Raw genomic sequence first — 50,576 nt, 5'->3', positions numbered from 1 at the left:
AGAGGTATGGTTTATACTAATCCCCTTGGCCTTGGCTCCCTGATCTAGCTGTGCCCCAGCCCACAACAAAAGCCCTTGGGCATCCTGCAGGTTGACCTATATCTCTCCAAGGGTGAGACTTATAAACTACCATTAGAAATTCTTAAAATAAGGAAGGAGCCAGGCACAGGTGGAGGTAGGGAGTGGCTATGTTAAGGTTCAGCCTTGGCTCCAGGCTGACGCTGAATTTCTGTGCCAAGTAAACTTTAGGAAGGTTTATAAAACAAAATCTGAATATTCTGAAATGAGGAGGAAATACCCAGATGATTTCATTAGTGGGACATCAGGATTAGCTTATTCCTTGAGCAAAAGGCTTTTTGATAGTGACACCGCAAGCCACAGAAGTAGCAACTGGAGCTTCATTTCCGCTCTGTTGTAACAGATCTAAGTCCAAGTTTGGGAAGGTAGTAGAAGCAGGAGGAACAGGAGTTCAAGACCAGCTTCAGTTTCACAGAAAGTTCAGGGTTACATGAAACTGCCTTTTAAGAAACCCAAACTGACAGGGCTACTTCACAAGGTCACTCAAGAGCCCAGCATCCTTCAGTTTTCTTTCTCTGCATTTCTTACAGTGTTCCACTTATGTGCATGGAACCCAAGATCTCAGCTGTGGGAAGAGGTGAGGACCGTAAGCCCTGGAAAAGCAATTTTTTTTTTTGTATGCAAGAGAGATGAAACTATCTTACCCTTTTTACTTACACACAAGAGGCATTATTTGGGAAATGGGGCCTCTAGCTGAGTAGCCATGTGCAGGAAAAGGGGGAAGACTGGTGTGAGAGGTACTACCAGCAGTCAGGATTGTCCAGAAAGAGGCAACTGTCCTGAGCTCTGCATGGAGAATGAGAACTGGGACATAGGCTTTAGCCACTGCCACCAAGATGCATGCCCCTTGGCTGCCCTTTCTGGCTGACACTGAATCAACAGCCTGTCCTCCAGGTCTCTCAGTCTGCTCAGTTTGGGCACGTCTAGTGCAGGCTCTGAGTGGTAGCTGATCATGACCTCCAGCCCTGATAGGACTCAGATAGCTCTGTGACTCACCATACGAGGTGGCCCAAACACAGGGACACAAAGCCTGACTTGGCGGGGCCCAGACAAGCCCCGGGGAGCTCCAACTACAGAGAAATGTGGGTTTCTAGAATGATGGCTCTTTTCCCAAATTTGTATCACTTAGGATTTGGCAGAGCCTCTCAGACAACTTGGGTGCTGGGTGAAAGGAATCCCTTTGGTCTCTTGGATCATGAGTCAGAGATAGGGCAAAAGATCCTACCAGAAACTAGGGAAGGAAGGAATAAATGGGGTGGGTGTGCCCTGGAGCCAGCTGGCTCCACATACTGCAGCCCCTGCCTGCAGCACTGGGGAGCACTGTATCTGTGAAGTGCTGTTGGGGCATGTGGCTGTGGCTTGGGGGGGACCACCTGTGTGTGGGTGTGTTCATTCTGGGGAGCTTGTCAGGAAAATGTCTGTTCCCTGGGAGTGAGCCATGGTGCTCAGCTCCATGGGCCAATCCATGGGAGTCTATACAGCTTATGCACCGGTTCCAGCCTCAGGAGCATTGGTTAACATGTGACCTCTCGCACCCAGCCCAGGATCACTGGAGGGCTCCGGTCATCAATGGACAGGTGACAGGGTGGCAGGAATGGGAACAAGTGACTTCTCACTGTGCTGTGCAAAAGGGAAGTTTAGGGGACGTTTCCACAGCACCAGGTCATGCTGGAGCTCAGTGGCTCAGTATTTATAGTCTCGGAGGTGAGCGTTGGGGCTCCAGCGACCTTTGGTGAAAAGCTCTGAAGGATAGTAGCTACAGGAACGAATCCATTTGGAGACTGGAGATCACCTCAGCTTTTAAGAAGCCCATTAGCTCCCCCAGCAACTTAGAGACCTTTGTTGTAATCAATTCTCAGAACAAGCTAGTTGGCTGGATACATCAAAGAGCAGAGGGAAATAAGAGGAGGGCAAAGGTGGTAACGCACAGAAGGCAAAGTCAAGCTTAGAATCTCTGACAAGGCTGGGCTGCAGAGCCCTCATCTGACCTCTCTGATCCATTGCTCTTCCAAGCCGGGGGCTGGGAGAGATGGCGTGCGTACTTCTAGCTTAATAGTTTTCCTTTCATCTATCCCGGTCACACAAATAATTATACAAATAACTATGTAATTAACTAGATCATTGTGATAAGCACTGTGGGAAAAGGGCTATACAAGGGAAATATACCTTAGCCCTGCAGAGACAGGCCACCCTGTCTTTAAATCCCAGACCTCAGGGGTGAGCATGAGGTTGTCCAAATGAGGAGAGGAAGAAGAACATTCTAGTCCAGAAACATAGAACTTCAGCTAGCTGGGCAGTGCTTTGGACAACCTGCAACAGGGCAATAAATTGCATCACAGGAGCAAGGATGGGGTGGTGGTGATGGGAACTTGTCAAAAGTCAAGTAGAGCCTGCCGAGGCTAGGGGTGGGGGGTTGCTTGCTCCAAAGTGCAGCAGGAAGCCACTACAGTCTTGAAGGTTGACAAACTCTGGTTTGTATTTTTAAAATATCTCCCAGTTGTGTGCTGAGGTGTAACCACTGTGGCTCAGAGTGAATTTGATGTGCCAATAGCAGATCTTGACCTCATGTGGGAGGAGTCATGGTCCCTGAACTGGCACAATAGCAGTGACCAGGATGAAGAGTGTCACAAAGCCCTTCTGACAGGCTGAGGGCACAGCTTAGTTGGTAGAGTGTATACATGAAGCCCTGGGTTCAGTCCTCAGGGTTGCGTAAACCGGACATATGCACATCTGTCTGCAATCCCAGCACTCAGGAGGTGGAAGCAGGAGATCACAAATTTAAGGATCTTGTTGCTTATATGAGTTTAAGACCAGCTCCAATCATGTCTCAAAATACCAAAACAAAACAAAAGGACATCTCAATTTGCTTTTAATCAAAATGATAAATCTTTTAGCTGTTATAAATAAAAAGACTCTAAACAGCCCTGTCTCCTCCGTCTTTAATTCTTACCCCACTAAGGTCTCCAGTTTTGACAGTCTGACCAGAGACTTCCTGCAATCTCTCAGGTTTTCTCAATGGGACAATACTACCTATGAATTAGCAAGCAACTACGCATTGCGACACATCACAGATGTGCTCTGTCATTTGGTAGCTGAGTCAAACCCATCACGGTTCAGTGGTATGAGACACTCTACAGCAGAGCCGAAGGATAATGTTTTCAGGTTTTTGTTTGTTTGTGTTTTGAGTCCTGGTCTCACTTTGTAGCCTGGCTACCCTGGAGCTCCCTTTGTAGCCAAGGATGACCTTGAATTCCTGATCAATCCCCCACCCCTTCACCTCCCAAGTGTGGGATTGCGGGAAGATTACAGCACACCCAGACACATTTGCCCCAGACTGTAAGAACTCACGCCAGATGCTTTGTTCAGTAGCAAAGTTTTAGTACACATGAACATCTTACTCTTTTACATTTTCTCCCCAAAATTGATTAATTTGAATAACGAAAACTTATTTTGTTTTAACTTGCATTTTCCCAGTGAATAATGAGGATAAGCATTTGCTGGGCCTTTGAAACCTCCTGCTGTGAGAGACTCCTTTGTACCCTGTTCAACTTTCTTTAGGGCTTTCCTTCATTGCAAATTGCAGAGTCTTTGTGCGGATGGCAATGTTTTTCTTTTATTCCCACAAGTTTAGCAAGTATTTTCTCAGAAAACTACTTGTATTTTTCCTGTGTTTATGTTTTCGTTTGCCATCTGAGTCTTAAAATATCAGGTGCCTATTGTGGCAGTACACGCCGGTAATTCAAGAAATCTGGAGGCTGAGGCACAAGGATTGAGGGTTCAAGGCCAGCCTGAGTTTCATAGCAAAACTGTTCCCAAATTAAGTAACAGTCAAAAGTATGTGTAATATTCTCTTTCCCTCCTTTGTGAGTCTCAACAAATTATTTGTGCTTTTACTTTTCAAACTCAGGTTTTTTTTTTCCTCTTAATGTTTCTTTCTAACTTTTTTGTGTTTTATTCTTAAAGTATCTATAGACTTGAAACATAAGATTTTTCTATTTCAGGGAGCAGGGGTTCCATATTTCTAAAGATGGATGGAGCTAGGCACAACAGTGCACACTTAGGAGGCAGAGGTAGGAGAATCAGGAGTTTGAGATTATTCTTGGCTACAGTAGTGAGTTCCAGGCTGGCCTGGGCTGCATGAGGCCCTGTTTCAAAAAAAAAAAAAAAAAAAAAAAAAAAGAGCAAAGCTATATAGTCATTTATTAGCATCATTTTTGACACTAATTGAGACGTAATTAACATTTCTCATCATACCTATGTCTTTTTAAAGTACACACTTCACTGATAGATGATCATCAGAGTCCGTTTTCAGACACGTCTATGACCTCAAAAAAGATCTCTACATCCGTAGCTATCACCCAGTCCCTACTGTCAGTCCCTGGCAACCACTAACCTGACCTCTTTCTCTACAAGTTGAGAAACCCTGGGCGTCCCACAGAAATGGAATCACTCTTGTGGTCTGTGTAACTACCTTTCTTCACATCGTGGTTTTAGCATCTGCTCATCTTATGCTATACATTTTTATGGCCAAACGACATTCATTTTTAGTTGATAGATATTTGATTTCCCTCTGTCTTCTGGCTTTTGTGAGTAACGCTGCCATAAACATTAATGAGCAAATTTTTACTCAGACACACATTGTCAATTCCAGGTATATGTGGTGGAATGAAATTGCTGGTCTGACAGTGACTCTGACTTTAACTTTTTGAGGCACCATCAGGCTGTTCTCCAGAGTGGCTGGGTGTAGCATGTTATATTCCCACTAGCAGTCTGGGAAGGTTCTGCTATCTCTCCAAGTCCTTGCCAACATTTGTTACTGCGGGGTATTTTTAATGTTCATTTTTATTTTTTTCTGTGTATGAGTATTTGGCCTTCGTGTACGTAAGTACATGCAGAGCAGAAAGAAGCTGTGAGAGGCATCAGACTCCCTGGAACTGCAGTCATAGATGGTTGTGAGACCCTCCCTATGTGGATGATGGAACACATCCAAGTGTTCTGCCTGAGCTCCAACTCTTGACTGTTGAGCAATCTCTCCAGGTCCTATCTGACTGTGAATCAAGTCTGAGATAGAAGGTCATTGGCTTTTGAGAGCATTTCTTAATGACCATTGAGGCCGAGAGTCTTTTCAGGTATTTGTTAGTTTTATTATGTATTTCTTCCTTGGAGACATCTTTACAAATGACAATGCTGTTGTTTTTCTTTTTCTTCTTCTTCTTCTTCTTCTTCTTCTTCTTCTTCTTCTTCTTCTTCTTCTTCTTCTTCTTCTTCTTCTTCTTCTTCTTCTTCTTCCTCCTCCTCCTCCTCCTCCTCCTCCTCCTCCTCCTCATCCTCCTCCACCTCCTCCTCCTCCTCCTCCACCTCTTTCTTCTTCATTGAAATGAATGCTTGGTTTAAATGTCTTTCTATAATTGGATTCATGAATCAGCTCTCAGTTCTCTAAGTCCACTCTCTGGCTTATGCCATTAGATTATGGGTGGCTTTATACAAGTTCATTACCTGATAACACAGGTTCCTTACACAGGCCTTCCTCGGATATGTTTTCATAACTAACCGCAGATCTGTATTGTTTCCAAATGCACTGCGGATCAGGCCTAGTGTGACGGAAGGCTCAGTAGAGAAAGTGCCTGCTGCACAGGTATGAGGATGTGAGTTTGGATCCCCAGAATCCACATAAGAAATCAAGTGCACTGCGCATGTCTGTGACCCCAGCACTGGGGAGGCAAAGACTGGTGGGTCTTTGGAGCTTGCCGACCTGTCGGCCTGCTGTGTGGGTGAGTTCCAGGTTCAGTGAGAGGCTCTGTGTCTCAAAAAATAGTGTGGAGAGCGATTGAGGAAGACACAAAATGTCAATGTTTGGCCTGTGCATACACATGCAGACCCACATTCACACATACATAGGAGCATATACACGCCCCCCCCCCCAAACATGAAGGTTTCAGTTCTATAAGTTTTTAATCTGGAATTCTAAAGAAAAAAGTGGGTCAAATCTACATAGTAATTTAAGGAAGATTGTTTTTTCATACTCTTCTTTCCTCCTTACTTTAAAAAAAAAGATTTATTATTTATTTATTTATTTATGATGAGTGATCTGTGTGCATTTACACCTAAATGCCAGGAGGTTGCATCAGATCCCATTACAGATGGTTGTGAGCCATCATGTGGTTACTGGGAATCGAACTCAGGACCTCTGGAAGAACAGCCAGTGAGCCATCCTGCCCACCCCACCCCCCTTTTTCTTCCTTATGTGTGGCTGGGCTTTTATATGTTTAGACCTTGTCATATGCCGCCAATATTATCCTGTCACTTTCTCCAAAGAAGACCTTCACGTTTGTCATGGTGGGTCTTGTTTTTAAACCATCCCTAGATATTTGATTGCTTTGTCACGAATAATTTCTTTATTTCTTTTTATATTTTACATTCATATTTGGAAAAGCCTACTGATTTCTGCTTACTTATGTGTTAAGTACCTTCTCAATTAGTGAATTAATTATAGTAAGCTTTTAAGCTACATTTTATTGGGTTTCCTTGGTCTTCAATGACATAACTTGTAAATAAACATATTTTGTTTGTTTTAAAAAACCTACCATTTATTCTTATTAGTTCATTTTCAGTGGTAGAACAGGTACCCAGCACATGTGGGTCCATAGGTTTGAACCCTGGCATTGCATAATGAAGTGGTTTTCTTCTATTTTAGTATCTCTGACTGTTTGTTAGCAACACATGCTGAATATAGTAATTCTTGACTTTTTACTGACTATTTTGAGACAAACTCTAAGGTAGCCCAGGCTAGCCCTACAGTGTTTATGTAGCCAAGGTTGGCCTTGAACTTCTGATGCTCCCACCTCCATCTCTGCAGTGCTGGGATGCGAGGCATGTGGCAGAACTCTGGGCTTGATTTTTTGACATCTGTTACTACTACAGTGTGTTCCTTTAGTTGCTGATGTGGGTATTCATGTAGGTAGATTTTCTGATGCTGACTCAGGCCTGTAGTGTTACAATAAACCTGCCTTTTATAGTATGCTATTATGTTGGTATTTTTCCCATCTCCAGTTGGTTAATATCTTATTTCAGACTTTATACTCCTATCAAGCTGTTCTGTGATTTTTTTCCCTTTCTTTTAAAAATCAATCTTTATAAGGTTAGGGAATTAAGAAATTGCTAGCTCATAAAAGAAACCAGGAAGCTCTCCAACTTTTTATATTGCCTGGGATGGTTTAAATAGCATTAAATCGGGCTTTAAAATGTGTAAAACTTGCTGGAATATAGTCTTTTCTTTGAGCTTTAAAATGTTTTAATTGTGAATATATATATTCACTGTCCTTATACCCACTAGGTATACAGGTTGGTTGTTCATATTTATATTGTTGTGCAACCAATTTTTTTGTCTTGAAAGTCAGAAATGATGTGCCTATTAAAAAACAGCTCTACACTGTTCCCTCCTCCCAGTCCCTTACAGCAATTATTCTGCTTTCTATAAATCTGAGTACACCTGCCACCCCATGCTCTACAAATTGTAAAGTCAATCCGTATTCACCTTTTTGTAACTGGCTTATTTCACTAACCATCACATTCTCAAGGTCATCCATGTTGTAGTGCATTCCTTCTTCTTAAGGTTGACTAACACACCACTGTGTGGACATATCACACTTGGTTCACCCATGTGACTGTTGATAGACTCTGAGATCGCTTCTACCTTTTGTAAACAACGCTGCAGAGGAAAGTTGCTTTCAGTTTTCTGGGGGGTTGTGGGGTTTTGATTATGCTTGGCCCATGGGAAGTGGCACTGTTAGGAGGTGTGGGCTTGTCAGAGGAAGTGGGTCGCTGTGTAGGTGAGCTTTGAGGCCTCCTACACTCAGGCTCAGCCTAGGGCAGAAGACAGTCCCCTCCCAACTGGCTTGGATCAAGATGCAGAACTCTTTGCTCCTCCAGCACCATGTCTGCCTGGACGCTGCCATGTTTCCCACCATGATGATGATAATGGATTGAACCTCTGTAAGCCAGCCCAAACTAAATGTTTTCCTTATAAGAGCTGCTTTGTTCATGGGGTCTCTTCACAGCAATAAAACCCAAACTAAGACAGCAAAAGTGGAATAGCTGGCATGTATGGAATTTCGCTGTTTTAATGACACAATGTTGATTTCTTTTTAAGTCTCTCTCATCTATTGATTGAATGTGGATTTTGATTTCTATGCTTGGCTTTTATAATTTTCTATGTTGCCTGACATGGCTTGTTTTCTCTGGGTTTCACTTTGACTTTCACAGGTCTATACAGACAGCTATGAGAACCCTTTAGCCTGTTGTGTACTAGTGTTGTATACTCTCCTCAGCCCCCTCTTCCTCTCTCGCACTCTCGCTCTCTCACTCTTCTGTTTGTACCTAACATTGTACATTTTTCCTTTCTTCGTGTCTTAGTCAAGTTTGCCTAATTTTTTCTACTAGTTGTACTTTAATATTTCTTCTTAACTATTATTTTAATTGTTAAAAATCACTTTCTAACTTTAACTTGGCTCCATTACTTCCAGTTTTTATGGACTTACTCTCTTGTACTTTTTCTTTCATAATATTTAAGTATAAATATTTAATTGCATTTGTTATTGGAGGTGGAGGGGAGTGCATACCTCGGTGCTTGTGTGGAGGTCAGAGAACACGAGTGGGAGTCAGTTCAGTTCTCCATCTTCTCTGAACCAGGAAACGGACTCAGGCCCTTGGGCTTGGAAGCTAACACCGTGGCTACTGACCTACATAGAAAGCCTTTTTCTAATTTCTTATATTATGTATATAGGCTTTCATTTTAAGTCTTCCTCCATTTCCTATTTTCTTTTTGATATTAAACGCACTTAAGGGTGTAGATTTCCCCTCTGACTACAGCTGTGTCTCACAGGTCCTGCATGGTGTGCTGTTGTCATTTACATTATTATATGATTTCTATTTTGGGTTTGATCTTATTTTTGATTCAGAAGTAACTCCAGAGTGTATGCCTTCATTTTTGAGCCGTTTATGCTCTTAGCCTTGGAGCTTGCTTTGTTTGACATTAATATTGCTGTTTCTACTCCCTCTCTGCTTTCACTTGCTTGCAGAGTTTTCGCCCCTTGCTTTATTTTCGGTCTTTTTTGTCACCTTGTTTTGGGAGAATTTCTTGTAAACAGCATTTGGTTGTATTTTATTTTTTAACTTACTCAGACAATCTGTTTTGCAGTAGGGAAATTCACTCTCCTCACTCTCTTCTCTGTAACATACAGATACAGGCAGCTCTGTTGGCACCAGGAGCAGCGGGCAGTGGGCCTGCTCTCCTTCTGTTCTGGGCCATCCTCACAGACAACGCCTCTCCCATCATGCCTGTTGTATACGCAAAGCAGATTAGAACATAAAGACGATATAAATGCCAAGTACTGGTCTTACAGTTGCAATAATTTACCCCAAATTCTATTGTTCCAGTTCTCTTTACAGGACAATCTTCTCCACAATGTACAAGACATTTAAAAAATGCTTATGTGCACAGCTCAAGTCCCCTCTGGACACCACTAGATTTCAAGTTCCAGAGAGTAATTTCCTGACAATCCAAAGGCTGAGAGGTGGGGTTGATGGGCTAGGAGGATCGATGCCTCCTTACAGTTAGAGCAGCCAGTGCCACCATCTTGCTGACTCCTTCCTCCTCGTTTCCATCTTAGCCCAGCAAGGTGACACCTTAGCTTTTAAGGACAGCTGTATTACTAGGGGCTCACAAAGCAACACGAGAGTCCCTAGTGACCCAGTTTCTTATTGTCACCACTGTCGCCTTCTCAGCCTAGCAGCACCTCTGAAGCCATTGTATTGACCAAGCGAGGCCCTTGCAGCCTGGTCTACTACACTGCCTCTCCCCTTTTCTCCCCCTCTATGCTCTGGGGACCTCAGCAGTTATGACAGGTCTGCTAACATCCCAGTCCCAGCTATGAACTAAGTTCAGTATCTTTCATCAGATTTTGGGCCCCATGCAAATGCAAGATGGGGCTGGCTATTTGTACATCAGCATGCAGCATTAGTTTGTCTTCTATAGTAGTTAGGTCTATCTCTGTGTCTCTCATGTCTCCCATCTCTGTCTCTGTCTCTGTCTGTGTGTGTGTGTGTGTGTGTGTGTGTGTGTGCGCGCGCGCCTTTCTCTGTCTCTCTGTCTCTCTCTTCCCTCTTGGATGTTCCCTTAAAGTTCATACAGGCTCTTTCCAAAGTCAGGATGGATGGCTGTAAAGTGACTGGGGCCTCATGTGGAATCCTCCATGCTAGCCCAGAAGTATAAATTATCAAAAGATATGTTTTCTTCTTGGAGTAGGTGCAGCCTATGGCATACACATGGCTTAGGGAGTGAAAGGCAGAGTTTGAGGTCCTAATTGCTCCCATTCACCAGATGTCCAAGTATAAAGAGCAACTAGTGTCAGTTTTAGGCAGTGACCCTGACTGGTCACAGAGAGAACTAAACATAGTCTTACATATTGGGCCTGTAAAAGAAATAAACTTTTGGGCTCTGGTCCCAGTCTATCCCCTTGACATCCTGGGAAAACTTGGTGTTCTGCCTCTGAGACTCCATTTTGAAATATGCAACTCCAAAAACCAGAGCTGAGAGCTGATCTCTGACCTCAGAGCTGACCTCATCCCCCATGTCTCCAGACCCAGACACAAATCATTCAACAACCTCAGCCTTCACGTACACAGCCACTTGTGGGAATGTAGAGAACGGTGCCTTTGCAGGACCGTGAGCAGCAGGGGGGAGCCTCTGTGGAGAGGGATCTGTATGAAGAGTCACCAAGGCAGGAGCACAAGCAGATGGCACTGAGTAGTTATCATCTAAACTGAAGCAAGGGGCATGGTAATGGCCGGGTGTCCCCAGCCTAAACATAAGCTAAGCATATCCAAGTATAAACATTGATAAACATGGGGAACCTGAGCAGGGCCTGGTGACATAGCTCAGTTGGTAAGCCCTTGCCTCGCAAGCCTGAGGGCCTGAGTTCTAAGAGCCCAGGAATCAGAGACAGAAGAGTCCCTGGGGCTCAGTGGTCAGCCAGTCTAGTCTAATTGTTAAGACCTTGTGTCAACGGAGATAGACAGGACAGTGTTCTTGGGGGAATGACATCTGTCTCCCTTAGGGTTTTATTTCTGTGAAGAGACACCATGATCACAATAACTCTTATAAAGGCAAACATTTCATTGGGGCTGGCTTACAGTTTCAGAGGTTCAGTCTCTTATAGTCATGCAGCATGCAAGCAGGCATAGTGCTAGAGAAGGAGCTGAGGGCTCTACATCTTCATCCTCGGGTAGTAGAAATGACTGAGAGCACCACTGAACGTAGCTTGAGAATATGAGACCTCAAAGTCCACCCCCATAGTGACATATTTCCTCCAATAAGGCCACACCTACTTGCACATAGCCACACCTCCTAATAGCACCACTCCCTATGGGGCAAGCATTCAAACACATGAGTCCTCCTACTCAAACCACCACAAGATTTGAGGTTGTCCTTTGGTCTCTAGATGTGTGAGCCCACTGACATACACACTGCACCTAAGTGTGCACGAGCACACACATGCATGTACGCCCACACCCACACACACCTGCAGGTGCACACACAAACATACAGGAACACATACACACATGCATGAGAAGATTGTTTAAATTTTAAAATCACATTTACTTATTTAGTTGTTAGGGCAGAGAACACATGCCATGGAGGTCAAAGGACCACCAGCAAGAGTTGATTTTCTTCTTCAGCCATCTGGATCCCCAGGATCCAACCCCAGTTGCCAGACTTGGCTGCAACTGCCTTTTGCTTGCTGAGCCAACTCTCTGTGAACTCCCCCCCGCCCAACCCGGCATTCCCCCCAAAGATTGTCAGAGCAGGAAAGGCACAAGGTAACAAACATTTGGCATCAGGAAGATGATAATCTGGAACTGCTTAGGATGGAGAGAAAAGGGAATTGGCAAACCAGCCACGGCATGGGTACACCCAGGGCCTCAGCACTGCTGGGTATCTAAGCAGCCAATTTGGAGGCACCCTCTGAACAGCCTTCTTTTCATCACTAAATTGAACATAATTTGTGCAATAATTTCAGAAACTTTCCCAGATACTTTGAGACCATGTATAAAGATGGAGGGGGGGCAGGGGGATCGGTGTGACTCTCCCTATTCTCCCCACCCCTCCATCAGAATGTGTTTTGATAAGTGGGGGCTTGAGTACAGCATAAGGACTACTAAGCCCCCCCCACTCACCAATTAAAATTTTTAAGCCTCCATGGAAGGAGTGAATATTAGTTTCCTGATTTATAAAAGCCAAATGGATTAAGCTCATTCATTGCCCGAGGAAACAAAAAGGAAATCTTCAATACCTCTGTGCACATTGAGAACTCGAACAATACCAGTCTTTGGAAAGCAGAAACCTAATTTGGGGGAATCAATTACCCTCTGTGTCCCTGCCTCTGTGGGCTCTCTCCCTGGCTCCCTCAATAGAGATTTCCTGGGAGGTAAAATGTAGAGTTGGTCCACTATAAGCACACCCTCTCTCCAGCTTTGAGACTGGAGGCGAACTAGGATGGGGTGGGTAGAGCTGCCCCCGTGTCAAGCCTGTGTGAGAGTGGGGGCTTTTATGGTACATTGAAGCGTGAGGGTAGCATTGAATGGGAAGAGGCAGTGAGGGGGAAAGGAGTAAGGGGCGAGGTGGGGTGGGAACTTGAGGGTGCATGTGGCAAAGTCCAGTCAGAGCAGGAGCAGGTGACTGGGGAGGGGGTAGATATTGTGGAGTAGGCTGGCTCCAGCTTCACCCACACCATCCTCACTGCCCTCTTTACCCCCTACTCTGCTCCTGCCTGGCTTCTCTTTTGTAGTCTGTGCTTTCCAGGGTTGTAGCTGCAATTGCTGGGCTATAATGAAAAAGGAGGGGGTAGTGTGGCAGGGAGTCACATTCTCAAAGTCATACTCTGAGAAGTACTCTGCATTCCTGCGCTGGGTCTCTAACCTTAGTCCGCAGTCCCAGACCACACCCAGCTCAACTCATACACGGAGTTGGAGTCCCACACTTACACCAGAACGTTCTTCCGTTGAATTTGCACACTCCCACACGCGATGGCACAAATGCCACCCTCCCCACTGGTCATAAGCTGTCTCAGCGGCCCACCACCCCACACATCCCTCACTCAGGCATGCGGTCACACAGGCACACACACATGCACAGACTCCCTCACATGCACACACTCAGGCTGTGCTTTTGTGTTTTGTCAGAATTAATGAGAAAAGTTCCCGTGCCCTGCGGGTAATTAGTGTCCTTGGAGTTAAATAAGCTAATGGCGGGCACCTCTGGCCCAAGCAATTATGTTTGTGTATTGAATAATTGATTCAAAGGGGGGGAAGGGCCGCTAATCAGATCTGAGCATAATGAATTGATTTAATTAACAGGGGAGTCTGAGGGGCCCTGGGAAATGCAAGCTGCACTCTGGTGAGAGCGAGCGCAGCAGACTGCAAGCGGGAACCCAAGCGCGCGGCTGCGGCGGCTGCTCCGGCCCGGGCTCCGGCCCTAGCTCGGGTTCAGGCTCCCGCTTGGCTCGGGCCGGGTCCCAGTTGCTCAGCCCACGCGGCCGCGGCCCCGCCCGGCGCCCGCCCCTGAGCGCGCCGCGCCCTCGCTCGCTTGCTCCTTCCGAGCGCCCTGCCCGCCCGCGGCGCTGCGCTCCGGGCGCCGCTCCGTCCGCCCTCCTCGGCGGCCACGGGGCGCGGGGCCCACGCGCGACCGCGGGAAGCAGCGCAGTCGCCCCGTAGGTGACAGTCCGAGCCGCGAGTCCCTTTGCATCCTCCGCCCGCACCCGGCTGGAGCCGCCTGGGGACTATGGTTTTGGACCAAGAGGACGGTAGGTGCTCAGGGACACTTGGGAACAGCGGGGGCTCTGCCGAGGCTACCTCCATCCCGGTGACAGAGGCCCAGGCACCGGTCTCGACCGCTGCTTGGAGCCTGTTGGCGGCTTCCCGGAAGCTCGGAAGCTGGACGTGTGCCCTGTGTGTGTGAGTGTATGTTGAAGGTGCCAGGAGGCTCTGCGCCGCCCCGTGTTCCTCGCCGGGATGAGGAAGTCTCCCCCCCGCCCCGCGCGCATCCTGGAGCCTGTTAGCTGGGCACACTGCAGCCGGGAACTTTCTCTCTCGCTCTTGCCCCATTGCAGGCATCCGGAGCATACAGAGAACCCGTGGGGTGCGGGCTTCCCGGTTGTGGTTGTACCCACCGCCAGCCACTCTCTGGGCCTCCTTGAGTATTTTCATGTTTTTCCATACCGCAGTGTGAAAGGGAGCCCGAGAGGGGTGCTCAGAGAACTTGGCGGATGAAGGTGTATTCTAAATAGTTTGGTCCTTGGGTCCGCCCAGCCTTGCACCTGGGGACTGAGACTTCAGGGCCTACTTGGTGGGTGGTGTTATCTTGGCCCTCTGCAGGGCTAGGAGGTTGCATGCCATCAGTTCACCCAGACTACATTAGTGAGTATCCTGCTGGTTAGGATAGATGGGTGGACTAGACAAGAAGTTTGGGGCCTTTAGGGTCTCCTACTGTTACCAGATCTACCAGACTACCAGGTCCGTTTGTATTAAGAATCTCATTTTCTCTCATTTTTGGCCAGGTGGGTTGGGGTTGGGGGAACCCAGGATAGTTAAGTGTCTTGCTCTGCAGCCCAGGCTGGGATCATATTGCTTTTCTTAAGGAGCCCCGACCCCTAAGACTGCTGTAAACTTTGGGTCTCACAAAATCTAAGTCTACCCTTGGGTCTGACTATTCCCTCCCCCGCCCTCCCCCTCCCCCCAACTGCACTGTAGTTGTCTGGAGAAGTCATCTCTGTACCATCCTCTGGGCTGAGGACATTCATGCCTAGAGTATGACATAGTAGGACAAGGAGACTCCGAAATTTAGAGTTGGGAGCTGCTAATCACTAGGAAGAGGGTCTGTCTGTCTGGTCTCTTCTTTGGTCCCAATAATTACTTGTCTTGTCCTACCATCTTCCCCTATAGTGATCAATTGTCCTGGCTTGTTCAGGACAGTCTGTTTTAGCATAGAAAGTCTGGTAGCAGAGGAAATCCCCGAGTCTTAGGGCAGACCTGTGTCCTTCTAAACCCCTAGCTGTTTAGGGGCTCGTATACAGGGGTGGGGTGGCTCTCATGGAGGGGCAGGGTAGATTTGTGCAGATTTGGCTTAGGCCTTTCTAAGGCCTAACAGTTTATGACTGCAGTTTCTGAGAAGGCCTCTCTAGACTCCCAAAGAGGGAGTTTGCCGACGGTGCACTTCTCCACTGTAAGCTGGCTGCAAATTCCTGTGCATTGGCTGCTTTTGTGCGTGTAGTGGAAAGGCAGAGCATCAGAACCTGGCCAGCAGGCATTCTGATGGCACGGCAAATGATGCTTTACTCTGTCCTGTGGCTGCCACGTGCACAGGGAAAGGACCCTTGTCACCCCTGAATACCTCTCTAGTAACCACTTGGTCAGTGTGTAACCCCATCTTGGAGATAACGTCACTGTGCTTCAAGAAAGGCCCTCGGGGCTCCGGCATGTTGGCCAGCCTCTGAAGATCTCTGGATTAATCTAGCCTGCCTGGGCCCTTAGGCATCCAGTGAAACTGTCCCCCACCCCCAATGCAGGAACCCTTTTCTTTGGATGTTTCTGCCAGGTACAAGGATGAGCTGCTGGGACCTGTTCAGAAATGTGTAAGGCAGCCACCCCCATTCTCTTCCTAGAAACTTTGGGGACTGATCAACTGGTGTCCCCTGGATGTCCCCAGAGGCATTTGGAGGGCATTTTGGAGCACTTTTGGTGTGTTGAAGTGAGATGGCTCGTTCACCACCTGTGGAATGTGTGGAGTGAAAACTGTCTCTTCCAGCCCCAGGGCATCTTAGGATTCCACCCAGGACCTGGGCAAGCCTGAGAGGAGGAAGACAGGAGGGTGCAGCCCACCTATAAGTTTAAGAGAGACCACCCTACATGTGAAGCTCACATTTGGCCCCTTCCTAAGCACCCGGAGACTTGCTGGGCAGCACTGCCACTTAGTTCTGGGGTTCTCCCTTCAGAACAAGTTAGGGGGCCATGCTCATAGCTAGGGTGTAGAGGAAGCCACCTGTGGGGACAAGCAGCCTTCACAGACAGCATCGCTTCCCTGCCCATATGCCCTGCCTGCTTCTGCAGCTCACTGCCTTGTGCCTCAGGCTTGGGAAGCAGGAATCCTGGCTCCTCAAAGGGATGCTGGCCAAGTGGCTGCCTGTTGGGTATCTTGGATGCTGGCATGAGTGGAGGTTCAGACGCAAGAGTGGGAATGTGATCCAAGCTGACTGAGTCGTCGTGGGTCAGGGTCAGGACCCCAAAGCAGGATGTAGGCCCCTGGGGATCAGGAGCAAGACTACAGACCATATGTCTCCAGATAACCCAGAGATAATTCTTCAATGCACTGCCCTTGCCAGGCCCTGTACTTGCTACATTGATTGGCCCCCTCACCTAGCGGGTGGGGGAGGGGGTGGGGGGGAGGCTGCACCAGTTGGGCTGAGGGGGTCAGCAACACTGAAGCTTCCCCTCACACCTTGAGGGCACAGCTCTGGCTGCAGTGGTAGGGGATCAAGCTTGCAGTCCTGAGGGACAGTGAGTCTGAGCAAAATGATATATTTAACATCAAATATACTCAAGGACTATTAGGATTAAGTATTCAAGATGAAGGGGAAAGCGAAACCCTCTGAGCTGCGAATGAGGCATCTCATTAGAAACAGCTGCTCTTCAGTCTCCTCAAAGCCTGACTTCCCTGCCTAGGAGTGAGAAAGGGCTACACTCCCCACCTCATCCTCCTTTAAAGTATGGGGGATGGGGTGCCGCTCCTAGGATCTAAAGGGCAATGCTTGCCTTTTGGTCTCCTGTGTATGAGATAGTGCCCCACCCCACATTGTCTCTGGAGCACCACAGTTACCTTTCACATGCTTTTCTGTGGCACCCTTAGAGCCAGAACAGATGTGACTAGTTCATAAATAGGGAAACTGAACTAGTAACACACCTTTAATCCCAGCACTTGGGAAGCAGACTCAGGCAGATCTTTGTGAGTTCAAGGCCAGCCTGATCTATGGAGTGAGTTCTAGGACAGCCAGGGCTGCACAGAGAAACCTTGTTTAAAAAAAACAAAAAACAAAAAAACAAAATGGGGAAACTGAGGCAAAAAAGGAAGTGATTTTTCAGAGCTGCTATCTATTTTTTTTTAAAGACAGGGTTTCTCTGTGTAGCCCTGGCTATCTTAGAACTCACTCTATAGACCAGGCTGGCCTTGAACTCAGAAGTCTGCCTGCCTCTGCCTCCCAAGTGCTGGGATTAAAGACGTGGGCCACCACTGCCTGGCTTTTGTTAATTGGCAACAAATGGATAGACTCCCAGCTGATAGCTCAGCAAGAGACCCAGCTTCCTACACCTGGCCAATACCAAGTCCTAAGCAACTGCCAGGACCAAGCTCCTAACATCTCTATCTTGAGCCTTCTTGAGCTGAAAGTCATCATTTCCACTCCCATTTTGGAGCTCTAGAATATCTGGGATGGGGGCAGGGCACCCTTGGGGGTTTTAAAGTAGGTGGCCTTCCTGGAGTAGGCAGCCTGGACAGGGTTTTTCAGGGAAGCAGAGTCTAGGAGGAGAGGCACTGGACCTGTTTTCCTTCCTGCTGTGTGAGCAAGAATTGTCAGCTCCACAACAGAATTTTTTCTGCTATATCCAGTGTCTTAGAATAGTGTGTGGTACATAGTAAATGCTCAATAAATATTTGCAGACGAAAAAACACTTTCAAACAGCTATGCTTGCTCAGAGAGAAGCTGAAACAGGATTCTCCCTCTGCACACAGAATCAGGATGTTGATGGATGGTGGGAATGGGGGCAGCATGACACCGCTGTGATCAGGGACAGTCACTGTAGGACTCACAGGAGTTTTGTACCCTGCAAAGGAATTCACTTTACCAGACAACTATAGAATCGACTAGTAACCCTAGGCAGAGCTGGTAAAGAGAAGACATGATTAGAGAAATAGCTTTCCTATGAGGAAACAGAAACCAAGGTTGAAGGGTGTGGGGCAGGCAGCGTCCACCAGAGTGACATGGGAGACCAGGAAGAAACCTTGGTACCCATCGGAGTCATTCGCCGAACTGGAGCGGAGAGGCCTCCAGGTGGCGCTGCAGAGCCGGGCAACCGCGCGTCTCCACTCCCCATTAACCCGGCAGGGAGGGGGGCCTCGGGAAATGTGTGCATTTATTCAGTAGCAGGAGTGCAAACCTCATACATTGAGGGAGAAAGGCAGCGGGAGACGGCCGCCGAGATTCCCCCATCTCTTTGAATATAATTTCAGATTGAGATTCAGATTAAATCCGAGGGGAAAACACTTTATGAGGCTGAAAGCTGTGTCGTTGCCAGAGCCAGGGTTATGAGCTATCAAATGCAATTACATTAAGACAGATTATACTGGGCAAATTGAGCCATTTAGAAGGTGAGAATCAAAGAAACGGCTCTGATCCTCTCTTCCCCCTTCTCTCTCCCTCTCCCTCTCTCTCTTTCTCTCTAAATTGCAGTTCGTAGTTCCTTGCAATTCTGAGGCACAAAAGTAGGTGAGACTGCTTTTGTATCTGCGAAGTGCTTCACTCCTGAATGTAATTCTAGCTGAGTGCAATCTAGGTTAAGAGCCGGACAAGCGGGTAATTAGAGCCCGCTTGCTGCCGGAGGACCGGCTGCCCAGCCGAAGCGCGCCCGGAGTCGGCGCCCTTTTCCCGGCCGAGCCGAGCAGCGGCTGGACACGGAGCGCCCGAGATGATGGTGCTGGACAAGGAGGACGGTAGGTGGCAGGCAGGGGTCCCGACGCCCCCAACGCCTTCACCGCGGCGCGCGGGATGCCACGCACCGGGACCCAGGGACACAGACGCGGGGCCACGCCAGGTTGTGGAGCCAGCCGGCGGCCCGGGGAGGGAGGATGAACCCGAGTGGGGTGGGCGAGCTCCTGGCCTCGCGCTCCCTTGGTCTCTCGGTCTCCGGACAGTCGGGCGGGGCGAGGAGATTCGCCGCGGGGCGGCGTGGAGGTTCAGTGTGCCCTCTGGTCTCCGCGCCCTGGCGCTTGGCGCTGAGCTTTTGGTCTCTGCGGCTGCTCCTTGCTCACCGCAGCCATCACCCCCGCGCCCGCCGCGTAACCCGAGAGGCACTGAGTGCCCAGCAAATCAGCAGCTTCAGGGAGAAAGGAACTGGATAGAGAGCTTGGGGGCGAGCGAGAGCGCGGGAGGACCGCGCAAAAGCCGGGATGCAAGCCCAAAAGGAGAAGGCCAACTGGGTCCTCCAGGGAAAAGCTGCCCACCAGCATGACTTGGTGAGAGGGACGTCTCCTGTGATGGCCTCTATCTCATGTCTCCTTGAATGTGAAGGCGGGAGTTTGAGCCAAGGCAATTGTCCCACCATGGGCCAGTAGCACTTCAGAGAGAGTGGTTTGAGGGTGACCTGGAAGTATGGTCAAGAGCCTGGGTGCATTCAAGACGGCTTCGGAGCTGAGAGGTCACATGGCTGTAGACCACTAGCAGTTGGTTTCATAGATCTACTCTGAAGTCATTTTTACTGGGAGTGCCTTGCACTAAGTAGCCTAAAAGGTAGGGGGGATCCCAACTGTCTTGAAGGTAAAATACAGCCTGTGTCCTGTGACCTAAGACAGGCAGCAGGTCCAGGGAGTGGCTGCCCCAGAATGCCTCGGGTCCTCTGTGTGTTCTGTAGGTGCTGTAGGGAAAGGTGGGCAAGACTGTTGGCAAGCCCCCTGTTAATGCCATTTGGGTGGGGACTGGAAAGGCTAGGAGTAATGAATGGGGCATCCCCAGGAATCCTCCTTTGGGTTTGTGCCTTCTGTCCCCTGAGGTGTGGTTGCCGTGACGACCGCTGGAAACTTAAGTGACTTGTTCAAGGTCACACCAGTGTTCAGTTGGTTGCTGTCTCATGCAACTGTCCCGGACTAACTATATCTTCTGAGGTATCAGAAGGAAAAGGCTTTTAAAAGGTTCAACCTGGGTGGATGTATGCAGGGAAGGCATAGGGCCGAATAGTCCCCAAAGATAGGCTCTTGGCGTGAGTGAAGGAAGAGATAAAAGGGGATCTAGATGATTCTGGGCTGGCTGAAGGATAACAGCATCTTCAGCACATTCTCCTCTATTCACAGACCCTGGAGTTCCAGGAGGCCATCAGAGTACTGGGCTGGTCCTGTTTTATGTAGAAGATGAGGTCTGGGGTCAAGCCAGACAGGGAGAGAAGAGCCATTGATTTGGCTGTTTTCATCAGTAATTCCTTATCCTGTGTTACTTCAGATCACTCTCGCCCAGCTCCAGAGCTCTCTCTTGGTTATCTACAGGGACTGTCACTACGAGAAGCATGTGGAAAACAGGGTGCATCTTTAACCAAAGTTATCCCACATGCCCAGCTCCCCAGGTCTAAGCCAAGAACCCAGAAGACCTGAGTTTTGTATGAGGGAGCCATCAGTCTAGGAAGATTAACTATTTGTTGGCAAGATGGCATTTCCACCTCTTCCCAGGGTCTGCCCTAGAATGGTATGGGCTCTGGGGACATGCTAAAGGGACTGCATGTCTGGAGGCCTTTATACTTGCCGGGTAACTGGAGATCTTGGGCATATGATTCCCAATGGTCTTCACCAGAACTACAGAGGGGAGCTCAAGACATCACTTCATCTCTTACCTGTACAGCAAAATAATATGGCGCCTTTCACCAATGAATGGTACTACTGGTCTCTGGGGTCCATGACAATGTAAGGAAAGCAGGTGGCTGGGTTCCTGAAGGTGGCATCTGCATTGGGGAATGAAGAAAAGCTGTGTTTACACTCACCTGCCTTTCCACACCTACTGCCTAACTTCATACACACTTCTGCCCTACCAGAATGCAGCCTTCTGAACTGCATGGCAGATGTGGTGCCCTAGGCCCTAGGGTGTGTTCCTCTGCTGCACAGAGCACCCATTGTCTGGCAGCAGCAGGACCTCAGGCCTCCCATTAGTCTCCCCCAACACCTTTTTTGTACCCAACAGCATCTTGTTGAGAGAGGCTGGGTTCTTCTGGTTGAAGTCGGCTCTGCCAGCTGCAGAGGACCAAAGCCCTCGCTCTGCTGGGCTGTGGGGCTTTCATGTTGCACTTCTGAAAGATAATAAAATATCAATCGTTTTGCCCTAGCAACGGGTTTAAGAGACTTTCTGAAGTATTGAATCGTCAGAAAAAAAAAATCTTTTTTTTTTTTTTTTTTGCTTTTAAGCACAGTGCATTATTAATAAAGTGATCCATTAGGTCGAGCAGTGAAGGGTCACCACAGAGACAGAAAGATCTGTTTTGCAAATGGTTAAACTTTGGGTTTTAAGATTAATTGCTTTCATTTGGACGCTTGCTCTTGGCCTAGCTATCTCCACTTTACTGGAACTCAGGGTTCAGGCTTTCTAAATGCTGTGGGTCTCCCTGTCAGCAAAAGGGGTGGTGAGCTCCTCCAACTCCCCTGGAAAGAGAGCCCATCCCCTGGCACCTGCAGCTTGGGCTGGCACCAGACTATGGACTTGAAGTGTGGGCAGAGGAGACTGAAGTCCCAGGGGAGCAAAGAAACTCCTACCCTGAACCCTGCAAATCAAATTTGACCTTTACTGATGGAGAAGTGATGCCCACCCCACTCCACCCCCTCAGTGGGGACCAGGCTGAAGAGTAAGACCTTGAGCTGTGAAGGCTTAGGCAAGAGAGGATGCTGTGGGCACCCAGCTGGGAATGCCAGCATGTTCCCAAATGCATGCTGGAGCAGGGCTGGTCTGGGTCTAAAGGCCTCTGTAAAAGCCCAGCAGGATGGCTTGGGTGACCACAGGAAGCAGCAGGCACATTGTGGAACTAAACAGCAGACATGATTCCCAGAACATTTTTTAATAAGTAAAAAATGCTTAAGGAGAAGGGAAGCTGGGTTGGGGAGGACCAGACAGTGGAGTCTTCAATTGTTAATGACTGCTAGGAACACAGCCTCACAGCTGACTCAGTTTGTCTGTGCGGTTGCTGCCAGCAGGGCCTCCTGGTCTGTCCCATCATGCCTTAGACTACAGAGAGTAGTGTGGCCTGTGGAGATGGAGACTGGGAGCAGGCCACAGTATTGTTCCATGGCTGAGACCCTAGCCCAGTGGGTACTTCAGCCAGCTAAGGGCTAGTAAAGGCCTGGCATGGATGGCAGAGTGGGGATTCTACCTGGCACTCACCTAGTGCCTGGCAGGAGGGTTTGTCTTCATCCACACCTGCTGTAACCAGCTTCAGCAGCAGCCACTCTGTGCTGGGAGGGAGGCGTCACACATCCTGAGCAGCAGGACAGTTACTGCCCCTTCCTGCACAAACTCAGCCAGCCCTGGAGTCTGTAAAGATGAGGCTCCCCCACCCCTCCTGGAACGAAGAGCAGAGAGGCAGGTGTTCTGCTCAGCTCCCCTGCTCTTCCATTCATTCGCCCACACAGAGGACTAAGGGGGATGGGGGACAGGGAAACAACATAAATTGGTCTGTCGTCCAGAATCCATGTCTCACTAATGTACCCAGATTAACTCAACTGTAAATTGTCTCCTTGGATGGCGGTGTCTTGCTAAAAGTTTCCCATATGATTCATGATTTGGATTGCTTTTAACGGCTATTGGCTAAGCAAGCCGGTGACTGTACAAGGTGATGCAATTGGCATTAGCGAGGGGAGGCACGGGAGCGTGTAATGCAGTCAATACTGCATTAACTACTGATGCCCAATTACAGGGAGCCTTTCAGGAGCATTAAGACCAAGGGACGCTGAGATCACTAGCCGCTGCTCGCCTAAAAGCTTCACCCTTTGCGTGCCGGGGCTCGGCACTGGCACGGCCACCGGCTTGGCCTCTGTGGCTACGGGAGCTGCCCATCTCCCTGGCTCTCTTGCTCAAACCCTGCCCCGCAAAGATACTTTTAGCACATGGAAATATGCTGGGGTCTGCCTCTCACCTCTTCTGAGAATTCATTTCCTCCCTTACACCCTCTCCCAAAGGAATCAGACCCAGTGGCAGGCCAGTGCCACCTTCTTTAATTTAAAGGGCCTCTCAGCAGTTATGAACAGGACTTGGACGTGGTTTCCTTTGGTCTCTCAGAAGGATGATTGCTGATGAACATTGGCTGCAGACCCTCTGTGGTCCCAGGAGAAAGGCTTCTGAGATTCAGCCTTGTCTGGGCTGCCAGCTGGAGGCAGGGTGGGAAATGGCTGTGGCTGCATGGGCTAGGCCATCTTGCAGTAGAAGACAGAGCTGTGGTGGTAGAAATGGGGAGAGTGGTGCCCATGAATGACCTGGGTCATGCAGAGTTCTGAGCAAATGCAAGTTCAAAGATTTGGTGTTCCCCGTACCTGAACGGTGCCTCACACGTGGCAAACCTATCTCTCTTTCTGTGTAACAAAGAGGTCAAACTTTTTGCTTGGATCAATACTCCAGGATCACAGGGCCTCCCAGCACATTCTGATCAAGGCATTAGACAGACCGAGGGATGCTTAGGACAGATGGTAGAGAAGGGGGCATTACTACAACCGCTACCATTCTGTTGAGCTCTGCCAGTGCAATGTCTGCTCTGTCCCATGTTGAGGCTGCTTTGCCTCCATACCCTCTCAGCTCTGCAATGAGAACAATTCCATCTGCCTACGTTGTCACCAGAATTAAATGAGGTGCTGTCTGTGCACACACTGGCCCAACAGGAAACTCCCATCATGATGGGAGGCATCTCTGTTCCATGCTCAGTTTCAGTGTAGTCTGAAACAAGACCGGGGCCCAGTCCAGTGGCACGTTCACTAACGAGAACTGGGCCATGCTCACTGTCCCTCCTGGCTCTTGGTCATCCCTGGGGGACAAACTGCCTTTACTTTTTACTGGTGTCTGGCTCCTCAAGGCAAGTGTCCCATGGGAAAAGCCTTCAAGAATACTCTTCCAAGTCCTTCCATTTATGTGGGGGCGGGGCCTAGATTAAGGGTCAGAGAAAGCAAGAGAGTTGTCCAGGATTATGTGGAGAGATGGCACCCAGAGCTTCAGCATCTTTCTGGTTTCCATGTCCAGCTGATGTCCCTACTGTTCTGGTCCCAGGTCATGATGAATTTGGGGGCAGACCATCACATGTACTGGAACAACATGCCTGCCTGGGTATCCCAGTCATGGTCCTAGGCAAATTACTCACCTCCCAGTTCTCAGATGTAAGACCTCCTAGAAGGTGACAATGGACACACATCTGTCCTGGGCCTTTTGAGCTGAGAAGTCCCACACACATGGATGACATAGCCTATCCTGCCTATCTGAGTTGCATGGAGATCAGATACACTGAGGCACGCAGGAATCATCCTAGTACCAGGCTTACTAGCACTTTCTAGCCTCCTGGCAGGTCCCTACTCAAGATACAACCATACCGTGAAGGCACCTTGGAGCGGTTGCTGAAGCTGATTTTGTGCATTGCTCCCCAACTCTGAATCAGTAACATGACATCAACAGCTTGGGATCGGCCACAGGGCAAATAGTTGTACCAGGAAACAGGTCCTTTTCCTGGAGTGCCAACAGCTGAGCTCCTCAGCACATGTCTAGGTTGTGTTTCAGTGGGATTTTGGACCTACCCCTCTCTTCTGCTGCTACCATCTTCTATCCCATCTACCGTCTGTCTCCTGGTGCTTATTACAGCTAGAGAGAGCTGACCTCTGCCACCCTGGCATTCATTCTGCCTAAGGCTGGCTGCCACCCTAACCATCACACCAAAAATGTAGCTATAAAGTGTCCACACTGGCTTGTGTTCCGAGTAACCCCAGTGTTTGCCTCCATTGCTTTGCTCCTGTTGCTCTCCTTGCTCCACACGCGATTCCCTCTTATTTGGCCATGCTCAGAGATAGCATCCACCTAGCAACAAGCTTGTCTCTCATTGGTTGGCTTGTGTTTATGTTCTAAGGGAGGAGCCCACGGGGACTGATACAGCCAGAGACAAATTAAAGCAGGTGGTGAGCAGGCTGAGCCAGGTTTCAGGGACAGATACCTAGTGTGAAGGCCTACTGGGCTGTATCACCAGCTCCGTCTTCCCACCCCTTCTTCTAGGCATTGTCTGGCTTTTCCTGAGGGACCTGATGATTTCAGGACAGTCTAGCGTGAATCAGAAGACCTGAGCTGTGGTCCTTCCTAGTTGAGAGCTGTGTGACTTCAGACGACTTACTGGGTATCAGTTTTCTTCTCTCTACAACATGAACTGTACCCAGTATCTACTGTCTACAGATGCAATACACCAGGAAGCCTCATGCCCGTGGGAACATTTCCTCTCTGCAATGTGATTTTCTTGGTCCTTAGGTATCATAAACATACAGCAGCTTTTGTCTTACTAAACCCTAAACACTAGTCATTGCCCAATGCATATGTATCAGTGATTTCTACATCACCAACCAAAATTCAGCGGCTTGAAACAATAAGCATTTATTTAGCCTACAGATCGTTGGGTTGGAGATTTAGGCTGGGCTAGGCTGGGAAGTTTTTTTCTGATCTCAGCTGGGCTTACTCAAACCTGGAGGTTGGAGGATGGCTGCTCAGTTAGATGCTGGGGTAACAAGACTCAAGGCCCTTGTCATCTAGCCATGTCACCTGGCTAGTTATCATGACAGAGATGGATCTAGAGAGACTGGATACATACCAGGCTTCTCGGGGCCACTGTTTGGTATGGGGATATTGTCACTTATGACACATTCCACTGGCAAAAATAAATCACAGTCATCCCAGGTTCAAGAGGTTGGGAAACAGGTTCTACTCTTGAAGATAGGAGGTGGCAGCTTATATCATGAAGGACATGGCTACAAAGAGGTATGGAGATCAGACAGTTTTGGATCCAACCTTCCATTCTTCCCCAGCATCCTCCCTGTCTGATCTCATCCAGTGCCCATCACGACCTTAGGAAGAAGCCACTCTTCTTATCCTCGTTCCACAGATGAGAAGTCATGATACAAGAGCCTGGTGGATTGGTCCCAGACCCCACAGCTTCCTAGTATCAGAGCTGGGCTGTGAGACCAGGATGTCTGATGGTGGAGCCCTGAGCTCATTCTCTGGCTTCATTTCCCATCTGCCATCCTTGGGGCTGAGGAGAACTCCTGGGGGAGCCTGTTTGAGGAAGACCTGGGGTGGGAAGGAGCTCTCTAGGTGTGTGTGTGTGTGTGTGTGTGTGTGTGTACCTGTGTGTGTTTGTGTGTATGTGTGTGGCTGTGTGTGTTTGTGTGTATGTGTGCCTGTGTGTGTATCTGTGTATTTGTGTGTGTGCCTATGTGTGTGTGTGTATGTATGTGTGTGTATGTGTATGTATGTGTGCATGTATGTGTGTATGTGCATGTGTGCACACTTTGGAGCCCTGGGCCCGTTCCTCCAAAGACAAGATTTGGGGTAGAAGCATTATGAGTCCATCTCCACTGCTTCTCCTCACCTTCCTCTGTCCTGCGAAGTCACAGGACAGCCTGGAAGGGGGTGAGACTCCATGGCTGGCCTTAACTGGCACACATATGCAGATGCAGGACACATCAAAGTCATCGGTTGGCCCCTGGCCTCACAATAGGGCAGTAAGTGGGCTGGTGAGAGGCCTGTGTACATTCATAAACCAGCTGATTGAAAAGCAATATTTCAGATAAATACAAGCCAGCGATCTATCAGTGGTTGTAATAAAACCCAGGCTTCAGGCTGTGATTTTATTTTGAAATAATAAGAATTGCTTGATTCTTTTTACTTGAGTTACCATGGTAATTCCGGCGTGGAGCGGTGTTATATTGATTTAGAAAGTGGACAGTAATATTTCTTTTGTGTTATTCTGTTTCTAGGCCTTGATTTCTAATTTCTGCTTGGAGATTACTTTTATAAATTTCTTAAGTCCTTCCACTTTCTCTCCCCCCCCACCCCCAGTATAATTTTCCTCTCATGCACCACGATGTTCTGAGCTTATTGGTTTGCTCTTATTTTAAATTAAACTTGCTGGTTTCAAATATTGAAATGACATCTTTGTCTGTGTCTGTACTTTGGTTTAGCAAAATATTACAGTCTGACGCTCTCTGCTTAATAATTTAAGGGAGGCTTTCTGTCGGCCCTCACTGGGTGCTGATAACTTATGACTCAACCAACGCAGGCCTTAAACTCGTGACATTTTAATATTGTGTGGCGGGAGCAGTCGCCCCTCTGCTCTCAGTCTCCGTGGAGAAAAATCCACATGGCACTCCAGAAGGAGTTTTAATAATTCAACCTTGCTGGTTGGCTTTCTGTGACTCCATTGAAATATGTGTGTATGTGTGTGTGTGTGTGTATGTGTGTGTGTGTGTGTGTTGGTGGGGAAACCTATGCTTTCCAGAGAATTCAGGACAGTGCTAGCCCGGACTCCCAGGATCCATAGCTAGCACCCTGATCCAACCCGAAATCCATCTTTTCTTGTATATATACGTGAACGGCCATCCTTAGTGTCAGATGAGAAGGATTGCCTGCGAATGCCAGAGAATGCTTGAACTCTTTGATCCACTGTTTTATCTTGAAAAAACAAGTGGATCTCACACAGGTTTTGAGTCAGATTAGGTTCAAGTCCGACCTCTCCACACTTGCTTCCCAGGCCTATCCTCCTGAAGAAAGCTTGTAGCTGTCAGCCTGCGGGGTAGGATATGTCTGCAGACTGCCTCAGTGACCTGAATGGTGGTAGATGAGTTACCACTGTGTAGCAGCTAGCTTGGAACTTAGCACCTTGACACAGAATACAGCTGCCATCTCAGTTCTGTGGAACAGGGGGCTGGGGCAGTTTGACTGGATCCTTAGAGCCTCTCAGAGATGGTAATGATGGCATCTGCCAGCCAGAGGTGCAGACTCTTCTCAGATCCACCTGGGGAAATGATCCCCTTTCTGCTCTCTGATTTGCCTATAAAGATTCAGTTCATGGGTGGTTTGGGCTAGGGGCCTCTCTGGCTGCCTACTACAGGTGACTGACTACAGGTGCACTTCTGTGGGCCTCAGCACCGCACAGCAGCCTCTGCACTGTGAGCTTGCTTTCTTCATGAAGGCCACCAGTGAAGACTAAGGAGAAAGCCACAGTCAGCTTCTGCCACTGTGCCTTAGGGCTCAGGTGTCCAATGGCTACCTGCACTTTCCCCAATCGTAGGAAGTTCACCTTCTATCTGGAAGTCACAATGTCTAAAAACCAACCAACCAACCAAAGCCAGGGGCTCATATAGCCCAGGCTAGCCTTGAATTCCTGATCATCCTCCTTCCACTGCTCCATTTTGCTCCCAGAGTAGGAAATGCATATCACAGGAAGTGGGTAAATCACAGGGCTGGAATGAGGCCCCTGCCTGTCAGGAGCATGAGGAAAATGACTGGCTCTAGTGTTATGAACTGAACACACACACACACACACACACACACACACACACACACCTACCACATACATAGACATTATTTCTGGAAATGGAGGTTTCCAGACTTCAGGTTTTTTTTTTCTTTTTTAATTTTGTTTTTTATTAAGTGGTAAATATGCTATGATCAGTTAGGGGCCTACAGAGCAGCTATCTGGTGGGACTTAGTTGTTCAGAGCCTGCCCTCTCTCAGCACCTTGGAAGAGGTAAGGGTGGTCCCTTCTGAGCCAGCCTACCTGTAGCTGTTAGCTGAGAACTCCTATCTCTAATGGCTTTGCTAGGTGAGAGGAAGACAGACCTGTAAGGCAGCCTAGGCAGAGATGGCTTTACAGTTCCCTGTGAGGGAACAGGACTCCTGTAGACTGGAGCACTCCCACAGGTGCCTAAGGAACACGGAGCTGAGAGCCAGAACTCCAGCATCCCCATCCTGGCTCATTGCCTTGTAGAATGTTTTTGGGCAGGTCCTATCCCCATTTACATTGGCAGGGTAACTGGACAGTTGGGCTGTTTGCTTTTTGATGGGAGGCTGCCTCTTTGAGGCAGCTGCACACCCACCTCCCCTACCCAGAAGCCATTTCCCATCTGTGAGGCCTCTTCTTGGCAGGGGCCAGGACCCTGGGGAGTATTGGGCAGGGGGCAGGGCTCCCTGGGGCACCTGGTTGCAACCTGGCATTGACTCAAGTATAGAGTGTGGTATTTTCACCTGCCTGTTTGCCCTAAGGATGCCTTCATCCTGCTCTTTGATCTCAGGCGGGGTTTATCAAATTCATGGCAAGTCTGTCTTACCCACAAGAATAATATCTCATTAGTATTATTGAAAATGCAAAGTTAAAAAAAAGAATCCAGGAAAAAAATTAAAATCGGTTGAAATAATTAACACAGAGTTAAGCTGGCAGCAGTCAGGCCTGCACCTGGTAAAATATGTTATTGACTAAAAATTGACAGAAGAATCAAATCTTCCTGACAAAATTTAGATCTGCAGAAGTTGGCTCCGGAGATATTTTCTGGGAGAAATAATTGTCACAAAAGAAGTCTCAGCAGTGACAAACACTCTAATTTATAAAATTTGATATGAGCTTTAAAAAAAAAATCATGGACCAAGCAGTCACTATAAAAAATTAAAATAATTGATCTTGGTAAAAAAATATACAAATAAATTGGGGGTGTGGCTGGCTTCATAGTGTTGAACAGAAAAATTGATCAAGAAATCCAATTGGCCCAATGAAGCTTATTAAGAATTACTTTCTTAATTAAACCCACTACCACTGGCATAGTTATTATGAAAATGCAGGGGTCAAGAGCAAGATCCCAATAGAAGGTTAGTCCATTTGGTCAACTGAACCAACAGGTGAAGGGGGTCCAGAGTGGAAGGTCAATGCAAATCATAGATTCATTTGTCCCAGGATGAGGTGGTGGCTAAAGAGGTGGCTCAGAACTAAAGCTCAGAGCATCGTGGGTATGACCACAGCGTTAATCATTGACGGAAACACACTATTGTGAGCTATGGCTATGCCTTGGTAAGGGTTGAAGATTCGTGTGGAGGTCAGTGGGAGAACGTGGAGGGCTGTGGGCAGAGTCAGGATGCTTTATCCGATCACTTGGGCTACTCTGTGAGAACGGACTGAAGGAAGGAGGCTAGAAGCAGACCGTGGAGCTTGCAGTGGGAGGAAGGGACCCTCTTCCGGCTCTGCGACGATCACGCTCCACTCCTCTGCCCACGTGTCCTTTGTTCCTTCCTTTGGCTTCCTTCCTAGCTTGCACCCTGGGCCTATGGAGGAGGCAGTGGAAAGGGGCCTGGTTTGATTATGAAGGAGGTGTGCTAATGTCTAGCCTCAAGGAGAGAGAACCTTTAAGGTCATGGGTCCAGACACTGCAGATTCTTTAAAAGAAATAACAGTTCCATGCAGGTCCGACGAGTTGCTGCGGAGGTGGTTTGCTGGCTTAGGAGGTGGCAAGCACAACCTTTGTCCCATGCCTGCTCTGCCAGCCTCTGTCTGTGAGATCTCAGGGAATTGTTCTTTTGCCCACTGCATGGTGACCCTGGGCATTCCACTTAACCTCTCTGATCCTTGGCTTCCTTAAAAATAAATTAGGGCCTAGAGCATGCTTGGTGTTCCCTACACAAATTTCAAGACTGAGGAACTGTTGGTGGTTTTGGAAACCCAGGAGTACCTATCATAACTCCGGCCACCTTTCCTCTGACATCTCGGTCCTCAGCTCCTCAGGACCTAAGAAGAATTCTCGAGAGTTATAGGGTAGTTTTCCTAAGGTACAGTTTTCTGAGATAGCTTCTCCCCATGAGACCCTAGGAGACAGGCTTATACATAGAAAATGGACACTTTTTCATCAACATTCTGTTGATATGAAGGCCCAGACATCCCTCTCATAAACCAAAGCTGTAATGTCCCCTTCGTGAGGCCATTTCCACAGATGAGAGACGTGGAAGCTAGCCTGCCTTTGTGGAGATAGCCCTTAGCCAAGACTCAGGGGGCCTTTTCCTGCCACAGTGTATGCTTGGTACCCCCTGCTAGCCAGATGCTTTGTCATTTTGACCCTTTCAGACTAGCCCCTTCGAGGGCATCCGTGCCTCCTTCCCTCTTGCCCATGTGCCTGGGATTTGAACTTTCACCCAAACTTGAACCTGGCCCAAAGTGAGGCCCCAGGAAAGGGCACAATCTCTCCCCAACCTCCACTGTGATTAGATCATTGTGCACGCCATTATATAGTTCTGATGACCCATAGGGCACAGGCCACACTTCATGTGCCACTGTGCATAGTCACACTGCTCTATATAGAACAGGTTCAAGGTTCTGAAAACCAGACCCTTCCCCACAGGCATGCCCTCTTTGCAGATAGGGCCTAGTCCTTGAAGGGCATGGATGCTTCAACAGAGAGCCCATCCCTGCTTCCAGAAGTGAGGTTACCTGCCGTCTGGTCCTTGCTGGGTTCTGGGATTCACCTGTGCTTATAACAGGATGTGTACATACTATGGCATATGTGTGGAGGTCAGAGGACTACCTGAGGTATTGGTCTTTGCCTTTTATCTTATTTGAGACAGGGTCTCTTGTGTGCACACCAGGCTGGATGGGCTGCACACCTCTGGAGATTCTCCTGTCTCTGCCTCTTGTGTTCTTGTAGTAGGACAGGGATTATAGACTCATGCAACACAGTTTCCAACTCTTATGAGGGTTCTGGTGATAAGTATTTTAACCACTAATCCATCTCCTTAGCCTAAGACATTTGTTGTTAAATGAACAGGGCTCAGGGCTGTTTATGGGAAAAATTCCCTAGTCGTCCAAGCTTCTGGGAGAGGTTACCCACTGTCTGGTCCTTGCTGGGTTCTGGGATTCACTGTAACCTGGCTAGCCTCAGTTTTCTGGTCTGTGACATAGGGCTGGCACTCTTTCAGCTCACCTCAAGGGCTTTGACAAGTAATTACCACTTGTGGAGCATGCGAAGAATTATGGGTGTTATTGCTTTAATTGTTTGCATTCTTTCTACACTGTAAGTTGGGTATGGCTGCTACGGTTTTGCTTAGGCAAAAGTTGAAGTTCTTGGAGAGACTAAAGAACAAGTCTACCTTGTTAGCCAGTGGTAGAGCCTCAACTTGAACCCAGGCATGTCAGAATCCTTAAATTCTCACTGATCCCCTCTGCTGCATTCCCCCACCCCGGAAACTGAAGTGCCCGTAGCAGGTCATCCCCCTAAGAGGGGCACACAGGAAGGGCCTTTAGGTAAAATTCTCTGGGCAAGTGGTTAAAGTAGGTAGAGGACAGCTGGGACCATCATGGAGACATGACTGTCTTCTAGACTGCTCAGATCAAGCCTGGAGGAAGAGACTCTACTCAGCTGACTGCGAAGGTGAGCAGAAGGTTGGAGGCACCTGGGAGTTTCTAGTATTTGCCAGTCCAGAGCTGCAGAAACCCGGAGGGGTTTACAGGAGCCCGTGGAGATCTCACCCAGGAGGAAAGATGTGAGCAGGCCCCTCTGGTGCCCTTGATCCTCACCCCCACTCCTGCCTACTGATGCCTTGGGGGGGGGGGCGGGAGGGGGTGAACCTTGCCTGACTGCCTCAGTTAGCCTGAGCTGTAATAAAACACTTTAAATTTATTGTGACATTTGGATTTAATTAAAAAGTACATACTTAGAGAAGTAGAACATAATGGGTAGAGAGGCAGGGCGGCTTTTCCCCTCCTTTCTTCCCCAAACTAATTAGCGTTGTATTTTAAATTGTTTATGTGCCGCTAATCATTGTAATAAATCATTTATACTGAAAAAGACACACTCGACTGTGCCCGCCGCGCGGGTTCCGCTCGCCGGGCTCTATCGCGTACAAATTGATCTAGAAGTGAATTTATTAACCACTGGGGAAGAAATCATTAGTGCTTTCTCTAAACAAACATTCCCCAGGTACGCTTTATCGCCACAGTTTATGCTGTAACTAAAAGGAGCATTACCCAGGCTTTCGCTGCAATTTCCTTGAAAAGCCAGCAACCCACTCCCAAGCTAGGGGGTCCTTGCCTCCTTGCCCCTAAGTGGTCTGGGAACCCCAGCTGCTGTTCAGTGTTCCTTTTAAAAAATAAGGAGCTCCCCATGAAGTGGATCCAAGACGCTGATGCTCCTGTGGCTGTTTGTCCCCTGCTGAATGCTTCATGGTTATTGAGGTTTATATCTTAGGACCACTATGGCATAGAGAGGGCCTGAGGTTTAGGAGAAGTGGGGGAGGCTGGGCTCGCAGAAACACTGGGATCAGAAGCGTTAGAGGGTTGCTTCCCTACACAATCTGAGAAGACATCAGCCGTGGGTTGACTGTAGGTGAAAAGTCACTGGGGTTGGCCGGCCCCAGGTTGGAGCACAGGACCAAGAAGGGATACCTGGAGCACACTCTGGTGAGTGTCCTCTTACGAGCTCTGAAGCCCTTTCCAGGGTTTGGCTGGAATAATCTGATCTGCCCAGGTTCCTGGTGAGACCTTTTGCCCTGTGTATTGTGGTGACTTCACAGTCCCCCAGACATGGCCTGACAGATGACAGACAGCTTGTCCAACAGGCAGCTCCCAGCTACCCATAGCATGTGGTACAGCTGGTAGCTGCATTAGCAGGAGTCTATTCTACTGACTGCCACATAGTGGCCTCCTGCTTCCTGGAGCCTGTGATCCAGCACCTCCACCCCTACCCCCACCCCTGCTTCCCTGGGGCTGTGCTACACACACACACACACACACACACACACACACACACACACACACACACACCTGCTCCCCTGGGGGTATGTTCCAGGTCTTCTCTCTCCATTTTGCTAGAAGGGAAGTTTATTCTGAACAAGGATCTCCCCTGGGAGCCCATGGCTGGTCTAGAATCCATAGCTACCCCACCTCAGAGTCCACCATCTCAGCTGCTTGGGTCCCTCCCACTCCTACAGAGAAGGGCTATCGCAGCCTTTGGGGTGGCAACAGGAAGCCTCAGCCCTATGCTGTTGCAGCTTGTACCTAGAAGTTTCCAGTCTTTTTTTTGTTTGTTTTTGTCTTCCTCCAGTGTCCGACTCATTGTAGCTAGCAGGTGCTGTGCTCTGCTGCTTCAAGAAGGAAGCAGAGCCCAGCAGCTGGGAAGGCTGAGCCAGACTGTAGGGTCCCCTCTTTGTGCCTCCTGGAGAACACATTTAAAACTTTGAATTCAAAATTGATTTTAAAGGGCCCTAATCTCTGATCCCCGACGCTCACGGTGTGTCTGCAGCTCCTGCCAGACTCTCGTTTTCTGGTTCAGCGAGTTGGTGCTCATGTCCCTGATGCTGTGAAATTGAGACTTGTCTGAGAGTGTGAGTCCTCCTCCTCCTCTGTGGAGAGTGTAGGCCTCTTGGGAGCCCCGTTTCATTAGATGGGTGACGCTGGCTTTACAGGTGCCCACGTTGTTGCTGAGTCACCGTCTGGGGAACACAGCTTCCAGACACATCCCTCTCACAGATGTGTGGCTCCGGGTAACACATCTATAAGAACATGGGAACTGGCTTCTGCAGCCTGGGATAGGATTGGGAGACTCGGGACAGAAAAAGGCTTGGGTCTGGAGTTCTCTATAGGAAATTTCAGGGGTCTTTTCTTCCCATCGGCTCCTAAAGGCTCAGCCTCGGTTACAAGGGGAAAGTGGTCATATTTAGATACCCAGAGGGACCTTCAGAGAATAGCAAGGTACATAGGGTCTGTATGAGGAGCCAAGGGGTTCAGGACAAGCTGAAGAGGAAAGGACTGCGCTGTTGGCCTCCCACAGACCCATGAACCCTGCAGCTCTGCCTGTCACACCCTGAGCAGGTCAGAGTGTTTATGTGTAAAGGAATCATGGGGTAGAGCCCTGGGATTCACCTCTCAAAAACTCTCTTCAAAAGAGCTCAGTCCATGAAGTACTCTCTGTACAAGCATGAGGTCGAGGAGCCACATTTGATCCCTGGCACCCATTACAAACAAGCATGCATGCATGCATACATACAAGAGAAAAAAGTCGTTCGTGGCAGGCAGGACTGAGTGCTGCTACCATAGCTGTCTCTTTCTTTTTCTTAGGACCACCGAGCCACAGGTGTCTTGGGCTATGTGGCAGAGGGGCAGCAGTATGCCATCAGGGCCCTCCCTGCTCTGGGCACCTGCCTACATAAATCTGCCCACTCCAGCCAGAGATGCTTGCCAGTAATATCTGGATAGCTGCCATTAAGTCTCTTCATTCATTTATTGAAGCTATGCTTAGGGCGGCTGTCGGGTTCAGTATGAGGAGAACAGCTGTAGAGAAGACAGACCTCAAGAATTACACCTTCCAAAGGAAAACAAAAGCAATGGTCAGTTGCTATTGAAAACTCAAAAGGAAATGACAGGGAGGGAGGGAGGGAGGGAGGGAGGGAGGGAGGGAGGGAGGGAAGGAGGGAGGGAGGGAGGGAGGGAGAGAGAGAGAGAGAGAGAGAGAGAGAGAGAGTATGGTGGGTGAAAAAGTCCTCTCTGTTGATATTTAAGCCCCAGGATGGGAAGGCAACAGGCACTGAAGAGCCTGTATGTGCAATGACCCCGAGGCAGGAGGTGGATCTGGAGTGTGGTGGAGCTCACTGTGGGATGGGGAGGTGGGGGCCATACTGCATGAAGTTCTTACAGGCTGTATGCAAAGCAGGTGTGCCACGCTCACTGTACTGAAAGCTGTGGGAAGCTTTGTTCCAACCTGGGTAGTGACCAGCAGCCTGGTTTATTTGGAAAAGCTTCTCTTGCTGCTGAGTGAAGAATGAGTTGTAGAGCAGTAGGCTTGTGGGACCTGTGCCCAAAGTAGGGTGAAAGGTGGATCTGGTGGTCTGGGGGTGTACTTCAGCTGGTAGAGTGTTTGATGAGCATGCATAAAGCCCTGAGTTCGATGCCCCAGCACTACTAAACTGGGTAATGGTGATACATGCCTGTAATCCCATCACTCTGGAGGTAGTCGCAGAAGGATAAGACATTCAACATCATCCTTGGCTACATAGTGAGTTCCAGGCCACCCTGGGCTACAGGAGACCCTGCCCCTCCCCCCCAAAAAAGTAGCTCTGGAAATGGAAAGAGCTAGAAGAGCTAGCTAGGATGGGGAGCAGGAGGTGTGTGTGTGTGTGTGTGTGTGTTGTTTGATGCTGAGTTTCTCTAGGAACATGTGGTTGGGGGTGGGGTGATGGTGTGGGTACTATTAAAGGGAGGTGGGGAAGGGCACAAAGACCAGCTGGTAATCAGGGCTCCTAGCTGCTGTTTGTTTGTTTGTTTGTTTGTTTGTTTGCCTGTTTGTTTTTCCAAGATAGGGTTTCTCTGTGTAGCCCTGGCTATGCAGTAACTTGCTTTGTAGACCAGGCTGGCCCTGAACTCAGAGATCCACCTGTCTCTGCCCTGAAAATGCTGGGATTAAAGGCGTGTGCCACCACCGCCGCCTTGCCTAGATCTATAGCTTTTAAACTATGCTTGAGATTGCAGGGAAACAAACAGAAAAGATATCCATTCCTGTCATAGAGAGGGAGAGGCCGCACTAGGTACTTGCACCATACCAGTCAATGAACCTCAGTGAGCATGCACAGCTTCCTATGCGTCCAGGTCCTGATGAAGGACCAAAGAAGACCAAGGGAGTCTGTGGGTCAGCCCACGAAGCTGCCCCCCATCATGGTGTTTCCTCCTCCCAGCCTGTCTAAACGTTCTCAGCTGGCTCCTGGAATGTGTGTGTCTCCTCCCAATCCCCATAGTGAAGATAGGAGATACAGCCCTTGAGGGTAGAACCTCATGAGTGGGGTTGGTATCCTTATGCATGGGAGCCCAGAGAGTTCCCGCCTCCCTCCTGGTGTGTGAAGTTCCAGTGGGAAGACAGCTGTCCATGAGCCAGGAAACAGGCTCTTATTAGACAAAGGACAGGCCAGTGCCTTGGTTCTGACCCTCCCAGGCCCTAGTGTGGGAAAGTTAATCTGCTGCTTGCAAGCCACTGATCTGATGTTCTGTCAAAAGTGCCCAGGTAGATGAAGACTGCACGACTCTTATCCCACACTCCAGGCTGTGCAGGGCCTAGCTTTCTTCCCTAGCCAGGGCCTCGGCGCTTTCTGCCGCTTTCTGCCTCTAGACACACCAAGGTCACAGTGGTTTGGGGGGTTCCAATGCAAGATGCTAAGGACAGTTGGCCTCCCCCAAAGCCCATTGCATAAGTGCCTCCTACTCTTACTCTACTGGAATTTGCTCCCTGGGGGGCTCCACTCTGCGGAGCCTGGGTCAGCACTCGGCTTCCAAGCAGCCCACCTTGTCCTTAGTTGTCCCTGCATCATGCTCCAAGCTTTCCTCCTCAGCATGGTCTGCATGGAGCTTAAGGAAAGTACACACACACACACACACACGTTGTATAAGAAAAAGACAGGGTGATGCCATCATGGTTCTGAGACAGAGCAGGCTGGGCGTGGAAGCTTCCAGACAGCAACCTGTGCCTGTGCCACTCTTGGGTTTATCAGGGGACAGATTGCATGGGATTTCTGGCCACTGGCTCACAGTGACCCTGGAGCACTCGGGGAGGGATGATGTGGAGTGCCACCCTCCAGCTGAGTGGGATAACACTGGCAGCAGGTGCCAGGGAAACTGCCAGGCAGTTCTCTCTGTTGAAGCCAACTGGGGGCGGGCGGGGCTTGGCAATTAGGAGAACTGACATTGTTGTAGGACTGCTTTCCAGTGTCTTGTCCTGTGCCAGGCCCCCTCCAGAACCTTCCAGCAATCCCCTACCCAGCCATCTTTCACACGCAAACCCTCAGCTGTGAGTTGAGCCTTCCCTTCCACTTCTGTCACCCAGATTTGGAGCTCATCTCCCTCCCACCCCACCCCCTACCCTCCACCCCCTCCCGCAGCAGCTCTGCCTCTTCCCCAGATCTAGGGATAGACTTGCTGGATCATAGCATAGATGGCCGTACATTCTCATAGCTGATTGTCTTCAGCTACTGGGTCAAACTTTGTTATAAGGAATTCATGTCTATGATCTAAGCGAATCTTTGAAATGATTATTTAACGTAGTCTCTCCTCATTCAGTCACTGAGTAAGCTGAGGCAAAACTGGAAAAATGACAGAACTGGAATTCATGCCGAGGCCACCATGAGTCTTCAAATGCTTACTCCCAACCCACCCTCTCTCTGACTTCAGAGGTGTCAGTCTCTCCCCTGAGCTGACCCCCATTTCATTAGTTCAGCCGTCTCCCAGCTTTACTTCCCATGTGTCAGTAGGGAGCTGGAGGCTAGGGGAGCCTCTATTTCCCCCCCTCCCTTGACCTAGTAAACACCACACTGCAAAAGGACTCACAGAGAGGTCATTACGAGTGGATGGACTGGGTGACCATGGCCATGCGTTCCAACAGTTGTTCCTCTTGGCTTTTGATTCCAAATGAGTAGGAAATGCTATTAGCTCTGGCCTCACCTGCCACGTGGCGGGGCCTGGGATAGAAGTGCACTGAGACGAGAAATTGTGGAGATAAAACCAGTGTGAAATGGAAGCCGCCTCGCAGGCTGTGCGGGCGGGCCTGTGCGGAATAGTTACTTCTGAGAAAACGAGATTGCGAGAGAGAGATGAGGCAGAGTTAGATTACACTTTCAAATTGCCTTATTCAAGGGGTTTGATGCCTAGGAGGGGCACAGATGGGCTCTGCTGGGGTTCTTCTCTGCAGCTCCACATCTGGGATAGGCCCAGGTGGATGGCAAGAGCCCTGATCTATGACACCCTCTGAGTCCTACTCTCAGCTGCTGAGGTGGGAGGGGATGATGACAGGGCTGAGCGCTGGGGGATTCATGTGACTTCTGCTTCCTCCTGTACCCAAGGTGCCAGGTTTTGTTCCAATCCGAGTTTGTTTTAGAGTGATGGGTGTGACAGTCCATGTCTGTGTGCACCTGTGCCTCCTTGGTGGAGATTTACATCAGCTCATGAACCTGTGTGTGGACCCAGTCATGCATATGCACACTTGCAAGCATGAATGTGCCTCCAGATGTGTTGCTGAACACCTGGTGTGTGTCCGTTCCAAGCTGGGCACTGATAGAATTTATGGTGGGGGAGAATAAAATGGACATAGCCCCTTCTTGTGTGGCCCTGTGATTCCATGACTGTGGAGGAGTACTTGTGTGCTCCACCCATGTGTCTTGCGGCTGAGTGCATCTTCATACTTTGCAGTGTCTTCCAACCTTCATGAAGTCTCCTGTGTGAGTCGCTTTAGCATTCATCGATACAGCGCTGCCTTGGAGCAGAGAAAGTCACATGCTTGGGCTCCAGAGATAGACTGCCAAGGTTCAAATCCCAGCTCTGTTTCCTGCTTACAGACAAGTTGGGAACCTTTTCCACACCTCACTTTTTAGAATGGGAGTGATGGTAGCAGTTAACACAGCAGTGGGTAAAAGCCTTAGGGTGCTAGGTTGTACTGCCCAGCCCAGAGTCCCTGCCTGTCACAGGGGCAGGGATGCCCATGGTGAGAAAGGAGAACCCAGAAGGCAAGAGGCATCCTTGTGCTATGAGGCTCTGAACAGGGCTTACAAGTGAGTCTCCTACTTCTCTGGCTGACTCTGGAACCAACATGGAGGTCCTTTAAGGGATTATGAGGGATACTAAGGCTATTCGTAGCTGGTCCCCCAGAACACTGCTCAGAATCTGAGCCCCACAGCTGTCCTCTCTCAATCGCCTGGCTGCTGGAGCTGCCTTTTGGGAAAGCAAGCAGGGCTGACTTCCTCCTGGACATGTTTGCTCTGGCCACTGGACTGGCTGCTGGATGGCATTGAACTCTGACCAGAAGCCTTGTGACTCTGACCACAGTGGCAGGTTCATATCCATTAGCTTCTCTGCAAAGGAAGTGTCTATCCCTACTGTAGGATCCCGAGGTGGGGCTATGACAGGTGAACTTTGCTGTGCACTGGGTCAGAGACATGCATCTAACTTGACTGCCAGGCTCAACTAGTTCTAAAGACTCCTTTATTACTCATGGATGCTCTCTGAGAAGTCCTCTCCTCTCCTCTCCTCTCCTCTCCTCTCCTCTCCTCTCCTCTCCTCTCCTCTCCTCTCCTCTCCTCTCCTTCCTTTCCCCCTTTCTTTCAAAATAGTATCTGGCTGTCCTGGGAATCACTATGTAGACCAGGCTGGTCTCGAACTCACAGAGATCTACCTGCCTCTGCCTCTCAAGTGCTGAGATTAAAGGCATGCACCACTACACCTGGAAAGATGTGCTTTTGTACCCATTTTACAAAGAGGAAAGAAAACTATAAAGCCCAGGGTTAATGAAGTCTATAGGAACTGGTATCAGATAAACTCAGATCAGGGATAATCTAAAAATAAATGTCCTTTCTGCCTCAGAACTGCTGGTGCCTTGAGACCCGTAGGAACTCCTCTAGGTTCAAGTGAATGAGTGTCTTAGCTAGGGTTGCTATCACTGTGTGAAGCATCATGACCAAGGAAAGGGTTTATTTTGCTTATACTTCCTTCTAAAAAAGTCAGGACAGGAAGTCAAGGCAAGAACCTGGAGGTAGGAGCTGATGCAGAGGCCATGGAGGGATGCTGCTTACTGGCTTGCTCCCCATGACTTGTTCAGCCTGTTTTCTTATAGAACCCAGGACCACCAGTCCAGGGATGGTCCCACCCATAGTGGGCTGTCCTGGGACTGGCCCAGCCCTCCCACATTGATCACTAATTAAGAAAATGATCTATAGGCTTGCCCAAGACCAAATCTTATGGAGGCCTTTTCTCAGGTTCCCTCCTCTCCCATGATGTGGTAAGTTGACATAAAACTAGTCAGCACAGGGGGGAATGTAACAAGTGACCCAGGGCATTGTCCATTTGTTTTGTTTGTTCGTTTGTTTTTGAGACAGGGTTTCTCTGTGTAGTCTTTCAAACTTGCTCTGTAGACCAAGTTGGCCTCAAAGGCAGAGTTTGACTTGCCTCTGCCTTCTGAGTGCTGGGATTAAAGGTGTGTGCTGCTACTGCCTGGTAACATTGTTATAAACGATGTTGTTGGGAGTGCTGATGAAATCTCAATAGGATGTGTAGTTTGGGAAACAGGATTCCAGTGATCATTTCCTAGCACTGTGGCTGGTTTTACCCTTGATTTTAGCAATTGGTAGTTTGTACACCAAAAGCATCTAGGGTTTAGGGACTTAATGTCTGAAATCAACTCTTAGATGATTCATGGGGAAAAAGTATTAAGTATAAATAAAGGAGGAGGATACAGGAAATAGACACTTGGGACTTATTCCTATTATTGCATTTTTTTTCTGGGAGCCAAAAAGATTATTTTAAGTTGGAAAGCTGGGCATGGTAGCACAAGCATGTCTGCCAGCCAAGCACTTGGGAGGCAAAGGCAGGAGGAACAAGGCTGTCCTCAATGACATAATGAGATTGAGGTCAGTGTGGGCTACATAGAAAGCCAGGGTCTGGAGTGATGGATGTCTCAGTGGTTATGAATGGGTACTGTTTTTGCAGATGACCTGAACTCAGTTCCCTGTGCCTGTGTTGGGTAGCTCATAACAGCCTCTAGCTCTAGCTCCAGGGGCCCCAACGCCCCCTTCTGACTTCCACAGGTACTGCACTTCCGTGTATATACCCATACACAGACACATACATAAATAGCTCAGCAGTTATGAACACACCTGCTCTTACAGAGGACCTCAGATCACATCCTAGCACGCATGTCTGATGGCTCACAACTGCTTCTAACTCCAGCTCCAGAGGATCCAATGCTTCTGGCCTCCATGTCCTCACATGTACATAACCACATACCGACACACACAGAGCAAGATTGAGGTTGATTTAAAAAAAAAATGTAAAGCTCAAAATGATAAAAAGTTTAAATGAAACGAGTACCCAAAGGAATAGCACCTGATGGAGTGGATGCTGTCCTTTACTCTATCCCAGCTTCTGTGCTAAGGCCTTAGATTCATAGCTTCATCTTGACCCACCACAGTCTTTGAACAAGACCTCATGGCCCTGTGCCACAGATGCAGGTCAGAAAGGAGGGGCCTGCTTCCCCAAGGTCTGCACTCCTAGCTCTCAGCCTAGAGCCCACTGTTCACTCTGTCCCCTAAAACATAGCCTGGACAATGGTATTTCTCCCAGATCAGTGGTGAGTACCTCCCTTAGGGTAGAATTAAGGAAGGTTCTCTTGTAGGCTACAAGGACAAAGACACCAGGATTCTGCCAGGAGCTGGTGCAGTCTGTCTATCCCCAGGTGCAGTCTCTATCACTGGCAATAATGCAGACCAGTAGGGGGGCATTCCTGAGGTATGGCCTCCAGCGACCTGCCGCAGGGTGTAGGAGACACACTAGGATGGAAAACTGACCTTGCTGAGGGTAGCTGGGGTGGGCAGGGTGTTCTCCTGTGACTCAGGCCTGTCCAGATGGAGCCCACATGCTTTGCTGTTTGGAGAAACCTGCGTCCCATTGGAAGTAGCAGCCTAGGTTGGGCTGCATAGGTAGGAGTTGGCTGAGGTTGTGGGTCTGGTTGGCAGGCAGCTTCTTGTGCAGAGGGTCTCTCTAGGGAGATGTAAGGGGAAGGACCAATGATCTCTGTGAAGACTCACTCAGACCTTACTAAGGTGTCTGGCTTTGCCCCACACTGCAGAGCTGAGTGTAAATGTCTGAGTTCTGCAGAGCCCAGGAATCAGAGTTTGTACCCGTCCTGGAGCCTCTCACAGACCCCTTAGGTAACTGGATGCTGATGAATTGGACCTGGAGACTTTACCTGAAAGACTGCTCTCACAGCCTGGCCACTTCCTCATCAGGCCTGCTACCTGCCTTCGAGCAACAGAGAGACAGGAATTCAGCCTGTCTCACCTCAAATCTCATTCCTGTATTCCCTGGGATTGAGGGTGGCACATGGGCTAAGTGAACTGACTATTTGCCAGGCCTAGTCTGTGTACCCAAGCATGTGCCTGGGCATGTGTGTGGCCACAAGTGGTCTCCATTGTTAAAGATGGGCGTTTTCATTCGTGAGTAGTAATTATTGGGTAATGCTTAAAACCTTTCCTGAAGGAGTGCAAAGCTGTTTTTTTTCCCCCCCTGAAGTCGGGAGTACGTTAAAAGGATTACCATGTAGATTTGATTTTTAGATAACGCTAAAATGGATCCCAAATGGACTTCAGCAGAGGGCTGCTATCTCCCTAATGGAAAGTGCATGGCCTCAGGCTCTGCTCCCAGAGCCAGAAGAGGAGGGGCAGGGAGGTCTGCAGGGGGCTGGCTGGCTGGTAGGCTAGAGGGGCCTGGGGAGACAGGAGTTGAGAGCCCAAGTACAGAGCCCTAGAGGGAACCCCCCCCCCCGCCCCCTGCATACCAGGTGAATGAGAAGGACGGCAGTCTGTCTCGCTGAGACTATAAGGCTTGAGGTCTGAGTTAGTGTTTATATGAACAGCTGTCCTGGATGGGTTCCCTTCCAAAGGCCCCAGGGGACAGTCTTCCCATCCGGGTCTCCCTTTATTTTCCTACACGTTATCCCTCCCTATAGGCCAGGCCTTAGAAGGAACTTCTCCTGAGGTTGGCTTCGTGGGCAGATCTGGGCTTTGTCAGAAGAGACACGGGCTGACCCTGGGACAGCCGTCATCCTGAACACTCTCTCTTATTCAGACCAATTAACCTTTAGAGCTGCATTAAGGAAATTAGGCAGTGAACTTCCCAGCTAACAGATGGTCCTATGGTGATAGAAGGAGGGAGGGAAAAGGAAACCGACCTCTGCCTGACAAGGGGCATCTATGTGGCCTCCTCTTCCGTGCCCTCACCTGTCCCTTGGTCTTGTGCTGCAGTAGGTCTGAGCCCTCTTCTCTAGAGGGGACTTCCCTGTCCTCGGGTCTGTCCAGCAGAGGTCAGAGGGGGTGACTGGGTTGAGAAAGCACAGGAATAGATCCCCATCATCCGCAGTTTAGTGGTTTAGCCATCGCTCTACCCGAACTTCAGTCTCCGCATCTGTAGGAGCAGAGCATTTGCCTGGAAAACTGAGGGATATTCTGACCCGATACCTGTGACTCTACGGTCACTAGGTGGCAGGATCTCCCCTGAAGCCAGAGGACATTCCTTCCTGAAGAGGGAAAGGAAAGGGAGGGATCTGGGCCTGCGGTTAGACACAGAGTTGGAGCTGCAGATGGGAAAGATACCTCGGGCTGGAACTGAATGCTGTGCCTGGAAAGAACATGCATAGGTCTTTGGGTCGGGATAGGGCCGGTGGAAACAGAGACTTGAGGCATGTTGGAAGCTGAGCTGGCAATTTAGGAAGGGTGGGCTTTGCTGGCTGTGCCTGGGTCATGGGTAAAGATTGCCTCTAACCCACCCCATCTTTTCTTACGAGGCTTTTTCTCTTGCAGCCCTCCTTGTACAACCACAGGCTTGGTTTCTGTGCCGTCCGCCCAGCAATTTTATTCTTCCTCCCCCTAGATACTGTGTGTCCCCAATTCCTCCCCAGCTGCTCTTCCCAGTGGTTCCAGGGGAAGGGACCAGGCATGTGTGACTGAGTGCTCGCCCATGCCCACACTTGCACATCATGCTGTCTACAAGGGTGTTTTTGAGGGGAGATTACCTACCAGCAAGCAGGCTCTGCCTTCAATAACTACACACCGAGTCTTGCCTGGTACTTGTTGCTTCCTATAAAGCTTGCACAGGCTGGAAGGGAGCTGGTGCAGGGCGATTCCTAAACTGGGAGATTGGCTCAGACTTCCGAGGCTCTGGAACCTCCCTCTTTCTCTCAGGCCAGGCCACATGGAAGTTTGCCTTTGACCAAAGCATTCCTGAGGGGAGTTCTCCCATGCCTTCTCAGCCGCCACCCTGAGCCTCCCACTCTCTTCCCAGTCCCACTGTTCTGTACATAGTGGGTGGTCTAATGCACAGTGCCTGTTCCCTTCAAGAAAGAGTGAAGAGAATGAGAACGATCTAGGAATCTCAGTGAACCTTGTTCTTAGACCTGTGGTGGCCAGCTGTAGCTGTGTTAGGAGGACGTGGGTCTGCGAGGATCAGATCACACAGGGGACAGTGAATAGGAAGGAGAAGAGCCCAGCAAGGCCAGCAGCTTCTAGATGGGTCTTGACAGGACCAAGGCATAGGCTATGGCGTGCTGCCCAATAGACCAGGCTTGAGGCCTGAGGAAGAAATAGAAAATGAGGGCTCTGAGAGCCTTTTCTTAGAGGAAACAGTCAAGAGAAAGACATACTTGACCCGTTCCCTGGAAGGGGGTGGTGCCCCAGAGCTCCAGGGCAGTCCCAGGCCCATCTGTCTGATTTTCCCGTCACAGGTGTGCCGATGCTCTCCGTCCAACCTAAGGGGAAACAGAAGGGCTGCGCAGGCTGCAACCGCAAGATCAAGGACCGGTACCTGCTGAAGGCACTGGACAAGTACTGGCATGAGGACTGCCTCAAGTGTGCCTGCTGTGACTGTCGCCTGGGCGAGGTGGGCTCCACTCTCTACACCAAGGCCAACCTCATCCTGTGCCGGCGTGACTACCTGAGGTGGGTCCTGCTGTCCTGCCCTACTTGAACAGCCCCCATCCTTCTAGCCTGGTGCAACTCGACCCCGAGCTCTAAACCAGGCAGCTTGGGTGCACAGCTGTGCGAATGCTCCTTCTTCACTGCCTCGTGTCAGCCCTGCGAGCTACCCGAGAGCAGGGTTATGTCTTCACCTCCTTGAACTTGGCCCCACAGTATCTACTTAGGCACTAGTAAAGTATTGGACTCAAAGATAATCTTCCCATGGGTAGCATCCTGGCTTCAGCCTCACCCATCTCCTATGGGCATCTCAGAGGGGCCTGGAGGAGCAGATGAGGTAGCCTAGACTTGCCTGGGCCTTCCTCCCAGTGGAGTCTCCTGCCCACCTCTCCCAGGAGTCCTCCTCTCCAGGTGCACTGGGATTAGGTTCTCATTTGCCTTGGTTGGCAGGGAGCCATACCCTAGGACGAGGACTGCCAATGCTTTTTAAAGATCTGGGTTTGAAGCAGCCCCGAGCCGTTGGTTTTGAACCTTTCTCCATTTAAACCCCCCTATAGCCCACCTTGCATTCTTCAGAGCTCTGCCTCTCCCCCATAACCTGGATCTCATTCCCTGGGGCTGCCTTCCCCAATTAACCCTCCCTTAGGCCATTTATGACATCAGCAAGGCTGGAAGGGAGCCATGAAGCAGGGGCCTTGGCTGAGACCCAGCACCTGCATTTGGCTCTGTCACTAGCTGCTGGATGGTGGCTGGGCGGCCTTGTGGGGAAGAAAGGCCCATTGCATTAATTAGCAGGATGGGGGTGAGAGCTGGTGGGACTTCTGCTCAAGTCAGGACTAGTTGGAGGGGGGCAGGGTTATCTGGAAACTGCTCCCTTCTCCAGAGACCCTGAGATTTACCTGTCTGGACCTTTCCCTTCAACTGTTGCCTTTAGCTTTAGAAACAGATATATTTTTTTTAAGTGATGGTATTTAGTGCTTCTAGGGTGGAATGAGAAACTGAGGCTGGGAGGAAGGGTTAAGGATGCTCTTGGGAAGTCAACCCTCAAGGACATGGAAAGGGGCTTTTGTGCCTGGAGGTTTGGGACATCTACCTGGGTAATTGAATTAGCAGGCTAGGAAGAGGTGACTATCTAAATGATGGCCGGCCATCATGATGGGAAGGAGCACTGTAGTTCAGTGTGGGCTTGTCGGGAACTTCCAGGCACCCACTTCAGGGCCCTGCCAAGCCATGGGGGCTGGAAGCTTTCCCCCTATGCTCTGGGAGAGGTAATGAATGGCTTCTGGAGCCAGGTAAGCTAGTAGGTTAGGGAGGAGTGGCTGCCCAGAGCCTGGGCCTTTACAACTGCTGGTGGCAGAAAAAGCCCCCATTGGCAGGCAGATGCTGTGGCCCAGCCTTTGTCTGCCTTTATCTGAGTCACCAGGCAGCTCAGGCCAATGAATAATGGAGCCAAGCTGGTCTGCAGGTGTCTGAGCCTGCATCAGACAAATCGGACAAATCGGGGATTAGAGGCCCCCACCACCCGCCTCTCAGCCCACTTGCATCTTTTGGAGCTTGCTCAGCAGAAAGGAAGCAAGGAGGAGCTTGGTCAGCTCAGACCATTAGAGCACCCAGCCAAGAATTGCCATGAATGGGGAGGGAGTGAACTTCCTGTCCTCCTGTCCCTAGAGCTTTGTAGCCAGCAGCTGAGAGGAGGGATGCCCTCTCAAAGAGACCATTGTGTCAGGTCCCCTCGGAACTTGTTTTGGGGGATCAGTTCTGGGTGAGAAGCATCTTTAGGCAGACCGGGTTGTCCTGGCAGCTTCGTTTTTACAAAAAGATAAGCTGAGATTCCAAGACGGCCAAGGAGGCATAGGCGAGTGGCACAGTGAGATTATGGCAGAATACAATTTCATAAAACACTGTCTTTTTTATCTATTTTTGAGACGTGTCAGCTAGGCTGGCCTGGAACTCCCCATGTAGACATGGATACCTTCCATTCCTATTCCTCCCGACTGCCTCCTGGGTGCCAGGGTTATTGACAACCACATGGGTACTCGTGTACCCAGAGCTCCTTGCATGCTAGGCAAGCACACTACCAACTGAGCTGCAGCCCCAGAAAGCACTGTAGTTTTAAAAGCAAGAAGCCTCATCAGGGGGCATATATCACTCTCCCAAAGGAGCCAGGCATGTGCCCTGGTGAGTTGTTTATCTCTCTGTGACTCATTCTCTTCTTGACTGGGGATGATATAAGTGTTGACCTCACAGGGCTGCCTTGGGATCAGATGGGGTGAGTTTTTTGTAAGCTCTTAGCCTGTCCCTGAGCCACAGGTTCAGTTAGGGTTAAGGTTAGGCATTGCCAAGTGCATTGTCCAGTGAGGGATGCAGTTTGGCCTTTGACATTGAGATAACAGGGACTCTGGGCGGTTCCAAGTGACTGTGTGAGAATACACAGCCCACGACAAGCAGAATTCAAGAAGCCTCATCAGGGCTTCTGAAATTTAGGCTTGTGTGGGTCTGGAGGCTTTGTTAGGGGCCCATCGTGGTGCTCTAGGGACTCTGGTGGGAACTTGAAATGGGTGTAGGGCGATGATGTCTACACCTGACTGTAGGTTACATAGCCCCCCATGGGGAGTAAGATGGTTTTAAAGCTCAGTCTGGCAGGATCTAGATATGGTAGTCAGTTCTTGACTAGGCCCGCTTGCTGTCCCAAGAGCTAGGGAATGGGCTAGCCTCTGGGTGGAGGCAGCTCCCAGGCAGGCCCTTACATCCTCTGTGCTCTTCCCCTGGCAGGCTTTTTGGCACCACAGGAAACTGTGCTGCCTGCAGCAAGCTGATCCCAGCTTTTGAGATGGTGATGCGGGCCCGAGACAATGTGTATCACCTTGACTGCTTCGCCTGCCAGCTCTGCAATCAGAGGTGAGTGCCAGAGCCTCAGCCAGCCCCACACACTACCCAGACCCGAGCCTGAGGCCTGCTGGCTGAGCCAGGAGCGCTGAGGAGGCGTGCAGACAAGTGTGACTTCATTTATGTATGTAGCTAAGTATGCATGCTTTGCTTATCATACATGTGCATGTGTGTATATCTACATCTTATGGTCAGATGTGTACACTACAGTATTAGTGCACTATGTAGGTGGTAAGTTTCTACATGAATTGAATGATGGGGTATGTGTGTGTGTTTTCACTATGTATATATATTGTACATAGCATAAAGTATTTGCACATTTGAGGGAGGAGTTGTTTGTTCCAGAGTCTCGAGTATCCAAGGCCACCCTTAAACTTGCTATGAAGCCATGGTTGCTGGGACTGTAGGAGTGTGCCACAGGTCCAGTATATATGTGCTTGTGTTTGTATTGTAAATGTTTGTGTGCACACGAATACTAGTACATGAGATAGGTGTTTAGATGTGCATGCAACTATAATTATTCATGCATAAGAGTTTGTGAATACTGTATGTACCTGGTGAGGTGAGAATTGTATGCATGTTTTAAATGTGTGTACTGAGTGTACTGTATCTGTGTGCATGGGGTTTTGTGTCCTGTCTTGTGAGAAGGGGTTCCCAGGCCCATAGGGTAAGAGATATCTTTAGGGAATATCACTCCCCCAACCCCCAACTCTACTCATGAATCTGGCTCTGCCCCCCCCCCCCCCACCTCTTTTGTGGATTTCTGGGCCCTATTCATTATCCCAGTCCTGGGGGAAGACTTGAGGGACTTAAGGCTAGGAATTTACCATCAAAAAGCAGGAACTCTTCTTGGGAGCCCTCAGGTCAGGTAGGAATCCATACAGATATTTTCAGGTTGAGGTCTAGAGGGACCTGCAGGGAACACTAGACTGGCAGAGAGCTCTGGCTAGACGGCCTACCAGCAGGGTTCTGTGAAGTTCCATCGCCACCTGGTGGTTGAACTGAGATCCACTACTGGGACTGAGTCAGTGACCCAGGAGCTTAAAAGTCTTGGCCACCAGGGGACAATGTCTTTAAGGGGAAGCTTGAAAATTCTTCAGTACTTCCAGCAGACTAAGAGACCCAAAAGTGATCTTCCTGGGCTAAAGAATAAATTGTGGACTGTGGTCTCACTCGTAAGAGGCTGTGAGCCTTAAGCTGAGAGGGCAGAGGGATGGAAGCAGCCATGTTCTCCTTCTCCCTACCTCCCCTCATCTCTTGGTCTCCATCCCTCCACTCTCTAGTTCTGGTCCCCTAAGCTCTCCCAAGCTGCACCATCTCTGGGACCGGGGTAAGGCATCTGCCCTCGCCCTGCACCTCCTCACATGACCTGCTGGTGGGAGGCCTGTGGCTTGACCGGCTACCTATCTCACCACGCCAGGGTGCAGGGGTCTGCTGAGAGTAATTGACCAGGCTCGCAGTGCCCTGGCATTTCCTCTACACTCCCTGGGAGGTTCCAGCCAGATCAGCAGCAGCACCGTCAGCCATGCATGCCCCACCTCCTGGGCCAGGCTGGGACCTCCTCTCACTGGAACCTCACCTATAGCCCTCTTTTCTCTTGATTTTTTTTTTCTCTAGATTTTGCGTGGGAGACAAATTCTTCCTGAAGAACAACATGATCTTGTGCCAGGTGGACTATGAGGAGGGGCATCTCAATGGCACCTTTGAATCCCAGGTTCAGTAACGCCCACCATCTGGCCTCCAGGTCCATCTGTCCGTCTGCCCACCTGTCCACCTGCCTGGCAGGCCGGCCAGCCACTCTGCCTGCGCGGGCTGGCCAGCCGCTGTCCTACAAGTTAGAACTTCATCCTCGATGGGAAGGTGGCTGTTCTCCACCACCACTGCCCATCTCTGTGGGACCCCTCCTGGGGCCAGGCTCAGCCTGTACAGTCTGTCTTCTGTATATAAATGGGAACATTTATTTTATGAGAAATGTAATGCGATTTTATTACTGGCGTGGATTAAACTTATGAATGTTTCCGGGGACATGACTGCATTGTTCACATTACCGACACAAAACTGCACCTCCCTACCTTCTGCCTCTGGTGGGCGGGGCATGGAGAAGCGACCTCCAGCCTATGCTCTTGCCACAAAGACGCAAACAAGCATGGCTTTAGGGACCAGAAGAAGGGAATCTTTCAAAGTGCCCCAGCCACACATGAGAAGTGGGGTATGCCTCCCTCCCTGCAAAGCATACATCCTAGCCCTATGCAAAGCCCTGAGAAGAGCGGCGCTGTGACACTCTGTGTACTTTTA

At 49.4% G+C, this 50,576-nt stretch overlaps 1 protein-coding gene and 1 long non-coding RNA gene across 12 annotated transcripts; one reads left to right on the top strand and one right to left on the bottom strand.

Annotated features, from left to right (window-relative positions):
* The first annotated feature begins 13,667 nt into the window (after window positions 1–13,667).
* On the top strand, window positions 13,668–50,310 carry Lmo1 (LIM domain only 1). 4 transcript variants are annotated; one of them, NM_001382564.1, is made up of 5 exons: window positions 13,726–13,937; window positions 18,633–18,892; window positions 45,206–45,419; window positions 48,168–48,293; window positions 49,899–50,306. In NM_001382564.1, exons 2-5 carry the CDS (start codon window positions 18,868–18,870, stop codon window positions 50,002–50,004), a joined length of 471 nt encoding a protein of 156 aa, NP_001369493.1. In that variant the 5' UTR covers window positions 13,726–13,937; window positions 18,633–18,867; the 3' UTR covers window positions 50,005–50,306. The 4 variants fall into 4 exon arrangements, with proteins under 4 accessions (NP_001289134.1, NP_001369493.1, NP_476514.1 ...); NM_001302205.1 differs by lacking the exon at window positions 18,633–18,892 and having other exon boundaries at window positions 13,668–13,937; window positions 49,899–50,310; NM_057173.3 differs by lacking the exon at window positions 13,726–13,937 and having other exon boundaries at window positions 18,356–18,892; window positions 49,899–50,310.
* On the bottom strand, window positions 38,294–46,028 carry Gm44781. Of its 8 annotated transcripts, none has more exons than XR_003946852.1 (4): window positions 45,958–46,028; window positions 43,707–45,053; window positions 41,586–42,468; window positions 38,294–39,193 (listed from the first exon to the last, which is right to left on the bottom strand). It is a non-coding gene; the product is annotated as a predicted gene 44781 (long non-coding RNA). The 8 variants fall into 8 exon arrangements; XR_001778252.2 differs by lacking the exon at window positions 45,958–46,028 and having other exon boundaries at window positions 43,707–43,890; window positions 44,866–45,211; XR_003946857.1 differs by lacking the exon at window positions 45,958–46,028 and having other exon boundaries at window positions 38,294–39,189; window positions 42,276–42,468; window positions 43,707–43,890; window positions 44,866–45,211.
* Window positions 50,311–50,576: the final 266 nt, after the last annotated feature.

The sequence above is a fragment of the Mus musculus genome, chromosome 7, assembly GCF_000001635.26.
Source record: "Mus musculus strain C57BL/6J chromosome 7, GRCm38.p6 C57BL/6J".
Lineage (NCBI taxonomy): Eukaryota > Metazoa > Chordata > Mammalia > Rodentia > Muridae > Mus > Mus musculus.
The sequence above is the reverse complement of the archived record's forward strand: the minus strand, read 5'-3'. Positions and strand labels throughout refer to the sequence as shown.

Excerpts from the sequence above, each read along its gene's own strand:
- Lmo1 (NM_057173.3), top strand. The coding sequence starts at position 18,868 with ATGATGGTGCTGGACAAGGAGGACG. Across the intron at positions 18,893-45,205 it reads GGTGCTGGACAAGGAGGACG|GTGTGCCGATGCTCTCCGTC; the intron begins GTAGGTGGCAGG and ends TTCCCGTCACAG. Across the intron at positions 48,294-49,898 it reads TGCCAGCTCTGCAATCAGAG|ATTTTGCGTGGGAGACAAAT; the intron begins GTGAGTGCCAGA and ends TTTTTTCTCTAG.